The 70145-nt window shown below is 32.6% G+C and overlaps 1 protein-coding gene across 1 annotated transcript; it reads left to right on the top strand.

Moving 5' to 3' along the window:
• Positions 1-32890: 32890 nt before the first annotated feature.
• On the top strand, positions 32891-33508 carry LOC125809054 (uncharacterized). The gene is made up of 2 exons (XM_049488724.1): positions 32891-33073; positions 33137-33508. Exons 1-2 carry the CDS (start codon positions 32891-32893, stop codon positions 33506-33508), a joined length of 555 nt encoding a protein of 184 aa, XP_049344681.1.
• The last annotated feature ends 36637 nt before the right edge of the window (positions 33509-70145 follow it).

Genomic DNA, 70145 nt, shown 5'->3' with positions numbered 1-70145 from the left:
AATAGACCCAATCTTCATCAGTTGCTCCACCAGACAGAGCTGCACCTAGAGGAGCTACTTTCGGTACTGGAGGAGCAAACTGCCTCTATACGATCACTAGTCACCAAGAGCAAGAGAACTCTCTAGACGTTGTCACTGGTATGATCAAAGTCTTTACTTTTGATGTTTATGCTTTGCTAGACCCAGGAGCAAGTTTATTTTTGTAACCCTTTATGTTGCAAATAAGTTTGATGTTCTTCCTGAGAAACTTTGTGAACCCTTTTGTGTTTCTACACCTGTTGGGGAGTTTATTCTAGCAGAAATAATCTATCGTGATTGTCCCATTTCCATCAATCACAAGAGCACCATGGTTGATTTAGTTGAGTTAGACATGGTAGATTTCGATGTCATTCTAGGTATGGACTGGCTTCATGCCTGTTATGTATCAATAGATTGTAGAACTCGAGTTGTCAAGTTTCAGATTCCTTATGAGTCAGTCATAAAGTGGAGTAGTAGTTCAGCAGTGCCTAAGGGTCATTTCATTTAGTACCTTAAGGCAAGAAAGTTAGTTTCGAAGGGTTGTATCTATCACTTAGTCCGAGTTAATGACTCTATGTTGAGATGCTCTCATTCAGTCAGTTCCTATAGTAAAAGAGTTTCTAGAAGTCTTCCCTGATGATCTACCCGGAGTACCTCCTGAGAGAGAAATAGACTTCGGCATAGATAGCATTCCAGATACTCATCCTATCTCTATTCCGCCATATAGAATGGCACCAACAGAGTTGAAAGAGCAGTTGAAAGATCTCCTAGATAAGGGTTTCATTCGACTAAGTGTCTCACCTTATGGCGCTCCGGTCTTGTTTGTGAGAAAGAAAGATGGTTCCCTTAGGATGTGTATAGACTACTGCCAGTTGAATAAGGTTACCATCAAGAATAAGTATCCTCTTCCGAGGATTGATGATCTTTTTGATCAGCTTCAGGGTGCTTCCTGTTTCTCGAAAATTGACCTCAGATCAAGTTACCATCAGTTGAAATTAAGGGAATGTGACATTCCTAAGATAACATTTAGGACCCGTTATAGTCATTATGAGTTTTTGGTCATGTCTTTCGGTTTAACTAATGCACCAACAACATTCATGGACCTTATGAATAGAGTCTTCAAACCTTATTTAGATATGTTTGTTATCGTCTTCATTGATGACATACTAATTTATTCAAGGAATGAAGAGGATCATGCTAGCCATCTCAGAATAGTTCTTTAGACTTTGAAAGATAAGGAGTTGTATGCCAAGTTCTCTAAGTGTGAGTTTTGGCTTGAGTGTGTGGCGTTCTTAGGCCATATTGTGTCTGGAGAGGAAATTAAAGTTGATACTCAGAAAATTGAGGCAGTGCAGAATTGGCCTAGACCCACATCTCCAACTGATATTAGGAGTTTCTTGGGTTTAGCTGGCTTTTATAGAAGATTTGTTGAGGGGTCTTGTCTATTTCGTCTCCTTTGACCAAGTTGACTCAGAAGATAGTGAAATTTCAAGGGTCTGAAGCTTGTGAGAAAAACTTTCAGGAATTGAAAAAGAGGTTGACTATTGCCCCAGTTTTGACTTTACCAGAAGGTACTCAATGTTTTGTAGTGTATTGTGATGCATCTAGAGTTGGTTTGGGTTGTATCTTAATGCAGAATGGCAAAGTAATAGCTTATGCCTCCAGACAGTTGAAAGTTCATGAGAAGAATTATCCAACCCATGATCTAAAGTTGGCTGCTGTAGTTTTTGCTTTGAAGATATGGCGCCATTATTTGTATGGTGTTATGTGAATGTGTTCACCGATCACAAGAGCCTTCAATATGTGTTCACCGATCACAAGAGCCTTCAATATGTGTTCACTCGGAAAGAGCTTAATCTTAGACAGAGAAGGTGGTTAGAGTTACTCAAGGACTACGACATGAGTATTCTTTAATACCCAGTTACGGCTAATGTTGTTGCTGATTCCTTAAGTAGGTTGTCTATGGGTAGCATCGCCCATGTTGAAGAAGGAAAGATAGAGTTAGCAAAAGATGTGCATAGACTGGCACGCCCGGGAGTCCGACTTATGGATTCCACCAAAGGAGGAATAGTGGTAATGAATGGGGCTGAGTCATCATTAGTGTTAGAAGTAAAAGGCAAGTAAGACCAAGATCCTATTTTGCTTGAGTTGAAGGTAAATGTTCATAAGCAAAAAGTGTTAGCTTTTGAACAATGGGGAGATGGTGTGTTGAGATATCAAGGAAGATTGTGTGTACCAATGGTGGATAGGCTCCAAGAGAGGATCATAGAGGAAGCTCACAGCTCCAGATATTCCATCCATCCGGGTTCCACAAAGATGTATCACGATTTGAGAGAAGTCTATTGGTGGAGTAGCATGAAGAAGGGCATTACAACATTTGTTGTTAAGTGTCAAAATTGCCAACAAGTTAAGGTAGAGCATCAAAGGCCCGGTGGTTTAGCTCAGAATATAGAGCTTCCGGAATGGAAGTGGGAAATGATTAATATGAACTTCATCACAGGTTTGCCAAGGTCTCGTAGATAGTATGAATCTATTTGGGTGATTGTCGACAGAATGACAAAATCAGCCCGTTTTTTGCCGGTAAAGACTACCCATTCAGCAGAAGATTATGCCAGGTTATATATTCAGGAGGTGGTAAGACTTCATGGAGTCCCAGTCTCATTTATTTTAGATAGAGGTGCACAATTTACTGCACAGTTCTGGAAATCTTTTCAGAAAGGTTTGGGTTCAAAGGTGAACTTAAGTACTGCCTTTCATACTTAGACAGATGGGAAAGCATAGCGCACTATTCAGACATTAGAAGATATGTTGGGGGCCTGTGTGATCTATTTCAAAGGTAATTGGGATGATCACCTACCCTTTATTGAATTCGCTTACAACAATAATTACCACTCTAGTATCCAAATGGCTCCATATGAAGCTCTTTATGGGAGAAGATGCAGATCTCCTATTGGATGGTTTGAAGTTGGTGAAATAGGGTTGATAGTACCAGATTTAGTTCATCAAGCTATGGAGAAGGTGAAGGTGATTCAAGAGAGGTTGAAAATGGCACAGAGTCGTCAGAAATCCTACACTGATGTTAGGAGAAGGGCATTAGAGTTTGAAGTAGATGATTGGGTATATCTAAAGGTTTCACCCATGAAGAATGTTATGAGGTTTGGTAAGAAGGGGAAACTTAGTCCCCGGTATATTGGGCCTTATCGAATATCCAAAAGGATGGGCAATGTAGCTTATGAGTTGGAACTACCACAAGAACTAGCAGCGGTTCATCTGGTGTTTCACATCTCTATGTTGAACAAGTGCATGAACGAACCTTTATTGATCATACCAACTAAAAATATGGAGATCAAGGATAGCTTATCTTATGAGGAGATTCTGTTCAGATTCTAGATCGCCAAGTTCGCAAGTTGAGAACAAAGGAGGTAGCATCAGTCAAAGTCCTTTGGAGGAACCAATTTGTTGAGGAAGCTACTTAGGAAGCTAAGGAGGATATGAAGAAGAGATATCCACATCTCTTTGAATCCAAAGAAAGTGCAAATCAAGGTACTAATTTTCTTCTTAGTGCTCTTAAAATTATGAATGAGCATATTGTTTTGTTTGCATTTGCTTGTTGGGTGTTTGAATTTGATGTTACACCCTAAGCCTAGTAAGAGTAATCTCATTCGAGGATGAATGGTGCCAAGGGGGAGATATTGTAACATCTCGCAACTAGAAAGAACTAGAAGGAAGTTTAAAATCAGGAAATAGTTACTTATGGAAATAATGAAGAAATCTGGAAATTTTTAAGCAAGTTAAAGTGAGTTTTTGGTCAACTTTAAACGGTCATACTTCTTAGATCAGGATGAGTTAGGTGTGATTCCAGATATGGTTGGAATGATCTTTCCAACACTGCCAAGTTTGCACGATTCTGAGTTTGTATGAGTAAGTTATGTCCTTTGGAAGTAGGGCTATTGATTAAGGAAAGCTCAATCCGGATTTAGAGGGGGATTTTAGTATTTTCCTTGCCCTATTATTTTGATCCATTTTTAGGAGTTTAATATGGGTCAAATCAGATTTTAGTCAACTTTAGAATTTGGAATTTCACGCTAGGGCTTGGAGATAAAAGAAAAAAGGAGAAAGGAGAAGAGAAAACAAGATTCGTCGATTTCATCAAGGATAGCTTGTGGATTTCGTCGGGAGTAATCCCTAAAAAGGTATGTGAGATCACATAGCATTGGATTAGTTGACCCACACGCCAAACATGATTCAATTCAGCAAGGTTATATTGATTTGAAAGTAAATCCTTTGAGTTCTTGATGAAATTCGTTTGAATTCTTGTGGGTTGTGTTGTTGAGGTTTGCTTGATGTTTGATTCATGTTTTCGGGGTGAAATTTCGAGTTGAATCTAGTATATATTGAGGATATAATCGATTCTAAGTGTTTGGGAAAACAACTAAGTTGATTGGGAGGGTTTAGAGTTGAAAAACGATGAAGAAAAGTCGGGGAACACCTGGGGAGGGTCCTGGCGCGTCGCGCCTCTCAGAGCCCCAAAAAGGGGGTCTCTAAATGTTGAGCTCTGGGGCACCGCGCCTCTCAGAGACCCTAAAAGGGGTCTCTGAATGTTGAGCTCTGGGGCGGCGCGATGCTCAGAGTGCCCATGCCCCAACTTGGTCTCTAAATCTCAAGGGCTGGCGCTTCGCGCCTCTCAGAGCGCCAGGGACACAGTTCTTCCCATTATTCCCCCATTCTTTCGTACTTGTTCCTTAGCAGTGTCCCTATATTTTCTAGTTGATTCCAACACTCTAAGGTACATGTAAACATCATGAAATCATTCATAAACATGAGATCATGAACCTTGAAACCATAATCTAATTCAATGAAAGTTAGGATCAAAGTCAAGAGAAGTTAGGAGTCAAGTCTAGAAGTTAAGAAGCAAATCAAGCAAAGTTTTTAAAGTTTTCAAAAATCTTCAACAAACATTTTAACTTGTTTTAAGACTTAAGGTTCAAGTTAAGCAAAGAGTGAAAAGTTGAGTTCATTTCTCAAAAAGTTATAAGGGAACTAAGTATTCCCCAAAGAGTTTATAAATGTTTTCACATTTGAGCAAGAAAAGGGAACATCGATTCCAAGAGAGCTTTTAAGCTAAGTTTTGAGTAATTATATCAAACCAAATAAAGAAGTTGTTTTAAAACATTGAGCTAAGTATATTTTTGGGAATAGTATTGAGCACCGATATGGGGATGCGAGTTCATATTCTGAAGTCTCCATAAACCATGTAGCCATCATGGTTATTAATAGGTCATGCTTTTAGATGATCACATAAGTTAAACTAGTGGATCCATTAAGTTAAGTAGTTCTATATGACGGCAAAGTATAGGACAGTCTGGCAACGTGACGGTAAGAACGTTGTATCACCACTTAGGCTCATAGTGGTGGTTGTCCGTTAGAGAATCTCCCACAGAAACCATATTATTTTCTTATATGACTAAAGTTTAGTTTGTTATTGCTTTATCTTTAACGAACTAAGTTGGTTGCAACTATTTTATAAGTTTTATATATATATTGCATGTGCTTTATTGCTTTATATTTTAGTTAAGTTATTCAGAAGTTGAGAAGAGCCAGGTAAGTGTTTCTTTCAGAATCCTTTCAAGCCTATATCTTGTTTTAGCTTTCCAACTCGCATACTCGTTCATTCAATTTACTAATGCCAGTTGGCCTGTATCCTATTATGATGCAGATGCAGGTAACCAGGATCAACATCCAGCGCCTCGTTGATCCAACTTGAGCCTTCAGAGTCTGTTGATGAGCCTCATTGCATTCCAGAGGATTCCTTTATTTATTTTTTTAGTCTTTCAGATGTTAGGATGATCGGGGGCCCTGTCTCGACATCCCTTTTTATTTTAGACGCGTCATAGACAGTTAGTAGTCGGATGTTTTTACATTGTTATTTCATATGTTAAGACTTGAGTTGCCATTTTGGCCAAGTTGAATGTTGAATGTTGAATTTTAAACATTCTTAGCTATTTGACTAAGTTATTTGAGTAAGTTCAATTTGATCATTGTATTATTGTTTAGAGTCTTTCGCTGAGTCAGTAAGCCAGGCCAAGGGCCAGCAATGGTCTTCGAGTGCCAGTCCTGCCCAGGGTGTTGGATCAAGGCGTGACAGGTTCCTTTCACGAGCCATTTTGGCTTCACTAAAGGGCCCATAGTCTACTTTAGGGCCGTGGACATGAATGTTAACCCTTTTTAACCCTTTTCAAGTATCTGGTATTACACGAACGATCAAATTTTTATGAGTAGAGTTGTGAGGTGTTATAGAATGATCTGAATGTTAGATTAAAAAAATCTGGGGTGTTACGGGGAGCTGGCAAGGGGGTGTGTAGGCATGAATTAAAAAAATGAATTTTTTTAAAAAAAATCAAAAACAAACTTTTATGTATTTTTTAGAGGGGGTAGGGGTAGTCAAGGGTTGAGAGGATAAAAAATTAAAATTTGAACAATTTTTTAAAAATAAATTTTATGTTGTTTATTTTTTTTATAATGGGAGGGTTGGGGTAAGGGGTGATGTAAAAAAATTGTAATTTGAGCTTAGAGGAGAGTTTTGAAAATGTTTTCCTTAATTTTTGAATGGAAGACATTTTCCTTAAATTTGAGAAAAATAAGTTGATTTGAAAAATATTTTCCAATACATTTAAGCCAACTAAACATGAGAAAATCAAAAAACGTTTTTCAGAAAATGCTTTCCTTCGTACTGAACACACCCAAAGTGTTTGATATATATATATATATACTTCCTTAAAAGCATGAACTCCCAAACTTAAAGGTTGAATTACTAGAATACCCCCAATTAAAAATACCCATTTATTTTATTTATTAGTTTAATTAATTTTATTATATTGAAAGTAGATATCTTTTCAAATTAAAGGATTGCGATTTTTTCAATGAGTTGTGACTTTTCCAAAGGGTTGTGGCTTTTTTGACAGGTTGCGACTTTTCAGTGAGTTGTGACTTTTTCGAAGGGTTGTGATTTTTTCGAAGGGTTGTGCCTTTTCTGATGAGTTGTGCCTTTTTTAAAGGGTTGTGACTTTTTCGATAAGCAATGACTTTTTCAAAAGGTTGTGACTTTACGGATAAGGCACAATTAACACCTATTCATTGTAACATCTCGCAATTTGAAATAACTAGGAAGAAGCTAAGAATTTGAAATGGTCATTTTTGGGAAGAATGAAATCTAAAAATTTTGTTAAGTTAGGAAAAAGTGAGTTTTTGGTCAACTTCAAATGGCTATAACTTCTAGCTCATGGTAATTTAGGAGCACTTCCAGTTATGGTAGGAAAGCTTTTGGAATGATATTTCCAACGCCACTAAGTTTGCACGATTCCGAGTTCGTATGAGTAAGATATGCCCTTTGGAGGTTGGTTGTTGGAATAACGAAAGTTCAATCCGGAATTTTAAAGGGTAGTTTGGTCTTTTCCTTGCCCAATTATTTTATTTCATTTTTGGTAATTGAGTTAGGGTCTAAACAGAATTAGATCAGTTTACGCTTTTACCGAAATACACTAAGGCTTGGAGAAGAGAGAAAAGAAGAGGAAAAAGGAGAAGAGAAGCAAGATTTGTCAAGATCGTCGAGTTTAGCTTGTAGATTTCATCGGGGGTGATCCCTACAAGGTATGTGAGATCACATAGCATTGGTTTAGTTCACCCACGTGCCAATCATGATTCAATTCAGCGAAATATGTTTGATTTGAAAGTAAATCCTTTGAGTTCTTGATGAAATTCGGTTGAATTCTTGTAGGTTGTTTTCTTGAAGATATCTTGGGGTTTGATTCATGTTTTCGGGTGTAATTTCGATTTGAATCTATCATATATTGAGGGTATAAATGATCCTAAGTATTTGGGAAAGAACCATCGAAGTTTAGAGAGGGGTTAGAGTTGAAAAATGAGGAAGAAATTTTGTCGGTCGAAATCTGGTAGTGTCTCCGCGTCGCGGACCCACTCCCTAGTTTTGGGAAAAGTTATTTCGCGTCGCAGAGCAGACACAGAGCGTTCTGCCAAAAAATTTAATTCGCGACCTAAGAATTTAAATCACCTCCGCATCGCGAAGCAGTTCCCCATAATTGATTCTTGATCATTTTCTCATGTTTAGTTATCTAAAATCATTCCTAAACATCATGGGATTTTTCCTTTCACAAATCACGATCCTTGAATCCATAAATTCAATTCAAGGAAATTTAAGAGTCAAGTCAAGAGTCAAGTTAAGAGAAGTTCATAAAGTTTTTCAAAAGTCTTTTGCAAACATTTTAACTTTGTTTTAAGACTTAAGTTTTGAGTTCAGTAAAGAGTAAAGTTGAAGTTTATTTCTTCAAAAGTATATGGGGTTATGTATTCCCAAAGAGTTTAAAATGTTTTTGCATTTAAACAAGAAAGGAAACCTTGATTTCCAAGGAGCCTTCGGGCAAGTTTTCAGAAAAGAATAATCGCTTTCTAAATGAAGCAAGAGAGGAAACTTTGATTTCCAAGATAGCCTTTGAGCTAAGTTTTTGAGCACTAATCTCAAATCACAGAAAGAAGTATGTTTTTAAACATAAGAGCTAATATTATATTTTTGGAGTAGTATTGAGCACCGATATGGGAGAGAGTTCAGACAACTCACAGCCCCCATAAATCATGTAGCCACCATAGGTAGAAAAGGGTCATACTTTTTAGATGATTCCTTTAGTGCTTTTTAGCATAGACTAGTGGATCCACTTAGTGAGTTAGGTTCTATACCCCCGGCAAGGTATAGGACGGTCCTTGACAGCGTGAGGTAAAACGTTGTATCATCACTATAGCTCTTAAGTGATGGTTGTCGGTTAGAGAAAGTCCCACAACAGTATTTTGTAATTTTATATACAAACATATTTCATAATGTATCTTTGCATACATACAGAGTTATTATTGTATTTCTTAATACACAGAGTTGACATTATGTTTTAAACATCTTTTCCTTATATTGCACTTGTTTTTAAACTGTTTTATATTGAAATGAGTTCAGTTATGTTGAGTTGAGTTGAACAAGGTAAGTTCTTCAGTTCCTTTCAGATTCTTTTCAAGCTTAAGTTGTGTTTAGCATTCCAACTCGCTTACTCATATATTCAATGTACTGATGCCAGTTGGCCTGCATCGTCTTATGATGCAGATGCAGGTAACCAGGATCAGCATCCAACGCATTGTTGATCCAGTTGAGCTTCACAGTTGTTGGTGAGCCTCCTTGCATTTCGGAGGATCCCCTTTTTTCATTACTTTATCATTTTAGTTCATTAGGATGTCGTGGGCCTGTCCCGACATCCATCTCAGTTGTTTTAGAGGTTCATAGATAGTCAGTCAGATGTTAGTTCATTCGTCATCATTTTGTTATTTGCTTATGTTCAGATTTGAGTTTCCATTTTGGCTAAGTTAAATGTTTATTTTTAAAACATTATGAGTTCAGTTTGAGATAGTTGAGTTATTTAGCATATGAATCCTTTTCTATTTTGTTGGTTAGATTTGTTTACAAAATTCAGTGAAATAAGAAATAATATTATTTAAGAAATTCCACTTTCTCCATATTTAAACTTTGAATGTGTTTTAAAATGTTTTAATGATATCTGATCATTTTGATCTCAAAGTACAAGTAATTCTATGACAATATGTATTAATAATTTAAAAACATTTGTCCTATTTTGTTCAATTATAATTATTTACTAAAAAGCTTTAATTTAGTATATTAATTCTATTTTACAACATCATATACTATATATACGATACGCCATAACACTAGTGTATATATATATATATATATATATATATATATATATATATATATATGTATAGCCAAATAGATCCTTAAATTTGTTCCTAAATTTTATTTTGACACTTCGACTCAATTTTGTTCCATTGTAATCCTTCTGTAACAACCCAAATTCGAGAAAGAGCCTAACATCAAATTTTCAGAACTTGTAGGTGCCACTGACAGAGGCCACCTGCTGACGCCGAATTTTGACCCTCCTTTCTTTTAATTTATTATTTTCGAGCTACAAATTTAATAACGTATCAAATATCCTTTTTCACAACTATTTTTACTACTACAACTATTTACTACTAAAATTATATATTTTATTATCAAAATTACTATTACAAGCTTTTTACACCTCTTTTCTTTAGTAATCGATTATCGTCATTTTTATTTCAAGCTTTGTTAATTACAAATCCATATTTCGTATCTATATTTTATATTAGTGTAAAATCATAATATTGATATTTTTACTTTGTAAATTAATAATTGTCATCTTATAACATATATTGTATTAGTTATCAAGTTAGAAGCCAAAAAACAATTTATTGTAAAAATTAGGCAAATGACATAGTATAAGAAAGAAATTACTTCCTTTCCCTACTCTTTCATTAATTACCAAAAATCCCTTTTTTTAGTGTTTTTCGGATACATAATATAGCAGTGTGGATACTTAATATAGCAGCGCGGATACTTTAATTAATAACGGGCGGATATTTAAATTATTAAGTTGTTAGCAGCACAGATACTTAATTAACGGGCGGATGCATAATATAACAGCGCTGATACTTTAATTAATAACGGGCGGATACTTAAATTATTAAGTTGTTAGCAGCACGGATACTTAATTAACGGGCGGATGCATAATATAGCAGCGCGGATACTTTAATTAATAATGGGCGGATACTTAAACTAATAAAGTATCCGGTTAAGTTGAATTGGGGGAAAATAAGGGATTTTTGTATTTTAGTAAAAGAGTAGGGAAATATTGAGAATAGGTAAAGAAGTGTTGTATATTTAAGTAATTTTTCCTAATTTAAAAGAAGAAGCAAAAGCCCCATAATGCAGGCCAACTTTTCAGCCCATTTGTTACACCAATATATGTCTGAAAAATAGACCAAAAATCAGCCCAAAACCCCTCAAAATAAAACCAAAACGCTTCAGACCATTACTCTATATCAAAAACAGGCCCAAATCAATGTTCCATTCATAAGGCAAATCACAAAGAGCCAAAAACGAAATTAGGTTATCTCACCTTTTCCTCTTCCATATAGAAGGTTGCTCAATTCTCAACCATGGACAGAGATTGTTCACCAATTTTGGTGCAATCTTTATCTCTTGCTTCTGAAGGAAATCAATGGCTCTTTCTTCTTCCTCATTACCATCTCTCTTCTTTAATTCAGTCAACAAAAAAAGTCAAAATACTTTTGACATCTCTGAGGAAGAATCACATGGACAATTTTGAATTCAAAACGACTCTTTTGATTCTTGAATCCCATCCAAATTGAAATAAGAAGAGCCCTAGTTCGTCACTATAAATAGCGGCCTTTGCACTCATTTTTAAAAGAAGATTTTTGGTCTCCATAGCAGCTTTAACATTCTTTTAAAAAAAGCTTTCTGCTCCATAACACTTTTAATCACTAGTTCTTTGCTCTAGCATATCGCCTATACATTTTCTTTCGATCTCGGTCGAAACTCTATCTTTCAAGCTTGCTCGAGTTTATAGTTCTTCGAAAATAGACTTTCAACCAAAGCATCTCGTTCACTGCCCCGCAACATGGAGCAAACAATGGAGTCCCAAATAAGGTCTCTCGCAAAACTAGTCTCATGGACTCGACACCGGTATACTCACATATGGAGTCTTCACTATATCTTAGATTATCCGGATAGCAACGAAAGCAAGTAAAACTCATTTGGCGTTGCTTATATGGCTTCTTATGTTGTTGTTGTTGTTGTTATTATTATTATTATTATTATTATTATTATTATCATTATTATTATTATTATTATTATTATTATTATTATTATTATTATTATTCTTATTATTATTAGCGTTTATTTGTTAAACTTGCTTATGTGTTTTGGATATGTGTTTATTTTTGTTTCTATTAGCTAACATATTATAGGTTTTAGGTTTGTGAACCTTTACGTTAGTTCTAGTTATTAATGCTTTTTCTTATTTCATAATGATTTTCACTTCTAAAAAACATTTTAAAAGAAAGGAATCAACTTTGGTTTAAACTTAAAATACTTCAAAGTGTGCTGCTACGTACAAGTACGTTTTTTTAAAGAAATAAATTATTTTCAAACTTTTATCGATAAGTTTCAGATTAAGTAAAGTTGTTTTAAGCAAATGACCTTTTTATTTACGTAGGATTAATCAAAGAGTTTTAAAATGAAAAAATATTTTCCAACTTACAACTTTTCAAATCTCTTGACACTCTTCTTTCTTTTAAAATTAATTAACCTAAGTTTGGCCGGTTAACTGTTTTTAACAGATTTTAAAGGATGCCTTACACCTTCCCTTTAAGATAAATTAGAACCCTTACCTAGAATTGTATAAGGTTAAGAAGACTTTATTCTAGAGTTAACTTAGCACCAACTTTAGTAAAATAGGTGTCCTAATTCACCGCTAATATAATTAGGTGGTGACTCTTTAAAATAGCATTAAGATTCATCAATATGTTGTACATTGTTTGAACCTCGAGTTAAAATGGGGTATAACAGCTTGGCGACTGTGCTGGGAACTTTGGGTTCTAAACCATAATAGACTTAGATTAATAATTATATTTTTAACATTTGCTTGTTTCATTTTTGTTGTTTGTTTTAGTTTAAATGCCTAAATGCTCTATTTTTCATGCTTATATGATATAATAAATTGATTATTTGTTAACGCCTTATATAAATTGTTTATTTGTTATTGCTTCATATAAATCGTCATTCCGTTAATAATCCTCCAATTCTGGAAAACTCAGACTATCACACGTACACGCGAGGTGTGTTTTGCGCACCCGCAAATTTCTTTCAAAATCTTAAAAGTTAGGAGAGTTGGCATATGGGCGGGGTGTCCAAATATTTTTCCGTGTCACCACGTAGCCTCTTCACTTGAGTTGTCCACTCGGGAACCTTGTGTCTAGTAAGCCAAATCTTAGAAAACATAAGATAGAGCCAAACCAACACCTTTTAAGGAACATGCATCATGCAAACCTAAGAATCTTAATACCCATGGCGTATTAAGACCATTAGTTTACCTTACCAAATGTCCAAATGGGTTCATGACCCTAGTGATACCTTATCATTATATGTGTGCATATTTGAAGGATAATTGTGCCTAAATACCGACTATTTGCTCTTAATATATTAAATTGTAGTAGGACGGTATAAGCTAACCATTTGTTTTGCAGTGCGAATAACTGTCAAGATCCAAACTTTGGTGGATGGAAGATTTATCCTAGCAACACCAACAAAGGCAATGATAATCAGGGCACAACAACTTTTTAAACTTAGTTTATTATGTTTATTTTTATTGTACAAAATATAATGAAGTTATAAAACTATTCATGTACTTTTTTAGTATTTGTTTAATTATTTAAGAGCTATATGATGACGTATATTGATACAATTTTTGTCCTTCAAATTTTCGTTAGGCCTACCTCAAGCGTAAAAGAGGTCCCTTGCATATTAAGACGCCTTGTTGATTTGTTGTTTGTTACTATTACTTGTTTAATATGTTTATTATGCACTACTTGCTTGCTATGTGATTTATTTGCATATATTAAAATTACTTGATGTTGTTTTTACCTCATCTAACATCATTTTTGTATTTTTTTTAATCTTATTCCCCAAAAGGCTTATTCACGCTGACAATCGAGATGTCTGGCGATGCAAATGCTTTACCTCAATGGGCAGTTCGAAGGCCAAGAACTAATGTGATTGATCCACCAATGGCAGATCTTTTGGGCATTGAACGTGTCACTTCTACGGAAGATAATCCTGAAACTTTGGGAGCTAAGGACGACACTGGTAATGATGAGCATATTGCTTGCTTAGAGCAATAAATCGCTGATTTGCAAGGAGGAGTCGAGCGTGTCAGGAACTTTGGCAAGTTACCTGTTTCCAACACCCCTTCTCAGGAACCAAGGACGACTGCTCCAATGCTTCCTCATTTTCCATCTCTGGAATCTCCTGTTCGTAACCATTTTCCTCTACAAAATACTCAGCCCATAAGCACACCCGTCATGAACTCGCATCCCATAAACCCACCTCATACAAATCAAGCTCATGTTAACCCCAGTATGCCAATCCAACTCTCATGTTCCAAAACCCATCTAGCCAAATTCCTTCTAATACTCAACATGTCACCCCGCCACCCGTTCAGGTCCCTATCAACCCACAATCTCTCACCCCAGTTCCCGACTATCAAATCCCTCCAAATCAAATTCCCTTCTATCCACAGTATACTACCCAATTTCCTACATATAAAAGTCCTCTAAACCAAATTCCTACAAACTCATCACATGCCACACCAACTACCGCTCCTCACAGTACTCCATCAGTTCAAAATCACTTAACACCTCAATATATATCAGCGACACATACTGATCCTAGCATGCAACGTGTTCCACTGATATATGTTACTCAAGCTCAGCCATCCGCTATTCTAGCACCAATTGTTGATCCATATGAGTTGTTGGAGAAAGAAAGGAAAACAAAATAAGAGGAACGTGATAAAGAGATGCATGAGTTTAGGGAAGAAGTTAGGAATATGTGAATTTCAAAAAGAGGAGAGAAACTCGATGAGGACTTATCTGTACATCCTGACATTGACTTACCTGATGGATACAAGCCACCAAAATTTGAGATGTTTGATTGAACTGGAAATCCCCGTAATCATTTGAGATTTTATTGTGATAAGCTAGTCGGGGTAGGAAGAAATGAGGCCGTAAGAATGAAGTTGTTCATCAGAAGCCTAACTGGAGATGCATTAACTTGGTATATCGAGCAAGATCTGAAGATTTGGTGCAACTGGAGCAATATGGCAGGGGATTTCATGGAAAGGTTTAGGTTTAACATTAAGATCGTCCCTGATCGGTCTTACCTTGAAAAGGTGAAGAAGAAGACCACTGAAACCTTTCGTGAGTATGCTATCCGTTGGAGATCTGAAGCGGCTAGGGTACGACCACCGGTGGATGAAAATGAAATGAAGTACATCTTTATCAAAGCTCAAGATAGTATGTATTAGGAAAGGATGTTGCTCATGACAGGTGCCAAATTTATCCACCTTGTCAAAACTGGGGAAGCTTTGGAAGATGGAATCAAGTCTGAGAGAGTCACAAACTTTGCAGCCTTACAGGAGACAAATAAGGCAATCCAATTTGGAATAATAGGAGGAGTCAAGAAGAAAAAAGAGGAAGTTGCAACTATAATGAATATTCAGGAGTGAAGGTCAAGCCAGATGCACACATACCATAGCCAGTCACTTCAAAGTCCGCACAACTAAATGTTTTCACCTGTTTTTTATCCTGTTTATAACACCCAACCAACGTACTACCAACAACTACTCATATATCAAAACTCACCACATTACCAACAACCATCCCGTTACCAACCTCCAAACAATTCCACGACTCCACCAAGGCCTCGTCAGAATTTTGACAAAAGGAAGACTTACACACCTTTAGCTGAGTCTTATGCCCAACTCTTTGAAAGGTTGAAAATAGAAGTAGTGATCCAACCAATTTATTGGAGAGCTATCAAACCTCGTCCTAAGTGGTTTGATAAGTCTAAGCACTGTGCATATCATTCAGGGGCTGCCAGACATGATACAGAAAGTTGTTTGGCTCTCAAAGATAAGATTGAGATTTTGATCAAAGAGAATGTGATTTAGCTTAAAGGAGTTTCTCCAAATGTGAACAATAATCTTTTGCTTAATCATGGAAATGTGGGTGTGCACATGGTTACCAAAGACGATGAGAGGAGTCTTAAGGGAACTATTATGCCAGCAGGAAAGACTATTCTGAAAAAAATCGTCATGCATGAGTGCAAGAAGAGGGGTGACATTTTTGTGCCTTATCTTATTCAACTCCCAAATCTGTCTGTAGTCCAAGTGTATGAGGACATTCTTGAAGATGATCCAGTTGAAGGGATCAAAAATTTATTCATTACTGAAGATTTCACTGAGACACCGACCATCTGGAATGCCGAACCAGGAGATGCCTTGAAGAATTGGTCCTCTTCTCCGTCATTGATTTTCTGGGAATCTTGGTAGATTAAATTTTAGCAGTATTTTGAAATGACATGATTTAAAATTTGACTCTTTAATCATATAGAAGAACTTTTTGTTGTTTTTGCCTCTCCTTTTGAAAGCTCAAATGCAAAATCTATAAATGTCTTTTCATTTCTCCATAACTCTTTATTTTTGTCTTATTACTTCTATTCTTACTCTTTTAGTTTAAAAATTTATAAACTTGTCGGTCCTATGATTATGACATATGATGAGACAAAAGAGCAGAACATGAATGTCTAGCAGAAACTCACAGGATACCAAAATGATGTGCAACTTGATAAGCTAGCTAAGGAATTTGAACAACTTTTGGATGAAGTCGAAATTTTGAATTTAGGCAACTCAAAGCTAGTGAGGGAAGTCATCAGCCATTTGAGAAAGAAGCATTGATTGAATTATTAAGAAAGCATGTGGATATATTTTCATGATCATATATTGCATAAGTTGCCAATCCCAATGAAGCAAGTTTGAGGATACTCAAAACATTGCGTAATTGGTAGCAAGAAGAAGCTAAGGAATTTCGCACCTATTTAGCAATGGTTTTTGTCTTGGAAAAACATTGATGCTACCAGACGTGGATGGTGACGTATGACCAAAGATCATCCATTCAGATCCAGTCAGAAGATGTTTGTTTTTAGGACTTTAATTTATTTTATTTCCTTTAGGCATTTTTTTGATGTGATATGAACTACGTTTTGACCTGATTTCCTCGATGGGATACGTAGGCGGGCTCATCGACTTCGGTCACTTTATAAAAATATTTAATTTTTCTTTGTGTTGTATCCTGAACTACGTACGACTTGATTCCTATTTTTTATGGGATACGTATGCGCCTTGTGGCTCGGTCATATGTTTTAGAAATTTCTATTTATCTATAAGGTATAAACTGGGGCAAATTTGGAGAACCACTCAAAATTTCACAACAAATGAATGCAAGAGTTTGATTAAAGAAAGAAGCTAGGGCAAGGATTTTTCAAACGATGTTGAATAGCAGGAGCACATAGTCTGATTGGAATATCTAGACAAAGGATGGCGCATTGTCATAATCTGGAATCCGACGAGAGATTTTAAAATGATTTATATTCATATATACATACCATTTTTTTAATTATATATATATATGAATTCTTTCAAATAATTTTTATTTTTTTTATTCATCTACCAAGTCTTGTTTCTCGGATGGGGTCAGAGAGTCCAAACAAGAAGATTGACAAGAAAGCAACAAAGTTGGAAATCTCAAGTCAACGTGAATTAGCCTCCCATCCCCCAACTTACAAATTTTCTATGAATGCAGAGAAGTTCAAGCAGGTACAGTAATGAAGTTGTTTGATTATTATCCATTCAACAACAATTAGAACTTGGATAAAGTCACACCGTTCAAACAAGTAGGCAAACAAAAAGAGAAAAGATAATTCAAGAAGGCAAAGCTATAAAGTCACAATATTTGCGAGACGGTTTGGAATTTCTTTACTTTCACATATACTACTCAACTACTCTATTTTTAAATAGCTGATTTGCATTAATCTTGTACTAGTTTTGCACCAACACTAACAATGAGCTAACACTAATTTTTGCACTGGCACCAATTGTGATTTAGCACTGACTGGCACCGACACTAATCATCTTCTGGCACTAACTAGAACTAACTCTTTACAACTAATTTGCACCAGCTCTAATTATGATTTGGCGCTAATTTGTCACTGGCACTGATTTTGCACTTGCACTAACCCCGATTTTAGCACTAACCTTGCACTAACAGTGATTCTATCAAAATGAATTTTTGCACTGTGTTAATTTTATAGATTCAATTTGGCACTAATTTTGAACTAACTTTATTAGTCTCAAATGATTTTGCACTAAAGTTTGCACCAATTTATTTAGCGTGCTTTTTTGCACTAGCTTTAAAGTAGCACTACCCTTATCTTAAGAAGTTTTATGCTCATACAATTATATTCATCTCAATGCCTTCACGACATTTAAGTTGTTCACAAATGCTTTCTAGATTTTGTAGAAGATTTAGCAGGAAACATCGCACAACAAGAGGATATGCAACATAACATAATGAGGAACTCCCTCTTAGCAGTGAACTGGGGCAATTTGTTGAGAAAGTTTAGCTTTCCCACAAAGGTCGAAGGTCTAACTCAAACTTTTCTCGACTCCACACTCAAATACTCTCCTCTGTCACGATACCCAACAATATCATAATTCAACACTGGGGTAACTTTTTGTAAACTTATGACTACCTTGTTTAATCCTCTACCTCATAATCTATCCAATGTCCATAGCTTCTCAAACCCTCTCTAGGGTTGTATTTGTTTGGTAGGGACAAAATTGATTGCAACGTCAACTTCTTTGCCCAAAAACTGTCAAAGAGGGGCAAGTTGTTGACACCGAATTTTGACCCTCCTTTCTTCTAATTTATTATTTTTGAACTTCTAATTTAATAATGTATCAAATTATCCTTTTTCGCAACTATTTTTACTACTATGACTATTTACTACTAAAATTCTATGTTTTATTATCGAAATTACTATTACAAGCTTTTTACACCTCTTTTCTTAAGTAATCGATTATCGTCATTTTTAGTTCAAGCTTTGTTAATTACAAATCGATATTTCGTATCTATATTTTATATTAGCATAAAATCACAATATTGATATTTTTACTTTGTAAACTATTAATAGTCATCTTATAACATATATTGTATTAGTTATCAAGTTAGAAGCCAAAAATAATTTAAAAGAAGAAGGAAAAGGCCCATAATTCAGGCCAACGTTTCAGCCCATTTGTTACACCAAAATCGGCCCAAAACTCCCAAAATCAAACCAAAATGTTTCAGCCCATTACTCTATATCAAAAACAGGCCCAAATCAATGTTCCATTCATCAGGAAAATCACAAAGAGCCAAAAACAAAATTAGGTTATCTCACCTTTTCCTCTTCCAGATAGAAGGTTGCTCGATTCTCAACCATGGACAGAGATTGTTCACCTATTTTGGTGCAATCTTTATCTCTTGCTTCTGAAGGAAATCAATAGCTCTTTCTTCTTCCTGATTACCATCTCTCTTCTTTCATTCGATCAACAAGAAAAGCCAAAATACTTTTGACATCTCTGAGGAAGAATCACATGGACAATTTTGAATTCAAAACGATTCTTTTGATTCTTGAATCCCACCCAAATTGAAATAAGAAGAACTCTAGTTTGTCACTATAAATAGCGGCCTTTGCACTCATTTTTAAAAGAAGATTTTTGGCCTCCATAGCAGCCTTGACATTCTTTTAAAAAAAGCTTTCTGTCTCCATAACACTTTTAATCACTAGTTCTTTGCTCTAACATATCGTCTATATATTTTCTTTCGATCTCGATCGAAACTCTATTTTTCAAGCTTGCTCGAGTTTATGGTTCTTCGAAATAGACCTTCGACCAAAGCATTTCGTTCACTGCCCCGCAACAGGGAGCAAAAAATGGAGTCCCAAATAAGGTCTCTTGCAAAACATAGAGTCTCATGGACTCAACACCGGCATACCCACATATGGAGTCTTCACTATATCTTAGATTACCCGAATAGCAACGAAAGCAAGCAAAACTCATTTGGCGTTGCTTATATGGCTTTTTATGTTATTATTATTATTATTATTATTATTATTATTATTATTATTATTAGCGTTTATTTTTTAAACTTGCTTATATGTTTTGGATATGTGTTTATTTTTGTTTCAATTAGCTAACATATTATAGGTTTTAGGTTTGTGAACATTTACTTTTGTTCTAGTTATTAATGTTTTTTCTTATTTCATAATGGTTTTCACATCTAAAAAACATTTTAAAAGAAAGGAATCAACTTTGTTTTAAGCTTAAAACATTTCGAAGTGTGCTGCTACGTACAAGTACATTTTTTTAAAGAAATAAATTATTTTCAAACTTTTAGCGATAAGTTTCCGATTAAGTAAAGTTGTTTTAAGAAAATGACCTTTTTATTTACTTAGGATTAATCAAAGAGTTTTCAAATGAAAAAATATTTTCCAACTTACAACTTTTCAAATCTTTTGACACTCTTCTTTCTTTTAAAATTAATTAACCTAAGTTTGGCCGGTTACCTGTTTTAACAGATTTTAAAGGATGCCTTACACCTTCCCTTTAAGATAAATTAGAACCCTTACCTATAATTGTATAAGGTTAAGTAGACTTTAATCTAGAGTTCAGTTAGCACCAACTTTAGTAAAATAGGTGTCATAATTCACCGCTAATATAATTAGGTGGCGACTCTTTAAAATAGCATTAAGATTCATCAATATGTTGTACAATGTTTGAACCTCGAGTTAAAATGGGGTATAACAACTTGGTGACTCTGTTGGGGACTTTGGGTTCTAAACCATAACCGACTTAGGCTAATAATTATGTTTTTAACATTTGTTTGTTTCATTTTTGTTGTTTGTTTTAGTTTAAATGCCTAAATGCACTATTTTTCATGCTTATATGATATAATAAATTGATTATTTGTTACCACTTTATATAAATTGTTTATTTGTTGTTGCTTCATATAAATTATCATTATGATAATAATCCTCCAATTCTGGAAAACTCACACTATCACACGTACACGCGAGGTGTGTTTTGCGCACCCACAAATTTCTTTTTAAATCTCAAAAGTTAGGAGAGTTGGCATATGGGCGGGGTGTCTGAATATTTTTCTGTGTGACCACATTGGCTTCTCACTCGAGTTGTCCACTCGGGAACCTTGTGTCTAGTAAGCCAAATCTTAGAAAACATAAGATAGAGCCAAACCAACACCTTTTAAGGAACATGCATCATGCAAACCTAAGAATCTTAATACCCATGGCGTATTAAGACCATTAGTTTACCTTACCAAATGTCCAAATGGGTTCATGACCCTAGTGACACCTTATCAATATATGTGTGCATATTTGAAGGATAATTGTGCCTAAATACCAACTATTTGCTCTTAAATAATTAAATTGTAGTAGGAGGGTATAAGCTAACCATTTGTTTTGCAGTGCGGATGGCTGTCAAGATCCAAACTTTGGTGAATGGAAGAGTTATCCTAGCGACACCAACAAAGGCAATGATAGTCGGGGCACAACAACTTTTTAAACTTAGTTTATTATGTTTATTTTTATTGTACAAAATATAATGAAGTTATAAAACTATTCATGTACCTTTTTAGCATTTGTTTAATTATTTAAAAGCTATAGGATGACGTATATTGGCATAATTGTTGTTCTTCAAATCTTCGTTAGGCCTACCTCAGGCATAAAAAAGGTCCCTTGCATATTAAGATAAATTAGAATTCTTACCTAGAATTGTATAAGGTTGAGTAGACTTTAATCTAGAGTTAACTTAGCACCAACTTTAGTAAAATAGGTGTCCTAATTCACCGCTAACATAATTAGGTGGTGACTCTTTAAAATAGCATTAAGATTCATCAACATGTTGTACACTGTTTGAACCTCGAGTTAAAATGGGGTATAACACCACCCACGGCCTGTGGGTGGGACCACGGACCGTAGGTGTAGTCCGTAGGTTGGCCACCCAAAATCCCCAGAAAATCATGATCTACGGCAGGACCTACGGACCGTAGATGGGACCATGACCCGTGGTCCAGGGTCCGTAGATTATGACCTCTACATGTAGCCTCAGACACTAAACCCCTGCCAAGACGAACCGTCATTCAGTCCATGGACCATCTGCCAGGGTCCATCGATGGCCTCAACAACTTTTAAATCAGGGTCGTTTTGGTCTTTTCCCCTATGTTTGGGACATTTAAACTACGTCATTTAATACCTAAACTACGTTTTTTTACTCAGTTTAGGCCTAATATTCTAGTCAGAACCTACCCTAAATGATTTTTCATCAAAATTAGAGCAAAAAAGAAGAGGAAAGTCGACCAGCCCCTCGAGAACAAGTAGAAGATTTTCTTCAAGTTCCAGCCCTGAAATCGAAGGATTTCTCTGTAGTTTTCGTCACTAGGTATGTGGGATTTCACTAGTGGGTTCCTTTCATCTACCAGGTCCCTAGAATTCAATCAGATTCTTGATTCTCCACATCTTGTTTAGACCTAGGGTTTCTAAAACCTTAGATATTGATTGTAATTTAGTTGGTATAGTATCCTTAATCGAATTATCACGTTTTCGTGGAAATGTTGCTTAGTTCCTGGCATGAAACTCAGAACCCTAGTTTGTATAAATTCTCTTAGTTCATGAATTATATTTGCTAGGTCAGATAAATAGATAATCCTGCTCCAGATTTTGAATGTTACATTATTAGCATATAAATGTTGTATTCTCAAATTTGCATGTCAGAATATTGAGCTATCCAATATTTAGTTATGTTATGTCATATACATTTCCAGTTGGGAGTAGACTTATCACCGAGTTGGACTAGGGTTCAGCGTACCCTCATAGTCCCAGAACTACGTGCTCCTATAGGTTTAAAAGTCCCCTCTGTTGGGCATCAGATTTAATGATCACGCCAGTCATGCCTTTATACCCTGGTAAGGTATATTGGGTCCTCTCGATGGGGCGTATACATCGGACTTTGCATTTAGCTCACGTGGTTTTATGTCAGTCGATAGTAGCTCCCACAGTCAGACTCTAGTGCATTTGACTAGGTTTTCAGTTTATAGTTCAGCATTCAGTCTCAACATGTCATGATCATGATTAGTACTTGGTCATTGCATTTAGCTCACCTTTAAGGCATATTTCAACATTTATATTTGTTGAGCTTATATATTTGTTCAGCTATTATCTATATCCTGCATGTTCAGTGCATTCCAAGTACTGACGTATACTCTACGCTACATTATTTCATGAAGTAGGTTCAGATACTCAGCATCCAGATCACGCATAGATCGATTCTCGATCCGTATTCATCAGCTTTAGTAGTGAGTCCTCATACTTCGAGGACAATATACATGTTTTTCATTCCAGACTTTTATTTAGTTTCTAGTTTTGTTAGGGTTAGCAGGGGAATGTCGCAACAACTCTATTCAGTTAGAGGCTTTTCACACATAGTAATAGAAGAAACTTGACTTGATAAGTTTATCTTTCAGTGGTATTGAACTCTTAGTAAGTTTAATAGATTCAGAGTAGTTTGGTATTCCCCATATTCAGTTATCTATTGTTTTAGCTTCCGCATAGTATATCTTTAATTCAGTTATTCTCAGTATGCTTGATATATGCCAGACACAGGGTTAGCTTGGGGTCACTCGTGATCCTAGGTCCCGTGTTACGTCAAGAGGGTAGTGCCGGGGAGTGACAAGGTATCAGAGCATTTGGTTTAAGAGTCCTAGGATGTTTGAAAGCCGCACTAAGTAGAGTCCCTTTCATGGGTGTGAAGCTTACCACATCTATGAGAGGGAGACTACGAAGTGTTTTAAGAAAAACTTCACTTTCTTTGTTATTCCTATCATGCGTGAGGTATGATCCAACGTATTCTTTCTAATCCGTCATTATATGTTTTAGATCATGCCTCCTCGTAGAGCTTATGCACGGAATGCTAATGCACACAACCCTAACGCAATTCCTCCAGTCCCGAACCATGTTTTGGAATGTGATCCAGCTCTTGGCTCAGAGTGTAACCAATCAGAACAATCATCAGGTCCTAGTTCCTACAAATACTAATGGTAGATCAGTGTCAGCTAGGGTTCGAGATTTTTTCCGGATGAGTCTGCCTGAGTTTCTAGGGTGGCAAGTTGGTGAGGAGCCACAGAACTTCATTGATGAGGTTAAGAAAATTTTTGGAGTGATGCAAGTGACTGGTAATAATAGAATGGATTTGGCATACTACCAGCTTAAGGATGTAGCTCACATTTGGTTCACTCAGTGGAAAAAAATAGGTGTGCAGATGCAGCTCCTGTGACTTGGGAGTGTTTTACTAGAGCTTTTCTGGACAGGTTCTTCCTTAGGGAGTTGAGAGAAGCCATGGCACAAGAGTTTATGAATTTGAAGCAGGGTACAATGTTAGTCTAAGAATACTGACTTAAGTTCACCCAGCTCTGCAGGTATGCTCCATACATGGTTGCCGATCCAAGGGCACAAATGAGTAAGTTTCTGTTTGGGTTATCCGACTTAGTGAAGACAGAGTGCAGGAATTCTATGTTGTTAGAGGATATGAATATCTCTAGGCTTATGACTCATGCCTAACAGGTTGAGGGAGATAAGCTTCGGGAAATGTCTAAGGACAATAAGAAGGCTAGAATAAGGAATTATGAATACACTCAGCAACAATCGGGTGGTGGAAATCGCTCACACTTTCAGCAGAGGTCTACAGCCCCAACACCTTCATCAAGTAGTGCTCCATCCCCCAGGTTTCGACAGGATCAGAAAGGTAGGGCATCAGGCTCTAAGTCTCAAGGGAATACTTCAGGTAACAGGACTTTCCCAACTTGCCCAAAGTGTAGTAAGACCCATCTGAGAGAGTGTCTTATAGGCAAGGAAGGATGCTTTGGGTGTGGTCAGTCTGGCCATAGGTTGAAGGATTGTCCTTTTGCTAGGCAGGGGCAAGGAGGTAACAATAATAGGGAAAATATTTAAAGTTTGTTTCGGAAAATATTTTTTACTTCTTACCAGAGAAAATACTTTTTAAGAAAATAATTTCTAACCCGGAAACCAACATAGATAATCGATCTAGGAAATAACCCCGATACGCGAACTAGGACACAACCCTCACGACCGATTCAAAATCTGACACTAAAATTGTAAAATTATAAATATTTTCCAAATACAAACTTTTTAAAAAAAAATTGTGGGGGGTGGGGGTGGTAGGAGGGTCGGGGTAGGTTGTGGTAAGAAAATAAATTTTTTGAATTTGAAAATATTTTTCAAAAACAAACTTTTAATTTTTTTTGGGGGGAGGGATGGTAGGGGGTTGAGGGTTGGGGGTATGGGGTCGGGTGGGGTTAAAAAATAAAAATTTAAAATTGAATTTTTATTTCAAAAAACAAACTTTTAAAAAAAATTGTGAGGGGGGGGGGGGGGGGGGTGGACTGGTAGGAGGGTTGGGGTAGGGTGAGCGGTGGGGTAAAAAAATAAGTTTTTTAAAATTTGAAAATAATTTTCTAAAATAAACTTTAATTTTTTTGGGGGGGTGGTGGTAGGGGGTCTGGGGTATGGGGTCGGGTCTGGTTAATAAATAAAAATTTAAAATTGATTTTTTTTTAAAAAACGAACTTTAAAAAAAAATTGGGAAGGGGGGTGGTGCCGCACATCGAGCCTACACCCTTGATGTGGTCAGCACTCGAGAACCATTTTTGATCCCCAAGCGAACCCTTGGCCTGACTGATTACTTAGTGGAAGACTCACTCAAGCAATAATACGCTTAAAAAAAGAATTGATCTTAAAATAAAACTCAACTCGAATATCTTAAAGTACTCATTGCAATAATTATGATAGTTTGCAAAACATTTTTAAATGAAAGAAAATACTGAGTGACTCCTCGACTCATTCTATCTATTAAACCTGTACTATTAAAGAAGGATGCCGAGACAAGACCCACGATATCTCAAAACTAATTACTGGAATACCCATTTCATTTTATCACGTCTTTTTGTCTACAAAGATAATGTAATAGAACAAATTGTTATAAAATAAAGTATGTGTAGTATAATAAAATGATAAGAAGAGAGAGAGAGAGAGAGAGAGAGAGAGAGAGAGAGAGAAATAATAGTAGTAACTAGTAATTAACTTTGTCTTCACTTTTTTTTTGTTTTCCTCATACTTAAGATGAGTAACTAATAGGCTATTTATAAACCTCGTGAATTCAAGTTACTTGGCCATACAAATATCATATAGTGTGTTGGCCTCATTACTTGCACACAATAGTTAGGCACAATGAATGGTCACATGGTCATCCACATAGTTTTACAACACTCCCCCTTGGATGTTCATGTCTTAATATAAATAGTGTGCTTCGTTAAAATCTTACTAAGAAAAATCCAATGGGAAAAAAAAATCGCAGTGAAGGAAAAAGAGTACACACATATTATAATGCACATTAATAGTTGTCTGATTAAAAAAACTTATTAGGAAAACCCAGTGGGAGAAAACATTGGTTAAGGAAAAAAGATTGTAGTGCATTTTATACTCCCCCTGATTAAAATATCACTTACAACCCGGAGATGATGCATTCCAATCATATATCTTGTCTTCTCAAAGGTTGAACACATGTTAAATCCTTCCTTTGAAAATCATGAATAACAAAAGAATTTTGATTAAATATATTTTGTCCAATCTCCTTTAATCTATGATCTATTATGGTGTGCAGTTAGTGCAAATGTGCAAGGAAAGTGAGATTGAGTTGTAAACTCTTAATCCATTATCAAATCCTTTAAAGGTGGTGTATTGCCCTGCATAATACACTTGATAGATGGACATATGTGAGTGTGAATTGGCGCCACTTCTATAAAATTGTGACACATTTCTAAAGCACTCATGAATACCAGGAGACTCACATGATCTCTTCATGTAAAACTGTGATAACGTAAGAGATTGTGCAAGTATAATGTGATAAAATAAGACTCTGAGCTTACAAAAGAATTTTTAGTTCGTAGGCGTTCTACACTTCACCATTTGTTCGGTTAGTTTAATCTTATTTTTTACAAGGTCTGATTCATAGTCTACGAGACACGAGACTCATTATTCTTCTTTTTAGAAACTCAACAATACTTATATATTATATATAATATTCATTAATATACTTTTCAAGATATATGGAAAATATTGATAAAATATCTTTATTATATTAAAAAGTATAAGACTAATCTTTGAGATTCTTTATATCAATTATTAAAGTTGGTCAAAAGAATTAATTCTATATTATTGTCTCAGATTATATTAGTCTTAATAGTATTCTATTAAGAACTTTTCAAACAGTTATTTGGTTTAATATGACAGTGAATTAATTGTCTTTATGACATTTATCAAATTGATTGTAAACAGATTTGAAGGAATATTTCATAATTGGATTAATAGCTTTTATTTTAATTACTACTCATTGAATGTCATTTGTGCAAGGATCTGGAGCTCTCAATTTGTGATCTCTACGGAGGAATATTGATAAAATATCGTTGTTATATTAAAAAGTATAAGAATAATCTTTGGGATTCTTTATATCTATTATTAAAGTTGATCAAAAGATCAATTATATATTTTTTTTCCCCATATTATATTAGTCTTAATGGTATTTTATTAAGAATTTTTCAAACAATTATTTGGTTTAATATGACAATGAATTAATTGTCTTTATGGCATTTATCAAATTTTATTGTGCACATATTTGAAGGAATAATTGATAATTAAGTCAATAGCCTTTATTTCAATTACTACTCATTGAATGTCATTTTGTGCAAAGATTTGGAGCTCTCAATTTGTAATCTCTATAAATAGTAAATTTGTGATTTTAGCTAAGAAACTAAAAAAGAATAACAAGAAAAACATGTTTTCTTATTTTGTATTGCTGGATTTTCATTAAGTAAAATATTTTTTTTAGGTTCTGGCTCCTAGTTTTAATACTAGAAGAGATTGTAGAATCCTTAGAAATATACCTTAACTAGTGAAATATCCTTAAGGAGAGTGCCATAAGCAGGCCTCAAACTAGGAGATTTTCAATATCTTCCAACATAATTTATCTATTTTTACATCTTATGATATTGTTAGTTTTCTAATTTACGAATTTGAATTCCCAATATTTTAATTGTTATATTGTAGATTTAATTCATGATGCACGAGAAAACCAAGGTTATTATAATCTTCTGTTGGAAAGATTTTTGATGTTGCATACTTGACATGGGGTGAGATTCTGTAATCAGTCACGCAACAAACCTTTAATAAGTTTAACAAATATATGAATTTATTATTTCATATAAAGCACTATATGTATTGTGATTCGTTCCTAATGTGAGATATTTTGAAAATAATTTTAGGAAAAGTGTGTATTGTTTCCCCCTCATGACAAGCAAATCACAATTAACTTTGAGAAAAGAGTAAGTCATAGAATATCAGACTCATTTATAATGATCGCTAAAAAGGTAGGATTCCTAAGTGGTGTAAACCAAGTATTTGCGAAGATCTTTGCCAACAATGAAGTAATCATAAGTTTTTTTTTTTAAGAAGAGGAACAAACAGAGAAACAAAACTTGAGCATTTATAAGAGGGGGATCCTAGCAAACATGAGGTATCGTCAACATAGTGGAACAATCAAATTTATTTAATTTCAAAGTGAAGTTCGAATCTTGAATCTAATGGTTGTTTATTAATTTTAACGAGTTTCATATAAATTAGGGTAATATAGTTTAGTTTTGTTATATTAAAGAACTACTCAAGGGGGTTTGTATTGTAGCACGTTGAAGTCATCATTCAATTTGAGCTTCAAGTATGATTTTGTATCTGCCTTTATTAGTGATTTTAGTCTCGTCGAGATGAGAATATTATGATGCACCAATGATCAAGTAATTGAATAGGATAATCATTAATAACATATAAATGAAATATGATAGTTGATTTCAAAATTTGTTGCTTAATCGAGAAGAGGAAAACTCGAGACATAATTATTGCTTCAATTTTGATATTTTCACCTTTTTATGGAGAAGCATTAATTTTATTCTATATTTAATATCCTTGGATATAATTATTAATCATTTGAATTTTGAATGGTGATATCGGGGTATGTTTTCAACCTTTATGAACATGGTATGTAAGGAATATTGAGACTTATCCTTTATCATGAAATAGAAAATAAATTTAAAAAAATTCCCATCAACAATCATGTTTGACACTCAACAAGCACCTATACATGTCAAGTGAACCAACATTCATCTTATTAGATACAAAATATCAATAGAAAATTTTGCTAAGAATCTACTATAGCAGAAGCATCCCAATAGTTATGTAATCCATCAAACAATCTACCAACAAAATAGAATATCCACTATGAACAATAGTAGCACGAAAATGACTTCATATCCAGAAACACTAAGATATCATAATCTATCTCAAAATCTAGTGAAGAAGTATCTTATTCAAATAAAAATACAAAAGTCTAGGGGCATAACCAAGCAATACCTAAAAGAAAGAAAAAAAGAGTAAATGCTCCACCACGATTAGTGTACGGTTTGCTCCCCTACACTTGAAATACTAAGTGTCTCAAACTAGGAAAAAAGGAACTAGTGTGGCACTTGAACTTGCAGATGTAAAAGCAGAAAAACAACAAGGGTGAGCATAAAGATTAACTAGATCTCTGTTTTCTCCTCTTCTTAATCAACTTATGACTACTCCATTGTCGGCATAGATCTTTCTCAATATTTGATTTACACCATTTGAGAATTCTACATTTTATGCGACCATCGTAAAATGGGTTTGCTATTCTATGACCTGCTCTTTTCTCAAAGTTAATTGTGATCTACTTATCATGAAGGGGAAGCCATACACACTTTCCTAGATTTGTTTTTGAATTATATCACATTAGGAATGAATCATAATACGCATAGTTTAAATTTAAATAATAAATTCATATTTACCTTAAACTCATTAAAAATTTGTCTCAGGGCTAATTGTGGAATCTCACCCTACGTCAAGTATGCGACATCAAAAATAATTACAATAGTAGGTTTAAGCCTGTGATACAATAATTAAAATATTAGGAGGTGAAATTCATGAATTAGAAAACAAACACTATAATAAGATGAAAAAATAGATAAACCATATCCAAACCCCTCAGGTTCAATAATGATCCCCTGGTAACCAACCATCCATCCGACGAGGCACTAAAGGATCCTAACCTTGTAAAGCAGGGTTACATTTTAGGGTCATTGAGGTATAGCCCTATATAGCAGTGTAGTTGTAATGACACGATCCATTGTTATTAGAGGTCATCTCGTGTGAAATTCCAAAAATTCTAAAATTTTGTCGAAAGAATTTTAAAATTTGAGCACACGACAAATTTTCTTTGTTTTGAAGTTGATTGGACTGACATCAACCTACCATAGTGGGAGGCTTCCAACTATGGTGGTGCCTCAATACCGCCTGCACAACCACTATAGAGGGATGAAGGGAATTCAACAACCTAGGTATATAATTTTTTTAATTTTTCTTCCCACTTTTGAATGAAGAAAACACATGAGGGAAGTTGTAAAACCCTCTAAAGTCACCCGGGGCATGTGATAAATAGAGGGTAGATATTGCAATGCATGGGAGGTGAAAGCCCAAGGAACTTCGGTGCTCATTCATCACGGTTTGCTATCACGAAATCGGAAGCTCATGGGCAAGGTTCATCAACTAATGTGTGGAACCCAGGTAGGCTAGATCTTTTCTAAATTTAGCGAATAAACCTATTTTTACCTTATTATTTATTCTAGCTTTACAGATATTGCATTTATAGGCCTTCGGGCATGACGTCTTGATAGTTAAAGTTGTTGTTATTGCTCTTAAGGATTGGAAAAGAGAATGACTAAAGGGAGATTCTTTAATTCTTGATTGTTAACCTTGAGTTTTGTTGCTGAGATGGTTGATGGTAATTGTAAGGTTGGGTGTTATGAAATTGTTAGGTTCAGTATAAGGCCATTTATATAGAGGTGATTTGTGTTGTCTAATATATGTGTGTAAGCTTGTTTACTGCTTTAGGGTATCACTTGTAATGCCTGTAGGGGAAACCAAAGAGAAGGATATGTATTTGACATCGTCTTGATAATCTCATGTAATAAATCTTTTTACTTTACTTGTGAGTTTCAAGTGTTATTGTTCATTGTGATGGTGTTGTGCGTGATTGATTGTGATTGTGATATGCTTATGTACCATGCAACTATAGGAATACTAAAAGTTTGCTCAAATACCACAACGGTATGAATACTAACTGTTGACTCGAATACCACGTCTGGTATAAATACTAATACTGGTCGACTTTGGTACCGCACTGGTATACTAATAGTTTGTGTGTGGGTTCTATGAGAGAATCAGGTTGTTTATTGTTTTATATTTGTTACATTTTGGTCTATGAATGGTCGTATTTGTGTTTAAGTGTTGGGATATGGATCATCCTTGTACATAAGCAATAAAGCTTCTATATTCAGGCTTCAGACCTTCCTTGTTGACGATCCTTTAATCCGACAGCATCTAGGGTTCCTCGAACAATGTGATATCTCACACCGGGTAAATCCTTAACCCTCCCCCCTCTTACTAAGACTACAGAATGTTCTTGTGAATTATGGCCAATATCAGGTACATAAGCAGTGATTTCAAATCTAGAGGTTAATCGTACTCTGCAACTTTACGTAAGGCAGAGTTTGGTTTTTTTGGGGTGATAGTGGAAAAGTTGATAGATAAGTCACGGATGACAATCCGTTTCATCCTTGTCTCTCCAATTGGAGCTTTGGGATCTAACTCTGAAATCTCTTGACATAGCATCTTCACCTTATGAAAGTATTGTGCAATTGTCATGCTGCATTTCCCTATTGAGAGTAATTCACTCTCTAAGAGATGGATCCTCGTATCATTATGTATCCCAAGCCTGCTTCGGGGTGGTGGCGTCTCGTATGTGCTCTAGCACATCCTCTTTAGTCGTTGTTTTAAAGCGAACATAGCCTTACCAGCTTTTATCTTTGATTTTCGCACAGTACCATTTGCATCTTCTGCTGCTGGTTGTGTCACCTCACTACCGTTGACAACCTCCCACATATCCTTGAATGTAAGACATTATGCAAGTTGACCATGTACTGTAGTTGTTGTTGTTGAGCTTTTCATTCCACCGACATCGTGTAGGTCTGTCATTATATGAGCAACAAAAGTCTCAGGAAAAAGAACTACAATAAATGATCTCCCAAGGAACCACCTTAATCTAAATACTATATGAAGAACTTAAGATACAATAAGCTCAAAATAAAATAGAATAGGAGGAGTCTGAGAAAATAATTTACAGAGAAAAAGAACAATGGACTAACTTTTATTTATTCAGTTAATGACCTTATATAGAATTACAACTTTAATAGAGTCACAATCCCACAAAACCACTAACTTAAATCCACTAACCTAACTCTCCTTAACTTTAGGGAAAGCTATCCGCTACTAAAATACTAACTAAAATATCAAAATAATTAACTAAGCTAAAAAAATAGCTATACTACAAGCTTGGTCAAATTAAAATAGGAGTGATGTTGTCAAATTCAACATCTTGCATAAGATAGGTTGCCTGCACTACATTCCCTTAAGATGCGACCCTTCATTGGACCCTGCGTAAAAGAGATTCTTCGTGCACCGGGCCAACCTTTAGAAGCACTAAAGCAAATAACAACAAAAGCAAAACTACGAAAAAACATGAGCAACTTAGGCAAAGAATGACATGCAATCCTGTTGAACTCTACTGATGAAATTATATCTTGTTAGAAATATGCATAAGAATTGAAACAGTCCAAGTTCTCTGTATTGTAGGGTAGTTATTTATTGCTTAGCAGTTAATTAGTTTCTATCTGATTCATAGTTAGTTTCTAATCTTATCCCTAATCCTTAGGAGTTGGTTTCTTAATTTTTGTTGCCTTGTAAACTCTATAAATTAATTTGTTTCATAATGAGGTAAGTAGTTTTTCTTTCATAAATATTTCTCTGCTTGTTTATCAAACTAATGTTCCCACTTGTTCAGTAACAAGAGAAACCAGACTATTATGTTCTTCCTGCTCTGTAACAATTGGTATTGGAGCGTTTATTTCTTGAGGGATCTGTGGGTGTTTCATCAAAGTTAGGATTGAAATCAATAAGACAAATTTATCAATCATGGAAGCAGAATAAAGTTTTTTAGTAATGGCACCACCTGTTTTTAATGGTGATAACTATCAGATTTGGACGATAAGGATGGAAACTTATCTAGATGCCATGGATATGTGGGAGGCAATCGAAGAGGATTATGAAGTCCCTCCGCTTCCTAACAATCCTACTATGGCCCAGATCAAGAACCATAAAGATAGGAAAACCATAAAATCAAAGGCAAAGGCTTGTTTATTTTTAGGAGTAGATTCTTCAATCTTCACTTGAATTGTGTCTCTAAAGGCAGCCAAAGCCATCTGGCATTATCTCAAGGCAGAATATGAAGGGGATGAAAGGATGAGAGATATGCAAGTGTTAAATCTTATAAGAGATTTCGAGATTCAGAAGATGAAAGAAGTAGAAACCATCAAAGATTTCTCTGAAAGGCTCTTGAACATAGAAAATAGGGTAAGATTGCTTGGTTCTGTGTTTAATGATTCACGTATTATTGAAAAGATTCTGGAAACTATGCCAGAAAGATTTGAAGCAACCATAACTACTTTGGAAAACACTAAGGATCTGTCCATGATCACATTCGCAGAGTTTTTGAATGCTTTGCATGCCCAAGAACAACGAAGAGTCGTGAGAGAAGAAGGAAATATCGAGGGAGCATAGTTTGCCAAGCCTCAAGATGGAGGCAAAAACAAAAAGAAGAACAAGAAGAATGGGGAAGGCATTTCAACAAGTACTACCAAAGGAAAAGCTGGACACTCAGAGAAAAGTTATCATCCTTGTATGAATTGAACAAATAAACACACGTGTCCTACGTGGCATAATACATGTAGGATGTCGCATAGGACCCGATTTCCTTGTGGGACGCCAAGTAGGACACGTGTGTTTACTTGTTCAACTTTATACAAGTTTAAGTGCCTACCAAATGACACTTTTTATGTATTATGCCAATGTGAATTATCAGGATGCTTTACATTTACACCTGATCCATCATTTACATCTATCCTAACTTCTTCTTCTACTTTAGCTACGTCTTTACCTGATTCTATTATGTCAATGACTAAACGCTTCAAATTTAAGCCTCCTTGTATGTAAAACTTATCGAAGCTCTTCTTATTAACTTGAGCTTCGATTGAAGTCGAATGATTCCTTACATCAGATGCAACATTTGCATTGATAGAGCAACACCTAGTTCCCTTATTCAACCTAAAACCCAAAAGAATCCTAGAATACTTCCAATTTGAATCGAATCGACAAAAAACACTCTGATTCAAACCAATAACCCCTATAACCCTATTAGCATAATCAGAAATCCTATGTATATCATCTAATTTGCAGTGCCGATTATTCAAACTAAATAACTTATTTTGCTAAAAGTTACTGCAGTAACTAAAAGCAAACTTCAACACTCCTCTTTTGCTTTAGTTACTGCAATTGAAAAAAAATGCTCCTCCTCAATTTTTGCGAAGGTAGTTGATGCTGGATTTTTTTTCATTGTTTTGGAACTTGCAAAATTTCTTTTTTTTTCTTTTTCTTCTTTTGATTTTGTTCTTCAAAAACACATGCGATGACATTGTCTTGTGTAGAAGTTTTTTTGAAAGTGCTTTAATATGAACTTTTGTATGATTTGCAGAGAGAGATTGTAAGGGTTTTTCTTCCATCACAACCTCACATATCACATATGTTTCAAAATATGGTTTTATTCTCATAGACCAAATTTGATAGTTTTCGTCTGTGAAAATTTCTGAGGCATTCAAAGAGAGACTGTTGCTTGCCATTATTTTGGTTAAAAAATTATTTAGAAAAGCCTGTGCGTTGAAAAAAGCACCGATTGAAAAGTTAGCCTTGATGGGTTAAAATGGATAGCCTTGATGGGTTAAAAAGATAGTTCTTACAGGTTAAAAATGTATGGTAGTTCTTTGGAAGATTTCACAGATCCCTTAGGATCAATGAAGCTCTGATACCACTGTTGGTGTTTTCTTAAAAGTGGTGCAGCACAAAAAGATTAAAAATGTCTATCAATGGATTGAAATGACTTTCAATAGCTTTCAATAATTTTATTAAGCATTGAGGGGCTTTAAATAACCAACATAAAACATATAATCTGCATAATTTAAAATTTAAACAACCTAAAATATCTCAACAACATAAACAAACAAACTAAAATTCAAAATTCAAATTTATTCAAACTAAATAACTTATTTTGCTAAAAGTTACTGCAGTAACTAAAAGCAAACTTCAACACTATTCCTCTTCCAAATTATAACTTTAGATGGAATAAGAACACCACCACTACCACAATAAAAAAATATCAACCCTCTCCTACTATCATTATTCAACTACTATCGGCAACATCACTATCAAGTTGAAAAAGGATCACTGAAAGAGCTTAGGGAGAAAGATCATAACTGTGATTCATTCAATACATCTGATATAAGAATATACATTACATAACATTATGTTGCTAGCCATTGAGAGTAAATCATGAATTCGTAATATTGAGCATACTATGAGACACGAATGCTTATATGAATATGTTCATTCATGAGGCTGATATCCATAACTTTATAGAGTAAGATTGAAATCATTGGACTTAAGTCTCTACCTTTCATTCTGGAAACTGAGCATAGATGTGAATTTATCTTAAGTGTATGAGCATAAGTCATGAACACAATTCTGATATTAGAGACATCAACATGATGTTGTAAGGACTGAACTTTGAGAAATATGATAGAGTATGAATGGATCGATATACCACTTTAACTTTTTCTAAACACATTACTATCTAATTCTCAACATTTGACTTGGTTACTCATCTTATCATATTTCCCTTAGGTCTGAAGCTAATACTTTAAAGTTATGGATCTATTCCATCATCTCTAAACTAGTCTATATTTGCTTTACTTACTAGGAAATTGCTAATCTTGTGGCTATTGAACAATTCATGTACATGTACTAAGATTTATTCTAAGGCTTCTTTCTGATATGTTTCACTTAACTTCTTTCTGCTTCTATAGAAGTCCTTCTATAATCTTTACCCACATTGACTACATATGATCCCCTTGACCAAACTCTTAAGGGTAATAAATAATGCTTACATCAGTCTACACTACATTGACAGCTCAACTATACTATCTAGGCAAGCATGAAAAAAAAGCATAAACTTAATTAGAACCTCGTTTGACTATATACGATCCCGAGTAAATCCCTCAATGCTCTTGCTAATCTAATGACTTAATCATACTTCATTTATCTCATGTAAGGGTAATAACATCACACTTGAACTATTCACATGCATTGCAACTAACATATTAATTCTTCACCTACTCTATGTCAAATCTACCATATCAGATCTCAAAACTAACATCGTCACCCTCCTATTGTCATTGTTTTTTCATGAAAGCCATCTCAAATTCAAGCTAAGTGTCTAGTACTAAACACATATATAAATATAATTTCTCATATATCATACTAACTTACGACTACTAGATAAAATTAAGAAACACTCGCCCACTAAGACGTCGTGACAAGTAGTCAATCTTTATCTCTTAATCTACTTACTTACAGTTTACCGTCACATTTGCTTTCACAACTTAAGTACTATTTACCCATTTACTATACATTATTGCCAAATTAGTTCTATAACCCTCTAAACATCATGGAAATCATAAGTCTAGCTTAGATCTCTCACCTCATGAATAATCTGCTCTTTTATTCAATACATATACTTGTCTTTCACTAACACAATGTTACATTGACATAAACTCCCTTCTAATTAAAGTATACTCTAACTCATCCATACTAGTAACTCTTACTCTACATTCTATAATGAAACCTATAAAAACTCAACACTTCTTAGTCTACCCATGAGGAAAAACTCATTATTAATAACTTACTAGGTGCATGAGTGCAACAACATAAATTATTTCATCACTATCTCTCTTTCTTAGATTACTATACCTCTAAATACATTCTTCTAACTCTGGGCACTTCTCCTACTAGTGGCTCATAACATAGCAACACATATTATCTTTCAGGTGAAAATTACTACCCAAGCATTCTAGAACACACTCCCCTCATAAGGGTCTCACCTAAATAAAGTTTAGAGAAGAGAATTGGGGAGTACATCTCACTTTTAGCTCGAACGCACGATTTATATGAATAAGGGTGCATTCTTTCAAGTCAATACACTTAAGCTCACTTAAAGACTTCTCTCAAGCCCCTGTTAAGTCTCATGACTTTTGGAAGACTTTTTCTAAGAATAACTCATCTATAAGGATCTAAACTTTGCTTTTCAACCATCTTGAGTATGAGGGGTAGTCGAATATATTTGAGAAAGGCACGAGTTCGAATAAGGTCCTTATGACACAATTTTATTGCACGATTTAGAGTATGAAAGAAGGGAAACTTTTCTTATATGTATGTAGTCCCTCATTTATAGAAGTGGGGGCCTCACAACCATAATAAAGATCCCAGTGACATGGCTTCATAGACACTCTAGAACACTTGAATTATGTGCTCTGATACCAAGTTTGTCATGCCCCGAGCATACACCCTAGACATGGCTGACACTCGAGAATCATTTCTGATCCCAAAACGAACCCTTCGCCTGACTGACTACTTAACGGAAGACTCACTCAAACAATAATAGGCTTAAAAAATTTGATCTCAAAATAAAACTCAACTCGAATATCTGAAAGTACTCATTGCAATAATTATAATAGTTTACAAAACATCTTTAAAGGAAAGAAAGTACTGAGAGACTCCTAGACTCTTTCTATCTATGAAGCCTCTACTATTAAAGAAGGATGCCAAGAGAAGACCCACAACATCACAAAAACTACTAACTAGAAAGTAAATGTGAAGTCCTCCAGATTACAAGGAGGCTCACCAAAAGCTAGCTAGAGTGTAGAGTGATCTCAACGAAGCGCTTGTTGATGATCCTGAACACCTAAATCTATATCATAAAAAGATGTAGGTCAAATGATGTCATCATTTAAAGCTTTAGAAAGCACTTGCTCATCTCTGAAGTCAGCATAATAAGTGATAGATAAAAATAAACTTTAATTCTATCGGGAGACTCTCTAACCGGCAACCATCACTTTGAGCTATGTGACGATACAACGTCTTGTTCACACTGCCAGAACTTTCCTATAGCATGCCGAGATATAGAACCTCTCAACTAAGTGGATCTACTAAACTCTGCCCGAAAGCACTAAGGATTTATCTAAAAAGTATGATCATGTACCAATGTTGGCAAGACATGGTTTATGGGGGTTGTAAGTTGTCTGAACTCTCCCCCATACTCTTTCTCTAGTTTCACATAACTGTTCAAACTATGTTATTAAAAGAGGTAACTACTCTGAAGTATCTCTGGAACTCATTGCTCATTTAGTAAACAAGATTTCTCTTTGCTCAATGTAAAAATACATTCCGGGTTGAGATAATTACTCAAAAGGGGCCTCTTTAAGAGGTAATTGCACTGTAGTCAATATTTCTGAAAATTCTTTTAACTTTTCTCAAAAAAAATTATTCTTTTTCTTCATGTAAAAATGAAACATTTGGGAAAAATACTTTATTCCCTTATACTCTTGCTTAAATCTTGGTTAAGCTCTTTCTCAAACTCCTCTTTACTTTCTCAAAACTCAGTTTAAACAATTATGTTTTGTTTAAAAGATTCTCAATAAGAACTCAATGAATACTCAGAAAATAGGGTTCATGCTGTATAATAGACATAAACAATCAACTCTAGAATCTAAATGCAAGATATAACAGCTCAATAATCAGGAAATAGAATTCAATAATCAGCAACTCAAGAACTCAAAACTCAAATCAACTCAACTCAAGAATACTCAAATCTAAGGATAGAACCCTAGATGAATCTTTTACTATTTTTGAAAGTAGATGTAGGGTGTGAGGATGAACTAGTCGAATACTGTGATAGACTTACATACTTGGAAAAATGAAGTTCTTGACGAAAACGACGAAACTCGAAGAATGCTCGAAACCCTAGATTTTCTCCTCTTGGAACCTTGCTCTAAGGACTTGAAGTATTAATGAATGTAAAAGAACTGATTAACACTTTCTAAGCCCTTAACTAGGTGTAAAACATTATGGTTTAGACTTAGAATAGAGATTAAAACGACGTAGTTTAGGTACCAAACACATAGTGCAAAGACCAAAATGACCCCAACTTAAAAACTTACGAAGGGCATTAAAAGGGAGGCTTTACGGACCGTTAGGGCACTACAATCCTTTATAAACTTCACTGTCCATATAGCCATCCGGTAAACTTCGAGTGTCTGATAGGGCGTTACTAAAACAGGAAGAACTTTTTACTCCAAACTCGAAATGAGAAAAACTTGGTGGTCTTGGAAAGAGGACTCAAAGACCTTTAATTTGATAGGTTATGGGACACCTAATTCCTTATGTTCTGAGAGATATGGTTGTTTGAATTTGACCTTATACTTAAAAGCTGATGGGTGACCTGTACGGACCCTTAAATGGACCGTACAAGCCACCATAGATCGCCTAGGGTCTCGTCCTGGTGACTCACCACTTGGTAGCCCTGAACGGTCGTGCACCTTGCCCTAAACGGACCGTGTTCCTTTTCACGAGTCGTTTAGGCTTCAGTGAAGGGTTCATGCTTTGTTTTAGGGTTTTGGACATGCTTGTTAACCGTTTTAACTTTTTTTTCATGTCCGAGGTGTTACACGAACGATTCAAATTTTTAAGAGTTGAGTTGCAAGGTGTTATAGAATTATTTGGGTCTTAGCTTTGAAATTTTCGAGGTGTTGCAAGGGGCAGGTAAGGGGTGGGGTAGGCATGAATTGGAGAAAATGTAGATTTAAAAAAAAATCAAAAAAAAAAATTAAAAATCTTTTTTGGAGGGGGTGGGGGTAGTCAAGGGTTTGAGGTGGGGGGGGGGGTACAAAAATCAAACTATTTAAAATTTGAACTATTTTTTAAAAATAAAATTTCAAGTTGTTTATTTTTTTTAATGGGGAGGGTCGGGGTAAAGGGTGACGTAAAAAAATTGTAGTTTGAGCTTAGAGGAGAGTTTTGAAAAATATTTTCCTTAAACTTGACACACGCACGCACACATACGCGCGCACGCACTCATGCACACACACTCGTAAAATTTTCCCTAAATTTTATTTTGGGACTCCAACTCAACGTTGTTCCATTTTGATCCTTCAACTTCAATTTTCATGTTCCATTTAGACACTTCTAAGTGATGTGCATCACACTTTCTCTAAGAGAGTGACCGCCAAAAAAAAGTATATTTTTTTCTTTTTTTAAAAATTGACCCTTTAACTCTATTTTTAATGTATCATTTAAACACAAAATACTGATTTTATGATTTCCTTATTTTTATATATGCTCTTCAACTGCACTTTTGCATTTTTTAAATCAGCGTTTGTCCGTTAATATTCTAAAAAATTAAAAAATTGATGGATGATCATTGATTTTTTTTAAAGGAACAATTTCTTTATGAGAGTTTCTCTGTATTTTTGCATGAAAAATAACCGACGAAAGTGTGTTGATTTTCTTTCTTAAAAAAACAATGACAACCCAACGAAGTTTGTCGTGTTTTAGTGTTTTTTAGAAGTGTTATTAGTTAACAATGAACATGATTTTTTTACTCGTATTTAGTTGAATGAAAAATTAGAAAGCTAGTATTTGAATTAAATTCAGATAGTGTCACACCCCCAAATCCGGATGTGATGGCACGTGTCCATTTCCCACCGGACAGGTCAGCCTAACCCAACCACAACAATTGAGAAGTAGAAATACGAGAATAAAAGATAATAAATAAGCGGAAGACTTTAATTAAGACTCAACACTACCCAGAATTTGGTTGTCACATGTACAAACCTCTAAATACATAATTCAAATAAAAATATACAAGTCTCAGAGTATAGTTCTCGAATAGAACAAAACTGAAAGTAAAGATAACTCAAGGGCACGTCTGGAATGAACCGCTACCTCTCGAGTATGTCCAGAAGCTCAATCTGTTAAAGAAAATACTAAGCCGAATCTGAGAAAGTTGTCAACCTACACAATTGTGTAGAAGCAAGGGTGAGTACCGAAAACCATAGGTACTCGCAAGTAACTCTAAACTAAGCAAAACTAGCAGCTACAAACAACTCCTTTCAAACCCAACCGAACCACCGAAACTTCAATGATCATATTCAACAGCCAGAACTAACAGTATATTCTCATCAACCTCAGATCAACAAATAAGAGCAAGTAGATCAAATTCCACATAAGAAGGGTAAATCGATACAATCCACACATCACAGACAAAGATAAGGCAAATGCGATGCAAAATGCAATAATGATGTCATGTAGTCGTGATGCATGTCTGTCCTACGATACACATCTGTTGACGTAATCAGTTAGCGCTGAATACTCAAATCAGAACCCATGGGGGCCATACATGGACCATGTATCACCGCCGGAACCAGATCCCATCGGCATCCAAATCGCTAGCCGGAGCTAGTCCATCTCATATATCTCTAGCCGGAGTTAGTCTCAACTGTGTCTCATATCCATCCATCCTCATATCAGTGTCTCAGAACTCATGCAACAGATAGTTCACACATGAGATGAATAATGAATATGCACATGTCATCAATCACAATCATATCACGATCACATCATGGTATTACACATCATCTGTCTCAATCACAACCATATCACGACCACATCATAGTATTACACATCACCTATCTCAATCACAACCATATCACGACCACATCATAGTATTACACATCACATGTCTCAATCACAACCATATCACGACCACATCATAGTATTACACATCATCTGTCTCAACATCAATGTATGTATCAATCATAGCCTACGCATGCTCTTCTATCCCCTCAATATCAGTTATCACATGACTTATTCAACAAATTCAAGTCACATATAACACATTTAGCTCGTTTTATTCCCCATCTTTCATTTACAACAATTTCAATCAACAAATAAAATCCATCCTCAATACCCATTACTCCCCAACACAATTAGGAAAGTAGTCATACGTAGTCTAAGAGTTTTACAAAGTTTGGAAGCCACTTGCCTTAAAACGAACTCCAAAAGTTACTTGACTTGAGCCTTTCCTTTCCGAGTATAATCCGGATCATGATAATCTATTCAAACAATTATTCACAATCACAATTCGAGTCCAATGACACCAAAATCAAGAAATTTAGGGAAAAAGGGCAAAACGGTCCAAAAGTCTCATACCGAAAAACGATACCCAAATCTGGAAATTTTTGATGTAAAATGATCCTTAAAGTATTTGGAAGCTAATGGTGAAAACAAATTTGAAAACGGAGTTGAAATCAATTCACAACTCAATTTGAAGGAAAATTCACGTTCTTGAAGAAGCCTAAAATATTCGGATCCAAAACCCCGACTCGAAAATGAAATATCTCTTAAAAAACATCTTACCCATGCTTAGATAAGTTCAAATATGAAATTTCATCAAAAATGGAGTTAAGATCGACCTTGAAATTCTCAATTTATCAAATTTTAACTTTACCGGGAAAGTCCAAATTGTATGCGGTTAATATGATGAAAATAATCGATGAATCAATAATTTTATGTTAAAATCAGTTTACCCATAACATAAGGATCGTAAATATACCTTTTTCATCAAAAAGGGAGTCCAAATCGATAAAACCCCAATTTTTCCCAAGAGGTTTACGGATAGGAAAAATAAACCAGATAAAGAAATTATGAGAAAATGTCGAATTGAAGATTGAATACTAACCCTCGTATTAATTCAAGAAGAAACCCGTAAGAATCACTTCATTCCGATCTCTAGAACTCCCGATTTGCTCAAAATACCAAATGAACACAATCTGAGATTTTTATAACAGTACATGGCTGTTATGCACCAGAAAAACAGTAGTTAATCTTTCACTAAAAAAGCCGTAATTTCCTCATACGATAGTGAAATGACCCGATTCTTTTTTGTAAATGTCTTAAATAATGATACGGACCTGCTCGTTCAATCGGAGCTCAATTTCATGCTCGTTTGCCCAGTCAAATATCATTTCTACTCGGTAAACAATTATTTCTTATTTGCGATAACAGTCCAATCTCGGGTTAGCAAAAATGCACCAAAATTTGCAGATAAGTACTATAATTCATGCTCAAAATTTCAGAACCTTCGGAAAATTTTTTCGACCTTTAAAACTAATAATGAACCCTTTAGTTGTCACAATTTGCTGAAATAGTGTCAAAGCATCCAAGAAGCTTAAAAGCTCACCCAAAACTCATTTGGCACTTCCCGAACACAAACCAAATATGCTACTAGCTTGAAAATGACATTTCGGAGTCAATGAAATCGTCGGAATTTAAATTCGAGGTCTCCTTGACCCGGTATCCGATAAGGCGTCAAGAAACTAACTTTAGGATAAAAAACTCGAAACGCACTCGGGGCCTCTAAAAATTCAACCAAGACTCATTCTAGACTTAGAATCACCCCCTGAATCCAACGGTGCCCTCGAAATTCCATTTCGAGCACCGGAACCTCGTTTGTTGACCAAAGTCAACTCTTGATCAAAATTTCACAATTTTTGCAACTTAGGATCTCAAATCTTCGTTTTAACTCCAAATTCGACTCCGTAAATTCTCATAAACCCGTTTCGACATTCTAAAACTGTTGGAATCGACGGAAATCCGATTCGAGTCTCAAAACTCCAAATGACTCGAAATAACACTTTTAACCAAACTTTAACTCTTAAAAACTCAACTTTCCAAAAACTCAACTTTTCATCAATTTTCCTCCAAACCAACTTCGAAAATACAACAATTAGGACTCGGGGCAACTATCGAGAGGGGTAAAACGGTCATTTTATGAAAATTTCCAAAAATGACCTTTAGGGTCATTACAGATAGACTGGATATGGAAAAATACGTGATGTTATTTAATTTAATTAGTTGTTTAAGAAATAAAATTGACACACTTTCGTCGATTATTTTTCATCCAAAATTGTTGTTCATCCGTTAATTTTTTTAAAAAAAAGTAACAACGTCGATTTTGAAAATGAAAAAGTGAAATGAAGAACATAAATAAAAATAAATAAATCATAAATTAGTATTTTGTGTTTAAATGGTATATAAAAAATAGAGTTGAAGGGTTAAAATGGAAAAAGGCTAAGATAGAGTGTAAAAATGAAAAACGTGGGAAAGTTCGAGGAATTGTGTGTGAGTTTTTAATTGGATTTTGTGTCATTTCATGGCCTGTGAAGTACACACGTCCCACTTTGTTGATTCTTTGGAAAGAAATGTCTAAATGGAACATGAAAGTTGGAGTTGAATGATTAAAATGGAACAAATTTGAGTTAGAGTGCTAAAATGAAATTTAGTGGCAAGTTTAAGAGTCTGCTTATGTATTTGGCATTGACAAAACAGTTGCACACAGTAAAAAAAAGTAGGGGAAAATAAAACTTAATGGAGTTGCCATGTGGCTAAACACCACAAAGTAAAAGCAACTTGAATTAATAGGATATTTGAATGTTATTCATGTCGGCAAATATTTATCAACAGAAGCCAAATTTACTTGAAGCAACCTTTAGTTGCATTAGCATTGGTAAGCAAAGAAATTTGGGAAAAGATTTTGGTTTCGAAAGTTAAAAAAACAAGGGAGTTATAATAAAAAAACAAAGGCAAAACATGCGCAAATATTAAAGCTCCTGCTGAGTTGTACAAGCAAAGTTGCCATTCACGTTTTGTTGCCACACTGATAAGTTAATTTTATTAGGGAGGTAGAATCTAGAAGAAAGTATATATAACACTTGTTTTTTTACTAAAGTTCTTTTTTTTTCACAAACATCAATATGACATATCTATAAGATTTTTAGTTAAATTGTATATTTTTGAATGATATCGTGAATTAATTAATTAGAGCGAGTAAGCTCACAATTTATATGTAACAAAATTATTAAACAAGTGTTTTTTAAAGCTTTCCTAGCTATGTGTCCATGCTCCAGCTTACTGATAAAATTATGTAAGTTTAGAATTTTCTTTATACTTTCTATGAAACACGTAGATGTTTGATTATTTTCATACTTTAAAGTAGAGAATGCTATGATGTGCTTCAAGTGATAAAAGATTTAAGATTTATTTAATGTTTAATGAAATGATAATCACAAAAAAGGTTATGAGTAACCATATATAAAGGGTTACTTATTTTACTAATTTTGCCATAATGAGGCACAACATATATATGAATGATAATCGTATAAAAGGTTGAGAACAACCATACAAAGGGATGATAATTTTATCACAATGAGTCAAAACAGGAATGGTAACCGTATAAAGAGTGATGAGCATTCATATAAATGTTGTTCAAATTGTCATAACAAGACACATAATATTTGGTATCCATAAGGGTTACTAACTGTCAATAATTAGGGATAATTAAGAAATGTTGAACCAACTAGAACTATTTTAAAGTAAAGAAGGAAAGAATATACTTAACTAAGTTATACTTAGTGATGGTAGCTTAAATGTGATAGATATAATTTATATAATGAGTTTTTATAAATTCTTCACTTTCAGAGTTTATGTTATTACATAAAATATTTATTTAAACCTCATTTTAACGTCAGTGAGAAGAATATTGAGATTTTGGGTACCCTTGAAGATATTCTAGGGGAAATTTTTACTGTCTAAAAGACTTGCGTCTAGATTTTGCTAAATCTATTCTTGTATACATGAAAATAATTGAGTGATAATGTGTATTTAGTTCGCATAATGATTGTTTATATGTGACATGATTTTTATTGTTTATCATTTAATTATTTCTGATGAGTTATGGTTGTTGAGCGTTTATATATCTATTATAGAATTTATGCTTATTTAATCTTGAATTTATGTGACTTAAGATAAGTGATTTTTAGATAATTAATTACGTTAGATTTATAACATATTAATATTCAGATGATGATTGGAAACTTAGTGAACTTTCAATTCTGAACCCGATATAAAATGAATACTGACATAATTGATTGTTTTAAGAAATACTATGTATATGAATTTAGTCTACAATTATATACATAATTGTCTCATGTAACTTTATACTCGTTTAAATCAGTATGTCAACTGCTACAAAAAAATATTGTTGCCAAGCTTAACAAAGGTGATAACTATGAAAATGGAGCATGAAAATTAAATTTGTTGTGGAATTGCCAGGGGCTCTTGAATCTTTTAACGTGACTATGACACTTCATGGAAATAGTGATACTCCTCAACATGAGGAGAGATCTTTGGGCATATCAGGCTTGAAGAAAAAAGAATTATGTTGGTCGCATAATGTTGATGAGCATCATGAATAATGATATTATAAGAGAATTCCGACAATATGACGATGCTAAGGAAATGTGGTCCACATTAAAGAAAAGTTTGGTTATACTTCAGTTGCCAAGTTAAGGGCCCTTACTATTAACTTTGATACTTTTAAGAAGCTCCCTGATCATACTATGCGTAAGCATCTTTGTCATATGTCAAATATGGTGAATGACCATCGCCGAAGGTGACAATAATACTCTAATGGAAAGTGAAGTCTTGAAACACTACTAAAAAAACAGCGAATATCGACCTATAAATACCGACCTCCGGAGGTCGGTATTCCTTGAAATACCGACCTAAAACCGACATCCCAACTTAGGTCGGAAAAAGCTTGGTCGCTATTCAATACCGACCTCTGGAGGTCGGTATTTACTGACCTCGAGAGGTCAGTTTTTATTTTATGTCGGAAAATTCATATATTATTATTTCTGACTTCCTGAGGTCAGAATTGGAATACCGACATCCGGAGGTCGGTATTTTTATTTTTGTAATGTTGAAATTCTGACCTCCGGAGGTCGGTATTTTTATTTCTGTATTTTTAAAATTGACCTCCGGAGGTCGGTATTTTTATTTTTGTATTTTTAAAATTCCGACCTCCGGAGGTCGGTAATTTTATTTTTGTAATGTTGAAATTCCGACCTCCGGAGGTCGGTATTTTTATTTTTTCTCAAGTTCAAGTTCTAAGTTCAAGTTCAAGTTCAAGTTCTAAATTCATGTTCAAGTTCTAATTTCAAGTTCAAGTTCAAATTCTAAGTTCAAGTTCAAGTTCTAATTTCAAGTTCAAGTTCTAAGTTTAACTTCAAATTCTAAGTTCAAGTTCAAGTTCTAAGTTCAAATCCAAGTTCTAATTTCAAGTTCAAGTTCCAAGCTCACATTCAAGTTCTAAGTTCAAGTTCAAATTCTAAGTTCAAGTTCAAGTTCAAGTTCAAGTTCTAAGTTCAAATTCTAATTTCAAATTCAAATTCTAAGTTTAACTTCAAATTCTAAGTTCAAGTTCTAAGTTCAAGTTCAAGTTCTAATTTCAAGTTCAAGTTCTAATTTCAAGTTCAAGTTCTAAGTTCAAGTTCAAGTTCTAACTTCATGTTCAAGTTCTAATTTCAAGTTCAAGTTCTAATTTCAAGTTCAAGTTCTAAGTTCAAGTTCAAGTTCTAAGTTCTAAGTTCAAGTTCAAGTTCTAAGTTCAAGTTCTAAATTCAAGTTCAAGTTCTAATTTCAAGTTCAAGTTCTAAGTTCTAAGTTCTAAGTTCAAGTTCAAGTTCTAAGTTCAAGTTCTAAATTCAAGTTCAAGTTCTAATTTCAAGTTCAAGTTCAAGTTCAAGTTCTAAGTTCAAATTCTAATTTCAAGTTCAAGTTCTAAGTTCAAATTCTAATTTCAAGTTCAAATTATAAGTTCAAGTTCAAGTTCTAAGTTCAAGTTCAAGTTCTAATTTCAAGTTCAAGTTCAAGTTCTAAGTTCAAATTCTAATTTCAAGTTCAAATTCTAAGTTTAACTTCAAATTCTAAGTTCAAGTTCAAGTTCAAGTTCAAGTTCTAAGTTCAAGTTCAAGTTCAAGTTCTTAGTTCAAGTTCAAGTTCAAAGTTCAAGTTCAAATTCTAAGTTCAAGTTCAAGTTCTAAGTTCAAATTCTAATTTCAAGTTCAAATTCTAAGTTTAACTTCAAATTCTAAGTTCAAGTTCAAGTTTTAATTTCAAGTTCAAGTTCAAGTTTTAAGTTCAAGTTCAAGTTCTAAATTCATGTTCAAGTTCTAAACTTCAAATTCTAAGTTCAAGTTCAAGTTTTAATTTCAAGTTCAAGTTCCAAGTTAAAGTTCAAGTTTTAAGTTCAAGTTCAAGTTCTAAATTCATGTTCAAGTTCAAGTTCTAAGTTCAAGTTCAAGTTCTAATTTCAAGTTCAAGTTCTAAGTTCAAGTTCAAATTCTAAGTTCAAGTTCAAGTTCTAAGTTCAAAGTTCAAGTTCAAGTTCAAGTTCAAGTTCAAGTTCAAGTTCAAGATCTAATTTCAAGTTCAAGTTCTAAGTTCAAGTTCAAATTCTAAGTTCAAGTTCAAGTTCTAAGTTTAACTTCAAATTCTAAGTTCAAGTTGAAGTTCTAATTTCAAGTTCAAGTTCTAAGTTCACGTTCAAATTCTAAGTTCAACTTCAAATTCTAATTAAGTTCATGACATTCAAACATTCATCATCTAAATTCATGACATTCAAACATTCATCTTCTACTCATAACACTTCAATTACTAATTTCTAACTTCAAATTAACACTTTACTAACTAGTCCTAAAATCAAATCCAAAAAAATCTCAATTCAACCTCAAATTACATATTCTCAAGTTTAAACTAGTTCTAAAATATAAAAATGCTAATTCTTCACTAACAATGCCCAATTTAAAAATGCCTAATTTCTTTTTTAAAAAACCTTAAAATAAAAGTCTTCAATTATCTATACCTAACTAACAATAATCAAATCAAATTAACAATTGAATAACACAACCAACAAACAAAAACAATAATATACTAACAAACAATCAATTATAATCACTAGAATTAAAGCTAAGTATTAATACTAGATGGACACAAACACATTATTCAAAACAATTGTACTTGAACTTGAGAAATTTAGAAGCACCAACCTTATCTCCAACTTTGATGAAAGAAGCAATATAGTCCTGTATCAACTTTTTTACATGTTGAGCTTCCTCAGTTGCCTAGCACGAAAAGTTCTTAAATTAGTTAAATATAAACTTCATATCCAAGAATATTATATATATATATTCAAGTTTTAATAAGTTCAAGTTTCAATTCAAGTTCATATCTAATTTATAAACTTAATTAGTTATATATTCAAGCTAATTAGTTCCAAGTTCAAGTTCTAATTTCAAGTTCATATTCCTAATTAAGTTCAATTTATAGTAAATTCAAGTTATAATTAATTATAAGTTCTAATTAATTGTAATTTAAATCCCTAAAATTCTAAATTCAAACTAGCTAGCTAGTGTCCCAACTTCAAACTATTAATTAGTCCTAAAATATCAAATATAATTCAAACTATTAGTCCTAAATTCCAAATTCAAACTAGCCTTAAAATCACAAATTGAAAGTACTCCTAGAATTCAAAAATCAAACTATAGTGCTAAAATCCCAAATTCAAACAATTAAAAGTCCTAAAATCTCAATAATAATTCAAACTAGTCCTAAATTCAAAATTCAAACTAGTCTTAAAATCACAAATTCAAACTAGCCCTAAAATCCCAAAATCTAACTAGTGCTAAAATCCTAAATTCAAACTATTAGTCCTAAAATCTCAATAATAATTCAAACTAACTCAAATAATACCCAAATTCAAACAACTCCTTAAATACCCTAATTCAATCTAATCTTACAATTCCAAAATCAAACTAATTAACTCAAGAAATACCGAATTTCAAACAAATCCTAAGATACCCTAACTCAAACTAGCTAACCCTAACATTAAAATTTTCAATTCACAAGCAACAAACACAAACTAACAATCAAACAATCCCTAATTCAAACTAACAATCAAAAACCCTAAATCATTCACTTACTAACTAACAATCAATCAAACTAACAATCAATAAAACTAAGTATATTAGTACTCTAATTTTGAGATACTTCAACTAAATAGAAACAAAAGTAATCTTTTATGGAGGTTCTAAAAATTCACCTTGAGTAAGAAGATCGGGGATGGTGGCGCGAACTGAGAAAAGTGACATGGAGGCGGCGCCGGTCGGGATGGAGGCGTGTCACGACCCAAGCCTAGGGCCTAGACGTGACCGGCGAATGGGGAACCCGAAGGAACCCCAAACAAGCCTCATAGCGTATCTTACACATCATTGGTCGCGGAAGCATTAAAATGACCATAAGCGATAAGCATAATCAAGGGGGAAATCGGGACTAAGGGAGCAAGAAAAAAAAGAAAGAAATGATACATAAATACCATAGATGAATCAAGCTCAAACATAATACACAACTTGTCCAACACCACCTCTAAACATAGGTACTTTAGCGGGGGCCAAGACAAACAACTGGGCTCACCCTCATAGTCAAACATAACTAAAAGGAAAAGTCTTATACATAGCAAAAGATCATAAGCAACGTCCCCGGAATGGAGGACTCACCAATAACCTTGATAGAAAATCGTATTAGCCACACGGAGGACGAGGGTCAAGCGGTGCTCCGGTCCCTACATGGTGACATCATGTAGGCATAGAGTATGCGTTAGTACGTTTGAATGTACTAAGTATATGGGATGCAATGCAATGCAATAAGGGATGGACATCATAGGCAAAATGCATAATCGTACCCGATAGATAGCATATTAATGAGATGATATGTATAATGATGCTTATATAAAAATCATATTTAGTAGGACATAGTATATGTGTAGTGAGTGACCATCAATATAGTATTTCCAAGGCCTACCACCCCCTTGGAGAGGCGAAAGAGGTACAAACCCCTCAATATGGTTATACGGGCCTACTACCCCCCGTACTAGGCAACCAAGGTACAAACCCCTAGATACGGTTATACGGGCCTACTACCCCCCGTACTAGGCAACCAAGGTACAAACCCCTCGATACGGTTATACGGGCCTACTACCCCCCGTACTAGGCAATCAAGGTACCAACCCCTTGATACGGTTACCCGGGCCTACAACCCCCCGAGCTAGGCTTGATCGACTCACACACTATATAGAGAAAATCATATACATGTATCCATTTCATCATCATTTCAATACTTATATAATCATCCGACTCATAGGACGTACATTGGACCTTCCATTTCATAAGAATTCTATAAATGGCATTTTATCAAACATATGGTGGGCTACTTGTTCATGTAAATAAAATCATGTGTTTCAAGAGTACTAAGTCCAACCAATTTCAAAATCCATATAAAACAGCCCACCAACAACATACATATATATATATACATATATAACAACCTTCATAATTTGATCATTGAGGCATGAAAACCATAAACATCATATAATCATTCCATTTCATGATAATATACAAAAATAGACCATAATAGGATGTGTAGTAATAATTCCATAATTCAAGAGTTCATAAATGATCATAAGGACCCATAAACTTGAAGTAAAATAGAGGATAAATGGTTGGACTTGTGGAAAGGAAGGTTTCCACAATCAACCCACATACCTCAACTTTGGAGAATTCTTGATGAAGATTGGAATGGAGAATTGCTTGAGATTGAATCTTGAATCCGGAATTAAAGCTTGGGATCCTTGAATTTGGTTGATGATCTTGGTGGAATTTTTGGAGAGGGTTTAGAGAGAGTTTTTGGATGTTTTGAAGTTAAATGACTAAGTATGGATATGTCCCCTTTTTATAAAAACGTCCCAACACTTAGAAAAAAAATTGAGGCGGGTGAACAGTGTTTTCGGCTACTGGAATTTGCATTTTCTGCCGGACAGGTTTTACGAAAATGGTCATAACTCCTTCATCCTAACTCGGAATGAGGTGAAACAAATTGCGTTGGAAAGATAACTCACAGAGCTTTAATTTTGATAGTTTGAGCTCCTTCCAGTTCCTTGTGTGCTGAGAGATATGCTCCTTTAAAGTTGACCCTCAAAATCGCATTTTTTGCGATTTTCGAATTTTGATACGGTTGTTCTAAAATTCGAGTTAGACTCATTTCCCACTCAATTTGACCCCCTGAATAAGAATATGAAGTCGAATTTCCGAAATGATGCACGGATTTTGAGATATATGGAAATTACAATTTTAGGTGTTTTCGAAGCACATTTTCGGGCATTTTTGGGGTCGTTTCAAGGCGGCGCGACCTCCTGCTGCTGGGCGCGACCTTCCTCTCCTCTGCAGCTGCGCGAGCTTCCTCTGCTGCTGCGATAGTGGCGTGGCGTGGTGCTGGTCGGGGATAGTGGCGTGGCGCCGGTCGGGGAGGGTGGGGATGCGCGCCGATGGGGGTGGGGCGGGGGTGAGGAGTGAGTGAGGTTTTGAGACTAGTTTAATTTACCTTAGGAGTTAGAGTTAGGAGTTAGACTTGATATTATCCTTCTTTTTTTAAGAGAATTGTTTAATTTACCGACCACGAAATGTCGCTATTTTTTAAAAAAATTATCTATATTTAAAAATATTTAATAAATACCTACATCGTGAAGTCAATATTATTTAAATATACCGACCTCTTTAGGTTGGTATTTATTAATTTATTTTAATATAAACTCAGCTCTTGAGGTTGATTTTATTAATTAAACATATATATATATATCAACAGAAGTTTAATTTAATAAATTTAATTTATCGATCAAGTTAATTTTATAAATTTAAATTATATAACTCCTAATTATATAAATTTATTAATTTTCTTGATCAACAAAGTTTATCAATATCAAATTTAATATATAAATCTCCTTGAATTGATCATCGGTATTTCTTTAATTGATAATGTATTTCATATCTAAACCACTAGTATATAAGACTTGATTTGTTAAACTACTCGAGGATTATATATTTATTAAATTAAACTTCTGCTGATGTGTAGTTAAATTATATATATATATATATATATATATATATATATAATTTAACTACACATCAACATAAGTTTAATTTATCGATCAAGTTAATTTTATAAATTTAAATTGTATAACTCCTAATTATATAAATTTAATTTTATTGATCAACAAAAGTTTATCAATATAAAAAAAATATATATATATATATATATATATATATATATATATATATATATATAATTTAGCTACACATCAAAAAAAGTTTAATTTAATAAATTTAATTTATCAATCAAGTTAATTTTATAAATTTAAATTATATAACTCCTAATTAGATAAATTTAATTTTATTGATCAACAAAAGTCTATCAATATCAAATTTAATATATAAATCTCCTTGAATTGATCATCGGTATTTCTTTACTTGATAATGTATTTCATATCTAAACCACTAGTATATAAGACTTGATTTGTTAAACTACTCGAGGAGTATATAATTAATCAACGTATTTCATACTCCGATAAGGTATCGTTTACATGTCATCACAATTAGGAGGTGATCACTACACTTAACATCCATTCAATTAGATCGAACGTATATAATAATACTATCTCGCATTTCATACTCGAATAGATTATATGTTCGCTCTTCACCTCTACATCATGACATGAGATATTAAGTTCATGATTAGACGATGGACTGATAGAATTTGTACATTACTCTAGAAATATAAGTATAATTATCTCCTAATTCATATCAACGTAGTTTCATACTCTAAATATGGATTATAGATATTTTTTTATTTATTCCACGAATTCTAACTTTTTATTTATAAAAGTATACAAAATTGTTACACTTTTTGAACAATTAATTGTAGGTGTAAAATGAAATTTTAGTATTATGCACAAAAGCAAAATTATGAGTATTAATAGGAATATTTTAAACAAACCGACCTCCGGATGTCGCTTTTATTGAAAGTAATTAAATTTAATAAAAAATATTGACGTCATGAGGTCGGTATCATATTAAATTTTAAGATAAATAAAAGCAATCATGTTAATTAAATAATGTTGACATCGGGAGGTTGGTATTTTATATTAAATTATTTTTTAACTTGTATAAAACCGTCATTCGGAGGACAATTTATTTAAAGTTAATTGAAAATATTAATTTATTACATAACACAAAATCGTCCTCCGGAAGACGATTTAAATAAAATTAAATCAAAATAGAAAATAATACCGACATCAAGAGGTCGGTTTTTATTGTAATTCATTTTCTGGGAAAAATTCCAACCTCTTGAGGTCGGAATTTGGTTTACCCGCAAACCGCAAATCGACCTCCGGATGTCGCTTTTAAAAGTAATTAGATGAAATAAAAATACCGACCTCCAGATGTCGCTTTAATTAATAGTAATTAGATGAAATAAAAATACCGACCTCGTGAGGTCGGTATTTTAATTACATACTATTTAATTTTACCGACATTCGGAAGTCTGTATTATAAAAATCGACCTCTTGATGTCGTTATTATTTTCTCAATTAAATATAAAAAATACCGACCTCATGAGGTCGGTATTTTATATTAATTTATTTTTACTATTTAATTTTACCGACATACGGAAGTCGGTATAATTTTTTTTGTTTTTTATTTTACACAAAACCTATTGAGAAAAAATAAAATATTGTTATTTATTTATTTGATTAATACCGACATCAAGAGGTCGGTTTTTATTGTAATTCATTTTTTCCGGGAAAAATTCCGACCTCCAGAGGTCAGAATTTGGTTTTCCCGCTTTCCGCAAACCGACCTCCGGATGTCGCTTTTAAAAGTAATTAGATGAAATAAAAATACCGACCTCCGGATGTCGCTTTAATTAATAGTAATTAGATGAAATAAAAATACCGACCTCATGAGGTCGGTATTTTAAATACATACTATTTAATTTTACCGACATTCGGAAGTCGGTATTAAAAAATATTTAATTGAGAAAAAATTCCGACCTCAGGAGGTCGGAATTTTTAATGAATTACAATAAAAACCGACCTCTTGATGTCGGTATTATTTTCTCAATTAAATATAAAAAAATACCGACCTCATGAGGTCGGTATTTTTATTGTAATTCATTTTTTCCGGGAAAAATTCCGACCTCCAGAGGTCGGAATTTATTTTTCCCGCTTTATTTTGCATAAAAACTGACTACTTGTAAATACCGACCTCCGGAGGTCGGAAATTACCGACCTCCATTTGAGGTCGGAAATTTTTAGGTTGGTATTCACTGTTTTTTTAGTAGTGAAAGACGAACTAAGGTGGTAATTGGCGATCCTCCGAGTGTGAAAGGTAAACTCAATCAAGTTTGTCGACTGAGGTTCAAACACCTGAAGCCTAGAGAAAAAGAAGGGCGAGCTAGGGAATAGATGGTGATTCACTGATCATGTTCGGCGAGCTCAACTAATGTCGCTGAGTTGGTCACATAGTGAATTTTAGGCCAAAATTTGGGAAACTATAAATATCCCACAGGAGAGAGTTTTTGTAATGCTTTTTGGAGAGTTCTGAAAAGTGTATATATTGAGAGTTTTTGTGTATAAGATATTTCACCTTGTGAAGAACATCTTGAGTTATGGGATTTTCAATTTTAATTTTGCAAGTAACAATTGGAAGTTGAAATTAAAGTGGGTGTCGATTATAATTGTTTCATTTCATCACATTCATGGGTGCTCTCATGATAGGTACAATTTCTTTACTTTTTGTTATGGGTGACTAAAATCCCAATTCTAGGGGTGCAATTATTGGACTGAGTGTTGATTTAATGTAGTGGGTATTGTGTTTTGCTCTGTTTTATTGCTATGCATTCATGGATTTGGAACAATTAGCATGGGGTTAATTCATGGTTTAAAGTTGCAAACTTAATTTCTATTCTCGATCTTCGATTGATGCTCGGAAGAGATTAATTGAAGTGGGTAATCAGTTTGATACATGCAATTTAGGTTTGATGTCTATGACTTGCTTGAAAAGAGAGGTCTGCTCAAAAGAGAGATTCACGTAAGGTAATATGTAATTCACATAGATGAGACCGAAAGGAGATTCTATGAAATGGTGCTATGAGATTGAAAGAAGATTAGTGTCATTGAATGTTACCCAGCCTATCCGTGAGTATTTAGAATAATTGAGCAACATAACTACCCCTATGTGACATCGATTTCAATCCCTGCACCCCTAGTTATTCTCTTAATTGCTTGATTCCTTGATCTTTAGTTTAATTGTGATACTTGTTGACACATCAAACTTTTAGTAAATTTGGTGGAATTATCCACTCTCTTGTTCTAACATACTACAATGCATATGTACACATTTTCAATTTCCTAGTTAAATTCTTATCACTAAGCCATTCCTTGTGAGATTCGACCCCGGTTCTTAATTGAGTAGTTTTATTGATAACGATCGTTTACTCTTCAAATTTATTTTCTAACATACTACAATGCATATGTGCACATTTTCAATTTCCTAGTGAAATTCTTATCACTAAACCATTCCTTGTGGGATTCGACCCCAGCTCTTAATTGAGTAGTTTTATTGATAACGATCGTTTACTCTTCGAATTTATTTTTTAGAGTAGTTTGGGTGTTATCAACACTAGAGTAAAAATATAAATTTTTGAATGAAGATATATAATTTTTGAGTGAAGCTATGTTATCAACTTATCATTTATATGATGGAATTCCTTTATGATAAATTGATTGAACTTGCTATATAGAAATATTTTTTCCAAAGTAAACTTTTGAAAATATGGGGGTAAAGTGTCTTATTAAAGTTATGTCATTAATTTTTAAAGTGAGAAGATTTCACTTGATCTTGTTATTCAAAATTCAATATGTGCTCATCTTGTGTGTGGATGATTTAAAAATTAGCTAAATATAATGGAGTTGGATGATAATGGTGCTAAGTGATAAAGTAATTTCTTAACAAGTGATTACATTGATTTGAGACAAAGAGTAATATAACTTCTTTTAAGAGATGGAATTATATCCATCAATTGCGTGAAGTTCGAAGTGAATTTGGTCAATTCTTTGACTAAAGATTTGGGAAAATATTAATAAATGAAGCTTCAAATAGGTCTATTGTCAAGTTGTATATCGAACATGATGGTAACCCAACCTATGTGATTGAAAATCTCATGAATTAGGTTCATATGCGTAATAACAAGTCATTGTTTGATCTTTTGTACTATAAACTTTTGTCCTATCTATGATCTATTATGATGTGCATTTAGTTAAAATGTGCAAGGAAACTGAGGTTGAGTTGTAAACTCTTAATTAATTACCATATCCTTTATAGGTGGTATATTGCTCAGCAGAATACACTTGATGGATGGATCTATGTGGGTGTGAATTGGTGTCGCTTCTATGAAATTGTGACACATTTCTAAAGCACTCATGAATACCAAGACACGCACACGATTTCTTCATGTAGAACCGCGATAACGACAAAGATTGTGCAAGTATAATGTGATAGAATAAGACTATGAGCTTACAAAAAAAAGTTTTGGTCCCCAAAATTCTACACTTCACCATTTGTTCGGTTAGTTTAATCTTATTTTTTCTAGGTCTGATTCATAGTCTACGAGACACTAGACTCGACACATTATTCTTTTTTTTTTTTGGAAATTCAACAATACCTATATTTTATATATAACTAGTATACGTGCCCACCCGTTGCACAATTAGTTGATATATAATCACAAATATTGATCTTGACAATTCCAAAAAATTTAACTTATTTTTAAATAATATTATCAAATAAATGATACACATCGCATTGCACGATTTGTTGATAAATATAATTAAATATTGATTTCTTGACAATTTCAAAATTTAACTTATTAGTAAATAATATTATCAAATAAATAGTATACATTAAATATGTGTAGATAATAAGCGACTAACAATATATCAAAATAAAAATACAAATTCACCGAATTCACCAATCACTGCGTAAGAAAAAAAAAACTTAAAATTATTAAAAATTATAAATTATAAATAAAAAAGGGAAAAAGAATCAACAAAAACTAACAGTTTGCAATAATTATTGATAAGAAATTGATGCTTAAAAAATTGCTATATCTAGATAATGCATATACAAATCTTGGTGATATGTAACTGTTTGAGCATTATTTTTAATATAATAATCTAAATCATAACAGAAATATATATTAGAGAATAATTGAAGACATAAAATAATTCAAAAAATTATTAGCAGTTTGAGCATTATTTTCAATATAATAAATTAAATCGCAACATAAATTAGCACTTGGAAGCATCAACTCAACTAATTAAAAAGTATCAAAGAAACAAAATCAACATACTAATTACTCGACTAATTAAAACTTGAGGATCAAACCAACAAAATAAAAATATACTACTTGTTCACTCCTTGTCCGTGTTTACATTGTCAGAGTAACCAAAAAAAAAAAATACTAACATAATTTGTTGTAGTACGATCATCACAAACTGTATATAAAAATAAAAAAATAAAAAATGATAAAGTTTCTTAAAATATGAAGAATTTGAAGAATCAACTAAACATGAACTAACGAATAATGAGAGGAGAATATTGTGTGAATAAATCAAATAACCATAATAATATGAGCAATAGTTTCAATATAGTAATAGTTTATAAATGACAACAAAAATTAGCAATTTGAAAATGTCAACTCGATTATAATAAAATATATATTTTTTAATTTACGTGGTAAAATGTATTCATTTTCTATTAAAATTAAAAAACAAAGAAATGAAAAATTCAAAATAATAACAGTACAAAATACTACTTGATTGAGTTCACCTAATAGTAGACAGAGAAAATAATATAGTGGCATAGCTCATAGTAAACCATCACAATTTGCATATAAAAAAAATATTAAATGTAATGCAAAATCACTAAATTGATGAAACAATTATTATAATAATAATTTATTTGCTAAAAATATTGAAAGATGACATACATGGTCCACTGTCATAAAATTCTTCATGATTCCGCCATTTATCTATCGTCAGTTTTTTATTCTTTCTTGTTGCATTGGAGAGGATGATGGTCATTCTCCTTCGATCATAACAAAACAATTTTACATCAAACATCAACAATTAAGAAAGTAGGCATATAACACACAATCTGCATATAAAAAAATATATATTAGCTGTAATGCAAAATCACTAAATTGATAAAAGAATTATTATAGTATTAATTTGTGTACTAAAAATATTGAAATATGACATGTATGGTCCACCCCCATGAAATTCTTCAGAATTCCTCCATTTCTCTATGTCAGTTTCTTTTTCTTCCTTGCTGCATTGGAGAGGATAGTGGTTATTCTCCTTCAATCATAACAAAATAATTTCACATCAAACAATTAAGAAAGAGGGCATATAAATACAGCATACACTACTATATGTCCCCTCAATTTTTTTATGAGTGTAATCAAATCTAGATTTTTATTTGAATATATCTTTTGATAAATAAATGTTTGAATTTGTATTTTGAAGAGTTGGCATAAGAATGTGGATGATGTTGTTAAGAAAAGTATTTTTTAAAGATGTGGATTATGAAGTTTATATTTATTAATAAGGTTAAAGTTAGTTATTATTTGAAATTTAAATTTTAAATTATTAATAAGGACAAATTTAGTTATTATTTGAAATTTAAATTTTAAATTAATTATTTAGATATTTTATAGTGGCCAATTTTGAGATTTACTTTTGTAAAGGACGTGGTCTTTTTTTTTAACTTCTGTTTTTTTATTAAATAAGGCAAGAATGGATAGAATTTAATAAATTAAAAGGAAAAAAAAAAAACTTTCCCATTTTCCCTATGAAAATTCACAGTTCTTATCATCATTTTTTTTTTAAAAAAATCATTTTAAAAAATCATTTTTTTATTATTAAATTATTTTATATTTTATTTTGATTGAAACTTTTTTCTTTCTTTTATTAAATAAGGCATGTTGAATGGATATAATTTAATAAATTAAAAAAAAAAAAGTAACTATCCCATTTCTCTACGGACAGTTTTTAACTTCTGTTTTTTTAATAAATAAATCATTTTTAAAATTTACTTATTACTCGATATTTTACTCTAGATCAAATACCATTGATTTAGAGATAAGGTTAGTTATTATTTGAAATTTAAATTTAAATTAATTATTTAGGTATTTTGTGGTGGCTAATTTTGAGATTTATATTTTTAAAGGACGTGGTTTCCTCTTCTTCTTATTTTGAACTTAAAATTGTTTATTTATTTTATTAAATAAGGCAACAATGGATAGAATTTAATAAATTAAAAATAAAGAAAAAAAACTTTCCCATTTTTCCTACGAAAATCCACAGTTTTTATTTTCTTTTATTTTTCTTAAAATCATTTTTAAAATTTATTTTTTAATATTAGATTATTTTATTTTAATTGAATTCTTTTTCTTTATTTTATTAGATAAGACATGTTGTATGAATAGAATTTAATAAATTAAAAAATAAGAAGGAAAAAGTAAGTGTAAATTTCATATATGACATATATTATATTAATATTTTCGAGTTATAGCAGTAGATTTAGAATTTCAAGTTATAACATTAAAAATTTCAGGTTCTAACAAATTATTAAAAAAAATGCTTTTAATAATTAAAAACAATTGTTTAAAAAAAATAAAAAAATAAAAGAAGAATTAAAAAAAAACGGAATTGATGGTAAAAAGGTAAAAAAATTGAAATTGTGGTGTTAATTTAATTTGAATTTAATGTAGATACTTAATAATTGGCACGAAATAAGAGATCCAAACTAATTAAGATTATTTAGTATCCTTAATTCACTCAAATTAGTTAAAATCAAATAAAAATAAGATTTTATCTCTTTTTTTTTCAACGTTTCTCTCTCTTCATTGTTCTGCCAGAAATTTTTTTCAGTATCGAGTAATTGAAGTTTTTCTTTTATATTTGAAAAAAATTGATTTTGTTGTGATGGACAACAACGTATCAATATTAATTAAACATGGTGGAAGATGAGATCCTTCAGGTTAGTATTTATTATTGTTTATTGTTTGTTTTTAAATTACAGTGAAATGAAAAAAAAAATGATAAAACTGTAAATCGTCAATATATTTAAGGTGATATCACTTTTTGTTAACTGTTGTGAAATATATAGTATTACTGATTTGTTGTTTTTGTGGTTATTTTGAATACTATTTTTTTTTCTTGAAGTATTAATTAAATGTATATTTTTGAATGAATTTGATAAAATAAATGGAAAGAAATTTGTATGAAAGTGTGTTTAGTAATCTATTAAAAAAGTTATTTAGAATTTTGACGAATTGTATGAAAAGTGATTTAAGTTGATAATGAATTTGATAGAATAAATAAATTGAAATTTGTATGAAAGTGTGTTTAGTAATCTGTAAAAAAAGTTATTTGGAAGTTTGACGAATTATATGACAGGTGTTTTAAGTTGTAAATTTGTAAGTTTAGTGTTTATATTAGTTTTGTCATTTCTGTATAAAGTTGTTTGATAGCAATGAAGTATTTGGTACGAGCGAAATGTATATATTTAGAATGAATGATGATTGTTGTATGAAATGTGTATTAAGTAAGTATGAAATGTGTATTAAGTGAGTTTGAAATGTGTATTTAGTGAGTATGAAAAGTGTTTTGTAATGTACTATCTGAATGATGTATGAAAAATAAAGACAAATGGGTATAATTTTGTTGTTATTATAATGATTTTTATATATGAACCTATCCCTTGCGAAAGTCCAAAGAGAACGGTAGGAAGACCGCAACTTGAACGCTGGAAGGGGTTTGCTAAGTGAAATTCAAAAGGTCTAAAGTTACCTGCAGTAGATGTCATCAAGTTAGCCACAACAGGAAGACATGTTCAAATTATCCTGTGCAAAACTAATGACTATTTATTTTGTTGGTTATATTAATGTTTTGTTTTGATACGAAACATAATTGGTTTGAAGTGCATTATAGCTTAATGTTTAATATACTATTCATTCTTTATACACTGTTCATTCAGTAATCATACAGAATGCCTACTGTTACAAATAAAATTTATTCTAGTTTAAAGATATTGTATATATTAGTGATAATTATAAGAAGGTAATTATGGAGTTCATTTGGTATCCCGAGTATTTAATGTAAGTTATCATGAATATTAATTTGGTTTTCAACTGGTGTCATATTATAAATAAAATTATAACAAACTTCATGCCAATTGTATTCATGTTTCATTCCAACTCTAGCTTAAGTTATGGTCATACACATATTAATCAAATTTAATTCAGTTTTCATTCAAACAACATGTGTAGAATAGAAAATAATCAAATATGAAAACACAATTCATAACATTTGTATATAAAAATCATATCACGATTCATACAATATCCAAGATTTAATATTAAAGTTATAGTCATATACATATAAATTAGATTTCATACACGTTTCATCCAATGAGTGTACAACTTAGAAACACACTGATACTTTAAAATAGTGTATCCGAAATGTACGAAGTCTGTATAATACTGGTTACACTACGTATATAAAAGATTGAAAGTTTCGAAGATCTCACCTGAAAGAGCAGTCACTCGCTCTAGGTCGACCCCGTTGAAAAAATTTCTCGCCTCCTTTTCTTTCTTGTTTCTTTTGCAGATTATTTACTACCCTAACTATTTACAGACTAATTATAAAAGTGTAAAAGTGACCACTATTAATTTTAACTATCTTCTATAACCACCAACTAAGTATATTATTAAAACTATCCCACTAATTTCATAATTGTAGTTATGAATAGTCCAAAATATCCATTTAGAATCTATCGGAAAGTTATTTTTGAAATAAAAAGCTCTAGTACTCAAAACGACCAAATGGGTCGTTACAATGTGACATTTTAAGAAAAAATCACTAGTTTGACAATTGATATCATTTTCATACCAATTTAATCATTCATACCATATGAAGATTCAAAAGAAAATCAGACAGATGTGAAAACACAATTCATAACATTTGTATATAAAAATCATATCACGATTCATACAATACCCAACCCCTTATATTAAAATCATAGTCATATACGTATAAATCAATTTTCATACACGTTTCATCCAATGAGTTTACTATTTAGAAATACAATGATACTTTAAAATAGTGAATCCAATTTGTATGAAGTCTGTATAATACCAGTGTTCTGAAATTATAATAGCCAAATATTAATTCATGTGTAGATGGTATCTGGATAGAAGATAACATATGGTATTATATATCATCAAATACTTAAACAGAAAAAAATATTCATAAGTTAAACAGAAAAAAATTATCCAAAAGTTAAAAAAAATAATATGTAATTCTTAAAAAGTAGAAGCTGCAATAAACTATTTCAAATTTCTTGTCGGTGGTCTTGGTGTAGGATAATTGGTGGTATTCGGAACATGTTCTTTTGTTATGCGGGGTCCACCAAATTTGCTAGCAATCGTACCAGTAGTGATCGTGCCATCCTCATTCTTTGTTTTTCCATAATGCCACAGGATTGTGGCATACCTTTCACGATGGTACTTTGCATCGATTTCAACAACTCCCATGTCAAAAACAACATTGTTGATAATTCATATGTTTATACACAATTAAGATACAATAACATTAATGTTAATACATAATTCATACCATTTTATAGTCAAATCTATAAACATTTTTTAATAATTCATACAAAATACATCACCCAAATTTTATAATCAAATCCATAAATATTTTTTTCAGATTTGAAACAAATTTCACACAAACAACTATTTTGAAAACAATAATAAGAATAATGTGATATAAAAAAATAATTATTTTGAGTAATGTGAAAATAAATTAAATAAAGTACTTACCCTTACAACTTTTTTGGGGTTTTTGTATTTTGGTAATTCCGATTCCTTCTTCTTTGTTTGTCTTCTTGTAGATGGTTTTGATGTTTGAGAAACTTAAACATTTGTTGATTTTTTTTCCTTTTTTCTTTTTTGTTTGACTAACAAAATCCGAATCGGAATCAGAATCAGGAGTGGTTTCAACAAGTGTTTTCTCCTTCCTCTTCTTCCCCTTTTGATTTGTCGGAATCACACTTTCCTTTGCTTCATTATTTTTATCTTTTTGATTCTTCGATCGAGAGGAACCACCGGTCGCCGGAATTTCAACAGTTTTAGGCGGGGGTGTTTGTGATAATATTTTGAACGATGGAGCATGAACATCATCAATTGAAGTTCCATCAAATCTGGGACTCTTTCCAGGAGTTTCAATGGGTTTCTTAAACATGATGATGAATAATCGTGGGGGAGGGGGATGGACTATTTTAAAGTTAGACTTGATGAGAAACAATGGTGAAAGTGGGATAGTGGGTTGTGGCGTCTAGGAGTGAATAAGCGTGGGGGAGGGGGGTGGGATTGACGAATGAGGATGGTAACGGTAAACAAGGAAAGAAAACGTGTATGGAGAAAATCCCTAAAATTGAGTAACTGAAAATTTTAGTTCTAAAAAAAGGAAGTAAAATCAAATTAATTACCTATTATTAATTAATAATAAAAACCTTTAAATAGATTAATAATTTATTAAATAAATATAATTTGATTTTTAAATAAAATTAAATTTAATTGATATGTCATAACCCGTAAATAATCTGTTACAAGCAAGAATTTTTTAAAATAGATTTAAAATTCGTAATATTTACTCTTAAATGTGTATATGGGGTGATTTTTCCAAAAAAAAGGTAACTACCCCATTTCCCTACGAACAGTTTTCAACTACTGTTTTTTTAATTATTTTTTCAATTTATTTATTATATTTTATTCTAGATAAAATAACTACGATTTAGGAGCATTTTCTCTACCGTAATATAGAGAATTCAGTTATTCTTTTAATGTATCCCTATTATTTAGGAGCAGTTCTAGGAAGAATATATCGTAGTTATCTCTATTAAAATTTGAATTTTAGAAAACAGTAAAAAGTTCAGTTCTTTTCTCTTTTCTTTTTCCCGTGATTGCAATTTTTATTTTTATTTTCAAATTGTAAATTAATTTTAATAATTTTCAAATTGATGTCAAATGACTAACGTGTTGATTTTTTTTATTTTGAATTTTAAAATTAATAAATTACCCTCAATTTTTACAATTTTTATTTTTATTTAAATTTTGAAAAACAGTAAAAAATTAAAGTAACTGTAAATTTTAATTTTTTTAAAAGTGGTAAAAACTGCTTTTTAGTGAATTAATAATTATTCTTATTTTTTCATTTTTTAAAAATAAATAATATTAGTAATTTATTATTTAATTATATTACATATAATTAATAATTTATAATTATTTAAAAAGCCCATTTTTTGTGGTGCTAATATGTGGCATTTTTTTCTTCTCCTATTATATATAGATAGATATTCATTAATATTCTTTCTAAGATATATGAGAAATATTGATAAAATATTTTTATTGTGTTAAAAAGTATAAGACTAATCTTTGAGATTCTTTATATCTATTATTAAAGTTCGTCAAAAGAATTAATTATATATTATTGCTTCATATAAAGTAGCTTAAGTTGCGAACCATAGTTTGGCTTATGGTTCGTCGTTTCATCGACGGACTGTTCTGGTGAACCATCACTCCAACTACTGGGACATAAAATTTGGCTTCTTGCCCTACGGTGGGCATCTACGGTTTGTCATTCATTCGATAGCCCATCTATACCTCTCATAGGTCCCAAAACAGCTAGCCTCTCAAAAAACATTTAAGTTCAAAAAAATTTTGTTTTACATTTTTATTGGTTTGTTTAAGGTACTTTGGTTACTAATAAGTCTCTTATAGGTGAACCCTTACGAAATACAAGGAAAGTCAAAGTATGTGGCCCTTTCACGCCGGATGATAGAGCATTTGTGTGGGTCAGAGTATGAACCCGAGAATCCCCGAAACTCCCCCACTTCACCTCGGACTACTAGGCAACACTCTCCTTAGGTCGTGCTATCGGATGGGGAGGATTCGCCAAGTCATGATGATGCCCCCCAGTTTGAAGAGGGGGCCCAACCTTCCAATACAGAGAACATGAAGTCACTGTCTAAATCCACACTACAAGAAAATGCGTATATAGCTACAAAATTCATCGTAGATAAATACCAAAAAGTCCGTGGCTAAACACTTTAGCCATAACTTTTGTTTCCGTAGCATTCGTAGCAAGATGTAGCGTGGCTAATAGTTAGCTACAGACTTTACATGATCTGTGGCTAAGGACTAACACTTATAGCTACAAAAATAATGATGTTGTAGCTGTAATGATATAGAAAATTTGCTACAAAATATATACCTATAGCAAATCATTTAAATTTTTTGCCACGACAAATAAATTATGTAGCATCTTTTATATGGTAGCCACAATATATTTTGTTGTGGCAAAACACTTGATTTGTTTGCTATGAATAATCTTACTTTGTGGCTATATTATATTTTAGTCTTGTGGCAATAACATTTGTATTTAGCTACGAGTTAGAAAACTTATAGCTATGAATTAAAGTATTTGCCACAACTTTTTTTATACATGGCTAAGAATTCAACTTTTTCGACAAAATACACAATTATCTAGCTATTTTTGTTTATTTTTCTATAAAGTTAAAAGATGAAAATGTATAGCTATAATTTTTTATAATCTATATATAGATTTAGCCACAACTATAAAATTCCATTGCTACAAATGAAGGATATCGCCATAAGAATTATTAATCACAAAAATTTCGACTATAGGATCAAAATTACAAAATTTAAATTCCAAAATAGATTTCAAGTTTCACATAATTACATATTTCAATTTTAGAACATTTACAATACATAATTCTTTTATAAGAGCTATTACGATAGTAGTATCTTGCTTAAGGCTCTAAGTGGCATCGTCTTCTCCTTTTTCTCATGCCATTATCTCCAAGTTGTTCTAATAATTCTACAAATTTACCTGCAAAATTTCGATAAAGTAAATTAATAGTATCAAAAGGCAAAAATAATTACATTATATATAGAATTTAAGGAGTACATATAATCATATATTTTACCTAAAAACATTATTTTTACTAAAATTTCCTTTAACATCTTCTATGACCAATTTTTGAGGATTTTTGACTTGGCCAATTTGCATATTTTTCTTGTTTGACAACAATGGTAAAACTAAAAGATATTTCTCAAGTATCATATAGTCCAAAATCTGTTAAGAGATATAAAGAAAATAATAAACCATTTAGCAACAACGATTTAGAAATTGGCATCGTTGATATCAAAAGTTACAACCCTTTTTCCCTTATAAAATAAATCTACAGAGTTCATTACAGAATTCATCATTAGCTTTCTAATTTTTCTTTACTTTTGTAATGCAATACTTCTATATCACTACAATTGTAGCCTATAAAAATATTAGACCACAAATTTCATTTTTTGTTTCTTAAACATCAAATCAAGTACTCAAACTACACCATATAAATTGGACATCAGATGTAATATATAAACGTATGTTTGAACTAATTTCCCATTAGATACAATCCTAACACCCTTCAATCTTCACCCCTAAATATCCTTCACATTCACATCCAAGTTTTACTTTTATTAGATAATCAAAAGCTTCTAACCCATACTACATACTGAATTTTCATTGCAAGTGCTACAAGAAACTTTTGCTTATAGAATATTCATAGTGATATTAAAACTGAAATGTATAATACGCATTATACTCATGGCGTTTTTAAATATAAGTTAAAGAAACAATAGAAATTCAGTACCTTTGTTTTCTGAATTTGAGATAAAGGAATCTGATGCTCCTCTCTTCATGAATGGATTTTGGATCTGTTTAGAGAATTTAGGGTTTTGGCTTTCCAATTCTTTTTGTCATTTTTATTTTTGCTCTCTAATAGGAAAAGAAGGCTGTAATTAGGAGGGAAACGATTTGGAGGGATATTTTTCATGAATTCTTTTAAATTTGTTTTCCCTCCTCATTATTTCATAAAAAAGAAGCTTTGGTTTTAATTTTCTTTAGGTAAAACCGTAAAACTATTATATTACTATATTCGATATACAATCACATTTACTCATTTTATTTATAACTTATTAAATTATTATATATGACTCCTTCTGTTCACTTTTACTTGTCATAGTTTGACTTGACAATATATTAAGAAAATAATTAGTGATATAGGTATTTTACCAAACTATCCCCTATTAAATGATGTCTTGAAAAATAATTTAGAAAATAATTATTTAATATTGAGGGTAAAATATGAAAGAATAATAATATATTTATTCCCTTTTATGATATGTTAAAGGTGACAAGTAAAAGTTAAAATCTATTTTAGAAATAAGTGATAAGTAAAAGTGAACAAATGGAGTATTATTTAAAACTAATTTGTATTAGATATAAATAATGGTATACATACACTAAAATATTAACTATATTCAATTATTAAATTCTTAGGTCAACTAGTTATAATTATATTTATAAAAATTATTAATTAATTTAAACTAATAGTATATCACAAAGGTATAAATATAGATTAAGTTTGAGTAAACTTAAAATTATCAAAATACTTATAATCGAATATAATAACCTATTTATTTAAATTATAATTGAAACTCACAAGTAAGATTCTTTAAAATTGAATTGAGATGAATGATGATCAACTATAATTAAATTAGAACGATAATTATATTATTTCAGAATATTATACGCGAGTCAAATCATAATTCTCAGAACACTTGACCAGGATGAAACTTAAGTGTGACTTATTGAAGTTTTGCTTAAATTTGATATAATTAATTAATTAAAGTAAATATAATCATATATTTATTTAATTTATATTTGAAACTTACAATTAAGCCATTGTAAAATTGAATTGAATCGAATAATATGATTAACAAAACTAATTACAAAGAAAAATTCTCTAAAAGATAGTAATTTTTGAGGCACTTGATCAAGATGGAACTTTTGCGAGACTTAGTGAAGTACCTTTTCTTAAGTTTGATAAATTAATTAATAAAATTGTTAGATATCATTACCTATTTATTAAAATTATGCCCATAAAATCAAATCGAATTATTAATACCTTTATTTACATTAGATTGATGGATAATGTTCTCATGAAACATGTTTGAGTCAAATAACAATTCTAGAATCACTTGATCAGGATGAAGCTTGAGTAGACTTGTTAAAGTTTTGTTTAAATATTCTATAATTAGTTAATCAAAGTTAATATAATCACTTATTTATTCAAATTAAATCATATATAAAATTAAATTGTATTGAATGATTGACGCAACTAATTACAATAGATCGATAAATGTATTACTTCAATGAAACACATTTGAGACAAATACTAATTATGGAAGCACTTGATCAGGATGAAGTTTAAGGCGAGACTTCGAGAAATTTTGTTTAAATTTGATATGACTAATTAATTAAAATCAATTAAAATATAATTAACTACTTATTTGAACTATATTTGAAACTTACAAATAAGACTGTGTAAAATTGAATTGAATGATTAATAACTCCAGTTATATTTAGATGCAAGAAAGGTATATTTTGACGTTGCTAAAGATTATTATTGTTGCAACAATTTTAACCCGTGATAAAAAAAAATTATAAGCTACAAAATTTTAACACAATGATATATTTGTGGCTATATCATCTCGTCATCATGGCACATAATTATAGCTATTCAACCAACCATTGTCATGCTTTTTAGTACGCAAAACAAATATTTACTTAGCCATAATATTTTGTTTTAATTAAACTTTTATGGATAAAATAATTATCATTGATACCAAAAAAATTCAACATGTGACCCAAAAAAATTAGCTACGAAATTTTATTAAAGCAGTAAATCTATAGCTATATCATAAACTTTAGCCACATTTTTTAACAACTTGAAGCAAAAATATTTATTTAGCTATAATAATTTATTTTAAATAATTTATTGTGGCTAAAAGGTTATTATTGCTATGGTAAATTTCAACTCATGGCAAAAATTAATCATTAGCTACAAAATTTTACTATAGCAAAATACTTGTGGCTATATCAGTTAACTATTGCCACAAATTTTTATACCTTGAAGCAAAAATACTTATTTAGCTACATCATTTTGTTTCAAATAATTTATTGTGGCTAAAAAGTTGCTATTGCTACAATAACTTTTATTGTGTGGTAAAAAATTTTAACCAGCTATAAAATTGAATTGTAGCAATAAAGTTGTAGCTATTCATATAATTATTGCCACAATTATTAGCATTGTAACAAAAATGAGGATTTAACTTCGCCAAATTAATTTTTGTGGCTAAGAAAATTTACTAATTTTTAAATAGCTATAAAACTAAAATTTTTGTAGCTATTACTAAATAATAGCCA

The sequence above is a fragment of the Solanum verrucosum genome, unplaced genomic scaffold (assembly GCF_900185275.1).
Source record: "Solanum verrucosum unplaced genomic scaffold, falcon-dt-bn FXZP01000296.1, whole genome shotgun sequence".
Lineage (NCBI taxonomy): Eukaryota > Viridiplantae > Streptophyta > Magnoliopsida > Solanales > Solanaceae > Solanum > Solanum verrucosum.
Note: the sequence above shows the minus strand (reverse complement) of the source record. Positions and strands in the feature narration are given on the sequence as shown.

Excerpts from the sequence above, each read along its gene's own strand:
- LOC125809054 (XM_049488724.1), top strand. The coding sequence starts at position 32,891 with ATGGCACCACCTGTTTTTAATGGTGATAACTATCAGATTTGGACGATA. Across the intron at positions 33,074-33,136 it reads GGAAAACCATAAAATCAAAG|GCAGCCAAAGCCATCTGGCA; the intron begins GCAAAGGCTTGT and ends GTGTCTCTAAAG.